General features: G+C 30.0%; 2 protein-coding genes across 3 annotated transcripts; one reads left to right on the top strand and one right to left on the bottom strand.

The window, feature by feature from the left end:
- Positions 1-42005: 42005 nt before the first annotated feature.
- Positions 42006-45623, bottom strand: LOC129959195 (uncharacterized). Its single transcript, XM_056072017.1, has 3 exons — positions 45600-45623; positions 43840-44037; positions 42006-43728 (listed from the first exon to the last, which is right to left on the bottom strand). The coding sequence occupies exons 1-3, from the start codon at positions 45621-45623 to the stop codon at positions 43174-43176; spliced, it is 777 nt and encodes a 258-aa protein (XP_055927992.1). The 3' UTR covers positions 42006-43173.
- On the top strand, positions 45580-59907 carry LOC129959442 (uncharacterized). 2 transcript variants are annotated; one of them, XM_056072273.1, is made up of 5 exons: positions 45580-45723; positions 48862-52175; positions 55267-55337; positions 57753-57875; positions 59605-59907. In XM_056072273.1, exons 2-5 carry the CDS (start codon positions 48994-48996, stop codon positions 59670-59672), a joined length of 3444 nt encoding a protein of 1147 aa, XP_055928248.1. In that variant the 5' UTR covers positions 45580-45723; positions 48862-48993; the 3' UTR covers positions 59673-59907. The 2 variants fall into 2 exon arrangements, 1 of the variants encoding a protein (XP_055928248.1); XR_008783430.1 differs by lacking the exon at positions 55267-55337 and having other exon boundaries at positions 59605-59629.
- The last annotated feature ends 12182 nt before the right edge of the window (positions 59908-72089 follow it).

Genomic DNA, 72089 nt, shown 5'->3' with positions numbered 1-72089 from the left:
ACATCGTGTTGATGTTGTGCTAATATGGTTGCATATTAAACGGCTTGTATTCATAAATTTTGTTGCAGACCTTTGATTTCCATTTATTGCAAATTCACTTCTGTGCCTAATTGGTTCAAATTGTAATTAACGAAAACTTGGTAAAAATTAAAACGCGATGGATCTTGAAATTTTAATTTAAAAAAAATCTGATTCTGGGTTTATTAGTTTCAAATTTTAATTTTAAATTAAAATGAAGAAAATTTAGAATAGCTACAGATCTCTCGGATTTTTGAATGCGAGTTTTCATATTGTTTTTCAATATATTATCTTTTCTGGAACACTACCAATAGATTTTTTTTTTTTTTTTTTTGAAAATCGTCTTGTGTAAAATTTTATTTTTTTAAAGCGATGAATTTTGTTGAAAATGCTTTAAATTGAGCCGAAATAATTATACTTTTTATGGGCACTCACCGAAAAGTGAGAAGAATGCATTAATTATAATTAAGCAGTTCGATTAAATATGTATTCGTATTTGTTAGAGCTAATTAGTGTTCTATTTTAATTGATTAAATGAGCTGTTGAGAATCTGTTTTGTAAGTTGGTCTCTGATTCGACATTTAGATTTCAATCTACAGCATCTCTGTCTTTTCTATCTACAGCATTTCAATATTTTTACATTAATAAGAAACGCGAAAGGACGTGTTCTGTTATAGTTTTATCCTCTTGTTATTTTGCAGTCAATTCTTGGTCATGAATTATTCAATAATATAATTGGTAATTATGCTATTTAATAAATAATATAATTACCAATATAATTTATGTAATATTAAATATAATTATTAAATAAATATTAAATAAAATTATTAAATAAATATTAAATAAAATTATTAAATAAATATTAAATAAAATTATTAAATAAATATTAAATAAAATTATTAAATAATGGTTATTACATAAATATGTAGAAAGCTAAGATGAATAACAGGAAATGAGACTGCATTTTGAATATTATTCGCAGACAGTTACATCTTCGAGGACTCGCAGGAGGAATACTTAGGACTGAGCGAAGCGAGCAAAGATATTTATACCCACAAAAAAAAAAAAAAAAAAAAATAGTTCGCTCCACCATTTTCTGAATGATATGATGGTCTAATAATACAACACTAAATAAAACACTGTTTATTCGATGATTGAGCATGTTTCGTTTTTTATGCTGATACTTGGCTATAAAATTTTACCATATTCTGATATTTCTTTGGATTTCGATTCTTCGCCAGATGTCTACACTAAATCAATAATGCCTGATTTATTATTTCCAGTACAAAATTTTTTCGTCGCTTCAATATAAATCTAGTTTAGATCAGTTGCAATCGGTAAACAGTTTTTTGAGAATGACTTTAATTTATGCTTTAAAGTATCAATTTCATTAAAAATATTATTACAGTAACTAGTTAAAAATATGCTGAATGCTGCTCATTCATTGACAGAAGATTTTTAATTAGACCACATTGCGTTAAGTGGATGAAAATTTTATTTGATCTTATACAAATTTTCAGTTTATTTATGAAGTTGAATAATTTATTTCTACTATTTATTACCTTCGATGAATAAAATCTCATGTTGCAAGATTTCTGGAACTAAGTATTTCAGTATTGGGCAATATAAACTTAAAATTTGAAAAGTATGTATTAGTTCCCTCGTATATTAAATACATTTTTAAGATAGTTTTGGTTAAATGAGAGTTTTTAAAATGACAAAATTAAGATCAGCGGTAAACAACTTTACCGTCGGTATTCTGTTTTAAAAAAATAACGTGGCTTCTTATTATATGTTTTAAAGATATTTGAAGCTGTTGCAAAGGAATTAGAAACATCTGAGTCTCTTCTCGTCTGGAGGAGGGGGATTTCTATCACGCCTTCTATAAAGCTCATTTTGGGAAAATAAATTTAAATCTAATATAAAATATTTCAGCAACTTTTTCTGTGATTTTTTAAATGAGACTTATTTAATTTCTCTAGAACAAATATGAATGAATTTCATTTTTTCACACATACGACTACAATTAAAGGTATAATGCATTAAATAAATGATTTTTTTACTATTAAATGTAGATTATGCTTTTTTTTATATGTTCAAAATATAAAAACTTACTCGTACTTTTTTTTCTGTTTAAAATTAATTTTTTTTCTGTACTCAATTAATACAAAAACAATGAAGAATAATGAAAACTAAAAAGGAAGAGATATATATTAGGCACAATTATATAGGATTATCGTCCCACAATTCACTTCAGATAGTCTGATTTGGGATTGTGGTCGAAACGCATGGATTTAAACATGGCTGTTTCTGTTATAGAAAAGAAAAACAATTAAGGAAAAGAAGTCATGTCACTATATAGGTTTATTCGCTTTGGCACTGCTGAGCAAATTTCAAGCTTTCCTAAAGAAGCGGTCATCTTAAGTAAAAACGTTTCTAAATTGAACGAAAAAATATAAAATTACGCACTATTCCTTTAATCCTTTCGCCGTCCACCCCTGTCCACGAAAATTTCTCCCCAGCGGTCCTGTTTTTCGCCGCATGTAGTGTTTTCTCTGTACAGATTAGTATTATATTAGTATATATACTCTATATGCCAATACCAATGATATGGGGGTTGTTGGGAAGCGCCTAGGTTCCGAGGCCTTTCATCTTCCGCTCGACTGACATGATGAATGAGTAACAAACAACTTATGTTGAACATAATTTGGAAACTGTATTATTTAATTTTATTATTAATTATGCGGAATATATTGATTAAGGAAAAAAATAAAATAAGAATTTAAATTTAATAAAAAAGAAAATAAAAAGTAATTTATTAGTTATTAATTAATATCATTTTACTTAACGTTATTAATATCTATGTACTAGAATAGATGCATTGAACAATGGCAGGGAACTTTCATGCTGGCGAGGTGCGGGGGTGGGTCTCGTAATGGGGTAGTGTCAGAGGTCTTCTATTTCTTTCCTTTTTTCTTTTTTTTAAGGCTCTTCAATTGTTGTATTTTTAAATGTTTTTATTTCTAGGTAGGGAAACCCATTAATCAGTAATGTTAGGAGACCTAAGCGCCTCCGCTAAGATCATTAATTTTTCCCATACATTTTCCTTACTTTTCATGGCTTTCAGTGTCCCAGAAACATCGTTGATAACGCTAAATATTTTCCTAATATCTGTCGCGAGTCTCAGCACATCTTCTAATTCCCCTCTTTGCCGGGTTCGCATTCCTCGCGGCGGTGCTTGTTTGTCGTTTCTCCCCTCTCTCTGCTCGGGGGGGTGAGGGGGGATTTCTTTTTTGTTCGTTTCTCCCGTCGTAGTTGCATTACCTCTACTGTTAGGGGGGTTGTTGTTGTTGCGTACAGCCGACCACCCCGCCACCACTGAACATAGCAGTATCGACAGGATTCGTTGTGGCCGACTACTGTTAGGGGGGTTGTTTTTATTTTTTACTGCTTCCGCGAAGCTTTTTCCAATTTGGGTTGTTCTGAATTGTTGATTTTTGTGCAGCCTCTATAGTTTGCGGTATGCGGCCCTCCACAGTTAGCACATTTTATAACCGCGTTTTCTTTCCCTTTATTTGGACATTCTTTTGTGGGGTGCGTACCTGCACAGATTACGCATTTTGGGTTTAATTTACAACCTTTATGCTATATATGCTATAATATATTAGTACAGATATCTGTAAAGATTAGAACAAACTAAAATAAAAACTCAAGCAATTAAACATTTACAAAGCGTTATAAACGTTTAAAAGTTTCAAAATGTAGAAGAACGCTTGAAGCGCGTTACGACCGCCCTGCAGAAGTTTCACTTAGGCGCGTTACGGACGACGAAGGGGATAATTGCCGTATAAAGATGGAAACATTTCAAAGAAAATTGCGAATTAGGTTAATTAAAGAATAATTCATCGTCAATGGGTGTGAGAAAATATTTTAAAAAAATTACCAATATTCAAAAAGACTCCCTCTGTTGACTGCATTCTAAGACCAGGAAAGCAGGTTTCACTGAAACATCATATTATAACTTAGATTCTTTATTTTGTCCTTCCGTCACACATGCAACCTGAATATTTTTAAAGCCAATGCATTTTTAACTGCCAGCTTCGAAATAAAATGCTATTTTCGAAACCTTAGTCGAAACAGAATTCTGAAGGCATAATTGAACTGTTTCTATTCCATGAAAATGAACAGATCTCATTCGATTTCAGTTTTGTAAATGTTCCATTAGCATTTTTTAAAAGTTTCTTCTGTAGTATTTTTTTAATTTGAGTTTTATAAATTTTGTATAAAATGTGGCTAAAAATATATTTTATTTACCTAAGGCCATAAATCAAAGATCTGTGATTTTTTTTCCAAGTATTAAAATTTCCGTTTGGAAAAATGCATTTATTAACTCGAATAGTTTCTGATTTTTTTTGAGTTTCTTACAATTAAAAATGTCATTTGTAGAAATGTTTATTGTAACATTTTTATAATATATTATAATTTTTCTGTTGAAAACGAACCTAAGACTTGCAATCTCGTTGGCATGCCCTTGTTATTTAATAAGCAGAGTAATAATAAATTTCTTGTATATGACATAAATTATACTTCGGTTATCATAATATATTCAAACAAAAATGCAGCATGTTTTTGTTTGTATTTGCATTTAAGGAAATCAACGCTACAGAAACTCCAGCTACAGTATTTTATTGTTTTGAAAAAAATCGAAACATTTAAATATTGGGAGACATTTAAGGGCATATTAATTTCAAGAAAGTATTAAATTATACGGGTTTTAAATCCATTAATTTTATAAAATTCATCTAAAGAAATACTATCAATATAATTGATTTTAATAAATACATTTACAGATAATCTGCTATCTTTGAAATTCAATTCTTCATAAATATGGAAAACACTTTGTCGATTATAAGTAACCAATTGCATTCTTACGAGTTCCTAACTGAACGGTGATGCAAAGTACTGGATTTTCGGCGTAGTTCTTAGTTCCATTTTTTGTGGTTAATTACTATAAAGACTATTGTCATTGGTGAAAGATAACATCCGAGTAGATCTTTTACAGAAAAAAAAAATCTGAGTGTTAGACTGAGGTTGGAAATTGCCTTAATTGGAATGATTTTTATGAAGGTTCAACATATAAAGTCAAGTCTATTGAACAAAATTATAAAAATAAGAAAAACAAACTAAAACGTACCTGTCTTTTTATTGTCTCTAACACTTATACTAAACTGTAAAAAAAATTACTCAAATCCTATTTTATTTATTAAAAAGGAAACTTTTCATAAAATTTTTCAAAATTTTGTACATATTAACATATCTAACATTTTCTTGAAACTACCCCCCTTCTAGTATTGTATACAATGCTTTTAGCATTTTTCCTTAAGACAGTACGAAATGAAGCTCCTTGGAAATGTCTTCCTTTTCCCCTTCACTCACTCAATGTCTCTATTACATTTGATGGATGTCCTACAGAGTATGGCATATTTTATTCATGGTGTCTTCATCAAATTCGAAAAAATTAGATAGCTTTTACAATTAACAGATCGCGGGATTTTTAAAGATGCTGTCGTTTTTTCAATAGCCGATTTGATTGATTCTGTTGTAACTTCGTAAAATGAGAAGTTTTGAAAACTTAAAAAAAATTTGCAGCTTTAGAAAACTTAATTGAAATTTCTTTGAATTGAGAATTAACTGAATCAACTTTTTTTGAGCTCAAGATTCACAATTCTTCCTTTTTTCAGTCGTGTTTTCTCGTGATATCTAAATCATCAGTTTATATAAAGACATATGAAAAACCCTCAAGCTTTCTTTTCTGAAAACTTGTCGACTATTTCTGAGAAAACAATTGACGCCGTCTTAGTTTGAAATCCAAATATTTTCTTTCTTTTTTATGTATCTCCATGGTGCAGCAGGCTAAAGTAAAAAGCATTTGGAACAAGTATTTCCTGCTACAAGACATAAAGATATTAACGTGAAGCTCTCTAGAGGAGAGAATTCTTTCTAGTGATTAATATGATATGAAGGAAATGTCATTTAATTTTCTTTCCATATGGAAAAGATTTAACTGTCTTGCTATATGCTTAAATTATGTCTATCATTCCCATTTTTTTTGCAAAGATGCTAATGATTCCTAGGACAAGATAAATATTTAAATAATTTAATATATTAATTAAATTCGCGTTGAAAATCAGTGCATATTCATTGTTTTTCAAGCGGTGCGATGGCCTAATGATAAGGTCTCGGCTTCGGAACCGGAGGGTTTCATGTTCGAGATTCAATTCCACTGAAGAACTGTCGTGTAAGCGGGCCTGGTGCACGTTAAATCGGTCGGCGCCAAACATCCTCACCCTGGTGTGGCATGGAAGTTTGGAGAGAGGGGTGCCAGTTGAGGTGTTGTAATCGTCATCTGACCGAGGTTCAAAATTACGAGGTCCGTCCCAAAAATAGCCCCAGTGTTGCTTTAAAATGAGATGTTAACATAACTAAACTCATTGTTTTTCAAATAAAATGAGTTTCTCTGATGACGGAAGAAAGACAAAATATTAGTTACTTTTGCTGTGGCATTTTTGAAATTTGTTTTGCATTAATCATTTGACATGGTTCCGATAAAAATTAAAGCTAAGAAAATATAAATACGAATAGAGCCGTGTGGTCTTTAGATACTGCTTTTAGTTCAATGACATAAAGAAGGATGATCGGTAGCAAATAATAAATTTGTTTTTGATACTTTTTTCTGGTCGACAAGCAATACGTTCCTTCTCTCAGCCTACAGTTTACTTTTCTTCATCTCCTAAAAAATGTCATTTTCGCAGTTGTAAATGAAATTAGGTTCTGATTTCATAGTTTCTGTGTTTCATGTCGACCCTCTGTTTTTGCTAACAAATAAAACAGTTCACATCTTAGTTTTACCAAATATAAAGTTAATCTGGTTTCTAACTCATTTTGGAAATTTTATAATTTAATTAGCATTGTTTAAGAATTTAATTTAATCTGTTACAAACATTGAGTATGCCTTCGTATACATGAGCTCTTCAGAACTTATTCTTTTTTCTGGTTATATTCTCAAAATTTAATTGAGTGTCGGAAAGATTAGGCATAGTTTTTTGAATTTCAACCTCAATATATCTGAATGATCTGGAAATTAAGATAAAAGCAGCATTTCACCTTTTTTTTTTTCTTTTCCCCTAGATGCTTCGGAAATTTTATTTAGATTGTTGAGCTTCTTCGTATCTGGCATTTCTACTAGTAGAAAAAATTACGTTCTGTTTAATTTCAAAAGTTAATTAAAATGCAGACATATATGCACTGCAAAAAGATTAATAATTGTAGTTAATTTTTGAAAAAAATTGTAGCTCATTTTTGAATTTATGGTGTGGGAATATAATTTTTTTTTTTTTTTTTTTTTTTTGCAGTGTTGAAGAACTCATTTCAAAATAAAGTGAAAATTCTGCTTCAGAAAACATGTTTTGTATTTTCTAGTGTTATGTAGGTAATTAGTTTTTCCTTTTTTGTAAAATTGTAAAAGGCATGATCAACGTTTGAAATGTGGAAAAAAAAAAAAAAACCCTTCCAAAATTGAGATAATAAGAAATTTTCGATAGAATTTTATATAATTTTTTTGCCAAAATCAGTCACTTTCCACGCTTATTTGCGGAGTTACTTTTTCAAAAAACGCCCACCAAATTTCAAACTAAAATTATTGCTATATGAAAAGAGAGTAGATTACCCTCGATTTTTTTATTGCTATTATTGATTTGTAATTTGTATTTATACCCATAATAATGAAATTCGAGTATTATTATCAAACATTAACAAAGTATACGAGTGCAATAAATACAATACAGTGGAATAAATGCTTTCATTTTATTATGTACAGAATCTGCATACAAATTCTTTTTGTCACCTGGACTTCTGACAACAACGATATGGTAACCATTTTATTAATATCATATTGAGAACAATGAAATAAATGAATTCTGGATATATTGTTTCATGTATCATTTGTTCAAAATTTCCTTCTGCTTCTCAAAACTCTTGGTATATAGAAGCGTTGTTACTCTAAAAAAGGAGAGAGAAAAAAATTCCAATTTTCAGGAAGCTGATTGATGTCGCCAAATTTGTCAATTTCCAATCACCGTTGGTTTCGATTATTTATGATCGAACCACTTTCAAACAGTTAATAATATAGAGAAGCGAATGCTGAAAATTATATTTTTTAATTTAATAATTTAATACTTTAATTGGAAACATTTTAAAAGAAAAGAAAAATTACGGGAGGGTGCTGTTTAAATTTCAAACCCATATTAATATAGCTTTACGTAAAACGGATAAGTTCGTCCGTTTGTCTCTCGATAATTATGATCTCAAACATTGGACTCATTATCGGCGTAGTTGAGCTTTCATGGGATCTTTTACTACAAAATTGAAAGAATTCTAAAATGTTGAAAATATATGAAGCCAACTGCTCCTCCCCCCCCCCCTCTCGATCTCCAATTCTGATATACAGCGGGGAAGGAGTCTCATATCGAAATTCATCGTCATGTCAAAATAACAACAACAATAATAATAATTTATCTTTTCGTCTTTTTTGGACCTGCGCCTGATCTTTGATTGAATGTTTGATGCGTCTCGCATTGAACCTGCTCTTGTCCTTTCCACTACGTTGGCTGTGCCGCTGATGGGTATTCATTATTTTTTATATTAGGGCGTCCCATAAGTTTCTTTCCTTTTTCTAATATGAAATGAATGCACAATATTTGCTGTTAAAGATATTATTTATTTTGTTATATAAGAACCCTTTTGCTCTATTACCTTCTTCCATCACTCAGGAAGCCTCATTATGTCTTCCCAAAATTGTTGTGTTTTGGACTAGAAATAATCCTCGAGGTGCACTTTTATTTCGCTGATGGATTAAAAGCTATCATCGCTAAGAGAATTTTTTAAGGACATAAAGAAGTAATAATCAGATGGAGCGAGATCTGGAGAGTATGCAGATGCTGTAAAACATCCCAATCAAACTGTAAGAACTTCTCTCTAACGACTAATGCAATATGTGGCCTTGCGTTGTCATGTTGAAACGCAACGCCTCGTCGGTTCATTAATTCTGGTCGTTTTTTTGCTATGACAGCTTTTAGTTGATCCAGTTGTTGACAGTATTTCTAAGAATTTATTGTTTCACCTTGAGGAAGGAGCTCGTAGAAAATTACGCCTTTCCAGTCCCACCAAACGGACAAAAGAACTTTTTTGGAGTGTAGACTGTGGCACAAACGAAACGTACTGTGAAAGAGCTCTGGTACGATTGAAACAGATGACATAAACGGCTAATAGATAAACTTGTATGTTTGCTCAAGCAAAACCAAATAAGGCCATTTATAGCGCGATGAGAAAGAAACTTTTGGGACACCCTAATAAATACTAATCACTAAAGCTAGCTGCTATCGAACGAATCATTAAAAATATTGCTCAAATTCATTCTACATTTTTACAATACCGAATTTTCATCCCTTCCCATCCGATAAACCCTGTTTCAGGAACAGAAGTCATTGCGTGACCAATGTTTCACAACCTGTGCATTCCCATCCGATCGATGTCGGGTCGATTGATTCCTTCCAATGAAACGAGAAGATCGATGGAACGACACACGCAAGGTCGTGATATTGATTAGAGGCAGAATTTCTTATGCTTACGCATGTGCAGTACGGTAACTGTGTTAAAAATTCATGTTTGCATGTGCAATTGTAGAATGCGATTTCTTTATAAATTTTTTTATGTTATAATTGTGAAATTTAGTTAATGGTCTGAAATGCTTTTTGTTTTAAAGGTAAGTCATGTTTATATAAGTGTTTATGTATTTAAAATGCTCAAATCTTCTGGTGAGTATTTAAATCTCTATAGATTTTTGAAAGTAACCATGAATTTTTTTATAAAAAAAATCTTAATTAAAGCATTTATTTAAATTTTTTGTAAATATTGTGTAGTTTATTTCAAAAACAGAAGATCTCCCCCCCTCCCAACAAAAACTGAGATTTTCTCCAAAAGAGATCAGATATGTTTCATTTCAATATATAAAACTTTTAATTCAATATAAGAGGATTCAATTTTGTTTTTATCTTGGAATTTATTTTTTAATATTATTTATTTTCAAATGTCGACTTTTAGAAGGTGATATTTTTCAGTGACTCCCATGCTTCCACTTCCGGAAAGTTTCTGCATATCTTCTGTAATTATGATCCATAGAATCATAAAACAGACCTAGTTTAAATACAATATAATTGGAGAGGTTCAACAATGATGACGGACCTTTTTTAGTTTTTTAAAGAATTTATTGTTTCTCCGCTTTCGGGAGTTCCTTTGAGCTTTTCCTTTCGGCGTGCTGCTACATCAATGAATATTTTAAAGTCATTTGCGAACTCCGCCGGACTAGAAATCATCGCCCCACCCACCCCCACTCGCTACGGAAACTACACTGCATCTTTCATAGATCTAGCAATAACAAAAAATTTTCTACACCCATACGACATATCCTCGGTCCCAGAACTAAGCTCAGACCACAACCCAGTTCTATTAAATTTTTACTTTAGCTTTAAAACCCCCAAACCCAACAATAAATTAAAAACAAACTGGACTAAATTTAAAACAAACATGCTGTACAACACCGACCTAAATATTAATGTTAATTCACCAGATGACCTAGACACTCTAATCACAAATTTTACAAACACAATCACAACAACTTTTCGCGCAAACTCCAGAGAAATTGATCCCAACTCCCAATATGTAAACAACGAACTAAAAATATTGTGAAATAGAAGAAATAGCGCGCGTCATAAATGGCAAAGAACTAGAGACCCATCTGATAAAAAAGACATAAACAGATTAAATAGAGCAATAGAAAAAACCAGAAAACGAGTTTCGCAAGAGGACTGGAAAAAACAAGCTTTTAGCACTTCAGCCCAACGATAATTCACTTTGGAACACAGCAAAACACATGAGGAAAACACGTACAAAAAATCTCCGCCCTTAAAGGTCAGGCCAGCACTGTCATTTCAAACACTGATAAAGCCGAAACTTTAGCTGATAGCTTGGAGCAACAATTCACCTTGAATAACATGCACTACACTGACACAGAAAACAAAGTAAACAATACCCTAGAAAACTTTTTAAAAACTTCGATCAACTCCGAAATAGAACCTCCAACACCTATGGAATTTTTCCAGTACATAAATAAATTAAATGTAAAAAAGGCTCCAGGGATAGACGGTGTTTCAAATAAAATTATCAAAAACCTTCCACTCACCACCAAATTCAAACTGTACTTAATAATCACCCTCGTTTTCAAATATAAATACTTCCCCTCTCCTTGGAAAACTGCTGTCGCGATTCCTATTTTAAAGCCTGGAAAGATCCTACTGATCCCACCAGCTACAGACCAATATCACTCCTTCCTAATTTCAGCAAAATAACAGAACACTTTATCCTACAAAAACTTAATAAGCACCTGATCAACAATAACATTCTAATCCCCATGCAATTCTGCTTTAAACCCAAATTGTCTACCACCCACCAACTCCTTAGTCGTTGAGTATGTCACCGCAGGCTTCGAAAATAGAGAAAACACGGGAGCAGTTTTCCTCGATGTTAAAAAGCATTCGATAGAGTGTGGCTGGAAGGACTCATTTATAAATTAATCTCTTACAACACTCCTCCTCCTCTCGTAAAATTAATTTCCTCCTTCCTCTTTAACAGATACTTCACAGTACGCGTTAACGCCACACTCTCCAAACTTCGCTCCATAAAAGCAGGTGTTCCGCAAGGAGCTAAATTATCCCCCACCTTATACTCAATATTTATTAACGATATACCTCAGAAACACAATACCAAACTATGCATTTTCGCAGATGACACAGCTATACTGGCCAAAAACAGAAACATAAAATTCATTACTCACGCATTAAACAAACACATCCAAGAACTAGAAAGCTGGTTCTCAAAGTGGAAAATCGCAATAAATGCCTCAAAAACAATAACAGTGCTTTTCACAAAGAAAAGGAAGACTACACAAAACCTAATTAAAATTAATGAAGTTGAAATCCCATGGTCTCGGGAAGCTAAATACCTCGGTGTAATATTAGATAAAACCTTAACTTGGAATCCCCATCTTAACTATGTCAAACAAAAATTCCGAGATAACGCCCGCAAATTATATCCCCTTATTGCTCGGAATTCAGAAATGACTAGGAAAATAAGTTGCTTGTTTATACAGCCATGCTAAGACCTGTCCTAACGTATGCTTGTCCAGTTTGGGCATACGCAGCAAAATCCAACATAAACATCATAGACAGGTGCCAAAATATAATCCTTAGGCAAATAACAAAAGCGAGGTGGTTCATGAGAAACGACGATATAAGACGAGCCCTCAACATCCCTTCAATAAAAGAATTCATCAAAAGCATTGCAGAAAAATTCTTTCTCGACATAATCCACATTGATAACGAAGCAATAAAAGAGATAGAAATTTATCAACCAAACAAAAATAGCAAAAGACCCAGACTAATTCTCCTATAACGTAACCAATTTTAAACTAATGATAAAACTCACAAATCAACCTTCACATCTCGACCACACTAACTTTAAATAAATATTAAATTAAATTAAAAGTAAATCATAAAATTCCCCCTATCTATCCCCTTAGCTTATCGCAATAGCGCAATCAAAGTTCTCATGAGCCATACCGTAATTTCTTCATTGGACTAAAACATGCTCCAACCCCTGCACACCTCCCATACCAAGGCAAGATGCATCTCGGCTCCCCCTCTGGAACTGGACCCGCCTCCTACCAACGAATTTCGACTCAAGCCCCAGACCTCATCCACTCCCGCAAATTTACCAATCAAGAACTCACCATCACTGATTGTGGGTAACAGCGCTTCGCGCTGTGGACACCACAGCGTATTTTGTCTACGTCTATTCAGACACTATATGAATTTCACACATCACAATAAATTCGACAGAATTATTACAAAAAATGAATAAATATAAAAACAAATAAAAAAAATACTGAAATAATTCTTATATACAAATGAGTTAAAGTCTCTATATATTATTTACAATCATATACACATGTAAATCCAATTAATTTTTTGGGAGTAAACATATTTGACTAATATCTTTTTTAATAACTCCATTCAAAACTCTTATTTCAACAACTCTGACCAAGCCATCTGAACCTTTTATTAATTCTTGAATTCTACCCAGTCTCCATTTATATGGAGGCAAATCTGGATCTTTGATTACAACCATATCATTGATTTACATTATTCTTAGCAAACTGCCATTTGTTTCTAAGATGGAAATTATTCAAATAATCACGTTTCCAATTTTTCCAAACTTGTTGTACTAATTTAGTTAATTTTTGCCATTTTGACAAATAATTATCTGATTTTTCAATTAATTGTGGTTCGCTCCAGACGAGGTGTTGTTGATTCCTTGATTGGACACACTCGCGATTTGCTGCACAAAAGACTTGTTTTCACTTCACCAGATTTATTCTTTGAACACACATAGATGACTGCACCGTAGGCCTTATTTGAGGCATCACAGAAGCAATGTAGGTCTATGGTGGTGGGATTCTTGATGATAACACATCTTTGAATTTTTAACTGGTTCACTGCCGGTAAGTCTTTTAAGAATTTTAACCAGTCATTCAAATCCTTTTGTGGAATTGTGACATTCCAATTTAGCCTTTGTTAACCAACGTCTCTGAAGAAACATCTTAGCGCTAGTTATAATTGGGCTGATAAGACCCAAAGGATCAAATAGTCTTGCTATGACTGAAAGGACTTCCCGCTTTGAGTGAATGTTATTCAAACTGACAGTCGCTTTTAACGTGAAAATGTCTGATGTGGGACGCCACTGCATTCCGAGCGTTTTAACTGTTGTTAAGTCTGGAAATTCAAAATTTAAGTTTTGATTATTTCCTAATAATCCAGGATAGTTTGTAATCCATTTGTGGAGTTGCATGCCTCCTTTATTTAAAAGTTATATTAACTGCTGTTGTAAAGCCTTGGTTTCTGGTAAGTTATTTGAACCAGTTAAAATGTCATCAACATAAACATCAGTAAGAAGTGTTGCAGATGCTTGGGGAAATTCACTTTTTTCTTTCTCAGCTAATGCCTTGAGTGTTCTGGTGGCTAAAAATGGAGCACATTTTGTTCCATATGTCACAATCCGTAGTCTGTATGTTTCCTCAGGAGCAAATCCACAGGAATTAGGTTTCCACATAATTTTTTGCAGGTCTTCTTTTGCGACCAAAATTTGGCGATACATTTTCTTTATATCTGCACGAAATGCGTACTGATATGTTCGGAATCTCAAGATGATGCAAAATAGTTCCTGTTGAACTGTTCCGCCGTTCAATAAAATGGAATTAAGTGAAACTCCACTGCTAGAATTTGCAGATGCATCAAAAACGCCATGCAAGGGTGTTGATGTACTTTTTGGGCGAAATACGGCATGATGAGGAATATAATATTCACTATTGGCAATTTTAGGAGAATCTAAAATTCTATCCATATGATTTAACTGGAAATATTTATCCATAAAAGCCTTGTATTGTATTGCCATTGTTTTATTTTTATATAATCTTTTCCAAAGTAAATTTAAACGCCTTTCCGCCATTTCTTTTGAATCGCCTAGTGTAGAACGTTTTTCTTCAATTATTGGTAATTTAACAATATACCTTCCGGTACTATCCCTCTTATGAGTGGAAAGAAAATGTTCCTCACAGTAAGTTTGTTCATATGTTTTTGATTCAACTGAATCATCCGTATTATCACCTGGAAAAGATTCTAAGTTAAAGAAATTTTTAACAGAATTTTCCAGATTATCATTTTCAAAAATTAATCCAGAAAAGAAATGAGAATTTCTGTCGTTGATTGTTCCCGTTACTAAATATCCGAACACACTATTTTGTAACAAGAGTGAATTATTATATGATCTAAATTTTTCTGCCTTCAATAAATCAAAGAACAACTCACATCTGAGTAATGCATTAATTTTACTAGGAATATGAAAAGTCTCATCCGCAAGTTTTATCTCACTTGGGAAGTTAATTTTCGAGATCAATTTCTTTAGAAGAAGTTAAATGCGTTATTTTAGGCATAATTAAAAATGATACAGTTCTGGAAAAATCCTTGTCTTCATTAAAAATGCCTGTGGTTATTTTATTTTTAACGAAGAATTCTCCTCCGTTAATACCAGAGATGGATGCATTAACTTTTTCCTGCTTCAAATCTAAAGAATTGGCCAAATCTGTAGTTATTATGTTTACCGAACTCCCAAAATTCGACAGGGCTTTTATTTTTATTTTTTGACCAAATGCATCTTTAATAAATAACCGTGCGGTGCATAGAATGTTTGAAGATAGTTTCGAGTTACTTGTAAGCGTTGACTCAGCATCAGTGGTTACTTTTTGTGGCAACCTTGACGAGCCAGATGTTTCATTGTTTACATTACGTTGCTCCTCCGCGCCGAAAAGCGTGACGTCTGCAAGGCGCGTACTTAAGAGTTTAGGATCCAGATGTATGAAAGAATTATGACCTGATTTTTGACACCTTCGGCAGAGGAATGTGGATTAGCAGGGTGGCTTATGCAATTTCAAACAGTTCTCACAAATGTTATATTTTTCTAAAAGCTCGATTCTTTTAGAAACACTCAATTTTAAAAATTCAGAGCGTCTTTGTAAAGGATGTTCAAATTTACATAAAATACGTGGCTTTACATTACTTAGTTTATTCGCATTAAGAAGAAAGTTTTTTGGCTTATTTATTGCGCCTTGAAATTCCTTGTGGAATTTGTTACTTGTAGGGTATCGCCCTAATTGATCGAGTACCATCGCTCTTGATTCTAAAAATTGCAAGAGCTCCTTCAATGAAGGTATTTGTTTTGATTATATGGACATTTCATATGCCTTTCTACTCTCTTTGTCAAGTCTTTCTAATATTATATTTACTAATATAGCATTTGTTAAGTCATTAATTCTAAATTCAAACTTTTTAAACCTCTCAGACTTTTATTTATTGTGTCTGTGATATTTCGTAAACCTTTTGCAGACTCAACATTTAATTTTTCTAGTTTTAGCATATTTCGAATGTGAATATCAACAACTGCTCGCTTATTTTCAAAGCGTTCTTCGAGAGCAGCAAACAGTAACTCAAATGTATCGTCACTTGTTTCTATAAATTTAGCTTCACCACGGAGGACAGCTTTTAAATAAAATAACGTTTGATCATTCGTTAATTCGGTATTATCGTTTATTAGACACATAAATTGGTTTTTGAAATAACTGAATTCTTCCATTTTTCCGTAAAATAGCGGTAAGGGAATTTCCGGAAGTTTCGTTTTTAATTCAATATGATTGATATAAGCTTTCAAATTTGAATTTTGATCATTTATATTATGAATTACATTTTCCTTAACATTATAATTAGAGAGTAAGCATTTCAAACTTACCTCTATTTCGTTTCTTTCTTCTTCGATATCCAACATTTCTTGATCGCACTTCTGGCTAAGTGTTTCATCTTCGTCGATTTCTAAATAATCCTTGAATAAAATTTCTAATTAATTTTTTATTTCTTCCACAATTGCCAGCTTTTGTTGACAGCTGAATATAAATTTATTCAACCGTTGAACTACTTTCAACAAACTTTTTAATACTTGTTAGTTTCGCCTTTATCCTTCCACGGATTCTATTTAACTCTTTGGCTTTTTGAGTTTTATTTTTTTCCATATTTTCGCTAATCCGTCTCCGGGTCGCTAAGACCAGAATGGAGAGGTTCAACAATGATTACGGACCTTTTCTAGTTTTTTTAAAGAATTTATTGTTTCTCTGCTTTCGGGAGTTCCTTTGAGCTTTGCCTTTCGGCGTGCTGCTACATCAATGATGTTACAAAGACTCATGGTTTTTTTACATGTACCGCTAGAGGGCGTTACAAGGGAGAGGCGGCAACATGCTTACTTAACAATAATAGGTGTGAAAATCACGGACGAATTCGTAAATGAATCATCCAGATCAAAGAAAAATGAAATATTCACTTATTTATAATCTCTTAACGATGAAAAGCAGAAAGATCATTCAAATAAAAGGCGAATATTGTCTCATTATACTGAAAAACATGGATTCTAAAAATATTTTACTTTCTAGTATAAGAAGGATAAGAAAAAAGAATTGTGGTCATCAAATAATTTTTCTTCCAGATTTGACGGACGTAATTCTGAATCCAACAATTCTAAAACTTTGAGAATTAATTAGGGTTTAATTTACATTTTTAAAATTGTTTGTCTGTGATTACAATAACTCAAACATTTTAAGTTAGTTGAATGAAATTTTCTAGTTTTCTCAAATTTGTGGGTTTTTCTCAAATTTCGAACACCTATATTAAGGAGTACGTGAGAAAGTCTTGGGAAGATAACTCCCGATACTTTGATATTTGCCACATCTTCAAAGTTATGGAGCGATAACCTTTCTCTTAGATAAAAACGTCGTAATACAAGTTTTGTTTTTATACCTCGAGACTCGTCTCTAATGAACTCTATTTTGACTTCAGGACCAGGAATTAGCAAGTCCAGGACTCTTTTCGGAAGATCCATCGTGCTTAAGAGTTATATCTTGCAAACAAAATTAATGCGAAAAAAAAAATGCTTTCGTAATTCCAGCTTTTCTCCTTCTGGAATTCTTTCTTCTTTGAGAGATTAACTAAAGTTCTTTATTGTTGAAGGAACTTGATATATCTACTTTTAAAATACAACTTTGTTACCCATTTGTTTTCCCCAAACTCAGCAGTGCAGTTGATGGTAGGGAGGTTTGAGGTTCAAACATGAAGCATTTAGGCCCATTATTTATAGAGCCATTTTTTATATTGTGAGGAGAAATTTATATCAAAATAGATAAATATTTTTACAGGGAAGAAAATTGTTTACGAAATGACTTTTTGTGTAATCTGTTCTGGAAGTACTTTTGAAGTACCCTGGGCTTCGTATTTTTCAGTATACCGTGCCTAATATATAATGTAAAACGCATATTTTTGAGCAGTTTCGCGGTCGAAGAGAGAAGACATTTTAGTAATCTTCACTTTTATTCCATTACGGGAGGCATATTTTATGTACGAGACGTGAGGGCGAACTGACTTCCATTCACCAGCGATACAACAGCAGAAGAGAGTAAAAGAGAAAAGAGCGAACGAAATATTTATCCCCATGATTACATACTGTGAGATTCTGATTGGGATTTCTGTTGTCGACTTAGGGTAGGAAAATCTAGGTATCTTTTAATAAGAATTCGCTTAGCTTGACAATTTTTTATCCCTTCACTGGGAGCGAGGGTAGAATTTTTACAGAACTTCTGTAGCATTAATTAAATAAGAAAGATGGAATCGGATCAGGAAATAAGAGGAAATTTTATTGTCAAGTTAATATGGGCTAAATTAAAATAAAACTTTGGGAATTAATGAGTTTTTAATTTAGATTTAAAAATATCATATATAATATAATTGTGTGTGTGTGTGTGTGTGTGTGTGTGTGTGTGTGTGTGTGTGTGTGTGTTCAATGCGCGACGTTAGGTTAGACTAAACTACCAGGATTGATCTCTCCGACTCTTTCTCGAATATTTTTAACAAAGGTGTTATCTCATCTCGCTATTAAAATTGTGATCTTGGGCAAAGCCGTAAACTCCAAGAAGACTTAAATTTTGATTTTCAATTACATATGAGAAGTTACATATGAGAATTGCATATGAACAGCCACATATGAGAGTTGTGTACTTCTTAATAAGTAAAGAAACCGGTATTTATGTATTAACTGCTTGCCATTGGCGAATAATAGTTACGAACGATCGATCTGGGGTGATTAATTACTGAAAATCGAATTTGCATTTTGGAGGCCTTTCTTCTGATCGACTGAAATCAATATTTGAGATAGAACTACAATTATATTTACATAGATACAACTACAAATCCAGAACCTTGATATTTCCGGTTTCTTATTTATCTGTTTTGTTATGTGGGAAAGAAATAAACTATCCTCCTAGGGGATACTTGCATATGCCAAGTGTTAAAGTCCCGAATAGTTGCCTTCCTTTAACAACCCGGCCGTTGATTGGAAGTCGCTGAAGTTGTTGGGCACACAGTGGGGCATTGAACAGTTTTTTACCGAACATAAGTTTGTATTAATCATAAGAGTTTTAGTACGAGTGATAGAAATTAATTTTGTTTACAGGGGCCTAAGAGCAGGAGCATACGGATCGAGTTGTATTGCAATTTAATGCAAAATATTTCAAATATGGAAAGTACGACTAATAAAGTACAAAATTTTCAAAATGAGAAATATATTAGATTAAATAAAAAATTGCAAAAAGAAAGAACTAAATTTTCATAATGTAAAGTTATAAATTCAGAATGTATTATTCAAAATTTTCATAACGAAAATATTAATTTACATTAGTAAGCATAAAGAAAGGCTTGGGGCTTATAAAAAGGACAGAGCTGCATGGAAAAGAGCATACATAGCATTTAAAAAGATGCATACTAATTGCTAAGTAATTGAGTGGTGGTTATTAAATCAATAAGTTAGGGTATAAAATCTTATAAAGACGATGTATGAAAAATGGATAATTAGGTGAAGTTTATGTTTAGAGCGCGGGATTATCTACAACATTTAAAGGATATTTGAAGGGAGCCTATTATATTTTTAAATAATCTGATCGTTTGTAAGTTACTTTCGTCAATAGGATTACACCAATGAATGCACAGGAATTTGGGCGAATCAGATGGCGAAAAAATAAATAAAGCATAATAATACACTTCGTATGAAATAGAGATGATTAAGTTCTAAAAATGAAGTATATGTAAGAAAGGGACATTAAATGCTGGCTCTGGACTTGAGAAACCCAGATATGTACAGTTATAATCTTAATGATTTTCTTAAGATGAGAGTTATAGGATGAGTCTTACTCGCCGTTGAAACTCGATTCGGAATCGGTTCCTGAAGACTCGACTTTGTCCTTTGTTGACTTTCAGAAATGAGCCGTGTTGCATTATTTTATTCCTTGTTAGCTTAAGACAAAATTCGTTTCCACTAGAAAGGTCATTTGAATACTAATTTTTAGTTTGGTAGGAGGCAGTTGGTCGCATAATTCCTGCGTTTGAAGGCATTAAGGATAATTTTGTAGACTAATCTTAGCTTATTTCCTTTGTCCCATTCCGATTTCCATCTGTCATAATAAAATCTACTTGAATAGGTTTTTACCTTTTATAGCTGGCGGTTGAACTTTACATACTTCTTTTGTCGATGTTTCGGCAAGATTGCCTGACATTTCATATACTATTTTCTCTACATGCTCTTTTGCCTAATCCAATTGGATTGAGGGATTTCAATAAGAGCCTTATTAGAATAATAACAGAATTTGATCTCGAGAACAAACTCGTTGTTGTCCAAATAGCTGTCTCTTTTTTTTTTTTTCATTGTAGTGGTCCATCGTAAAACTCTGCCTAAAAATCTATAGAATGAGTTTAATTTTGCTGTCCACTTTACAATGAAAATGCTTTTTTCAAATGCACAATAAGTTTTATTATCAAATTTTGAGCCATCTGTAGGCACTTCTAGGTTTATAGTTGGAATATAACCCTTTAAGAAGATTCTATCCTCCAAGTTAAAGTATGCTGGATAAATGGTGAGAGATATTTGGATTGTTCGTAATCTAGATAGCTAAAATTTATACCTTCTAGAGTACAACTTTTTTTAAAGTTGACTCCCCTTTTTCCTGTTTTACTCTAACATGAAGCTGAAGTATTCCTGTCATTATTCTGGGGGCAACAGTTGGAGTAGTGCTGTAGGTCGTCATAATGTTGAGTCAAAACTGTGTCCTAATAACCTTCTCGTGATATTAGATTTTGAGCCCATGTCGCAACTACGTGAAGGGCAACATTTCTACCATGAAACGTAGATTCTTTTTATTTCTGTGCTAAGGTGTACGATTAGATCCTGTGATCTATTTTATTGCAGATTCAGAAGGATTTCTTTTGGTTTTAGTTAAGCGTGCCGCAAATTCAATGAAATATTTGCTGCTTCTATGGACATGCCTGCTCTGAATACATATCGGTGTAGGTACTGAAGATTATTATTCATTTCGTGGTAGTTGAGTCTATGCGTTGACTCCTGTGGGTAGAGATTGTCGTTATAGTATAAACATATTAAAAAAATGAAGTAATTTGCGTTTATTCCAATTAATAATTGTAACTGATGTATTCAAAAGAGTAACAGATAATATAGAAATCCAATATTAACAAAACAGACTGTTATAGAAAGAAAAAATATAAATTTTTTAGTTCTTCTCGATTAAAAAAATCTTAGTACTTCTTTAAACACTTCAAAGCTTTATAATAATAGTTAGGACATAGAAATTACACTTATTACTTACTAACCGCCTTTGGAGACCACCTAGTTCGCTGGAATTAATGATTGCTAAAAGTTTCCATTATATATTTCATGTAATTTAATCTTAATGGCTTACTCAGCAAAATATTTTTAAGCTTCAAATTTTGATAGTAACTCGTACTATTTTAGAGGCTTACATCATTCTATTCATTATACTGTGCCTAATTTTCTGTCGTTTCCCCTAAAATTTAAACTTTAATTTGAATTTGAATGGATTAAGCTTCAGAAAATTCAAGAGAGTTTTAGTGAAGCCAATTATATTATTTTATAAATATGAGTACAGAAAATAGAATCGTTCAACATTGTAATTTTATGTATACCTGTCTCGGAAAATTATTCAATAAATATATTTCTGCTTCAATAAGAAATTCAATTTCCTTAATTTAGTTTATTAAGGAAGTAATTTTAAAGTGATAAAAACGGTAATATATTTTTGGTCATCTAATTATGTATATTGCAAGAAAGATGAGCTGTCTTCTAAAAATGAACATTCTCTAAAAACAGTTTTTTATTGTTTACTTGCAAAATTAAACCTACAACTAAAATTGAACAAACTTTCAAAGCGTATATTAACAATACACGCTGAACAGAAATCTATTCAATATTATTCACCTTTGGGGACTAGACCAGTTAGAAAAGCCGGTTATCGTTAATTTCAGTCAAGTCGTTTAGAGATAACTTCATATCCATGACGCAGTAGAATTGTCTCACATTAAAGATATAATACTTTAATTTTCTGACATATTTTCCTTTCATTGTCAGTTATTCCGATTGTAATTCCTTCTGAATTTAAATATGAAATCAGCCTGTAAACGTATGCATTTTGCTTCAAAAGTAGCTCATCCCGATGGAAGAGGACTGTTTCTAATTCTAGATATATTTGACTCCAAAAAAAGTTACGTTTAAATAGAACCTGTTATTAAAATACCGCTCATAGAAATATTTCCAAGAATTACAGCGATTGCATCTGTCTTATTAAACAAATATCTTTCTCAAAAGTGTTTAACGAAACAAAATCGGAGCCGTATTTGTCATGTAGTTCGTTTAATTAATGCTGTTCATTAGAAGGAACTGGTACTTAGTGAAAAAAATATTAAAAACGTTACTTTTCTCTACTTTCATTATAACAAGTGCAAACAACAGAAACTTGCGTCAACAACAGTTCAGAAGTTTCTTCTGTCAGAAGCAATTTCTTTTTTCCCCTTCTATTACATGCATTTTTATTAAATTGTTTTGACTTATTTTATGCACATTGTTATTAATAGCATCTTTTCTTTTTCATGTACCGCGATGAGCGTCTGATTACTTGGAGACTGGGTTGGAGCAACTACGATGACCATGATAAGAAGTCACTGTTCAGTATGGGTGGAAAAAATGAAATATCTGTCGAAAAATTACATAATGCAAGGAAATGAATTCATTTGTGCAATAATCAGGGACTCTTATTAAATTTTTGCAAGGACTTTTATTAATACTTCATAAACATTGGCAAGCTCTTGAGACTATGGATTCTTTGAACATTACTTTTGTACGCCTATTCTCTTTGATGTGTGATTTACGTTAAAAGAACTTTGGTACATACAGTTTATTATGAACAAAATAATATGGACTCGTAGCTGACAAAGGCATTGGATATACCAGATTTTCTACAAAGTTTTTAAAAGGCTTGCATATTTTGTAAATCTTCTGTTATCTAAAATTATGTTGCTTAATAACTTACGTTTATAACTTACGAAAGAAAAAAAAAATATATCATTTTCCTCCTACAAAAGAAAAAGGAGGTATTTAGCCAACTCAAGGCTATCATGAACCCACATCTCTCGCATCCAGACGCCATTTTATGAGCTGGCATGCGACTGCTGTGTGGTCGCTAGGTGCATGTTGTTGTTTGTATTCATTTATTTCCAAACACCGAAGGCGAATTTTAATTATGGTCATCCGATACTATGCTGAATTTCCACATAAATAATTTGACTTGTCTTACCAAGTATAGTAATAATAGTTTTTCTTTTCAAAAGATTAATTCTCTGTTTATAAATTTGCTTTCGTTAGTTTTTTTACCTGTATTATAAATGCTAAAATAATTTTTCTTAAATTATTTGTATTAATGTTTTTAAATTAACAATTTAACTACAATCATGCCTTTTACTCTTAGTATAAATACCCATTTAAGGGGCACTCGGTACTCTTTACAATTTCTTTCAAATTTTGTGACAAATAAAACTGTGCAAAAACGTAAATTTCTAAAATATTTTTCAGTTTCAAAAGTGACAATTTTAAATTTTTTTAAAAAAATATTAAACCTTTTTTAAAAAGCTGCTATTTCTAGTAAAACTTTCTGTACTTCCCCCCCCCCCCAAAAAAAATGTTTTAAAGGGATCTCGCAGTATATTTAACAAAATTACGAATCCGATTTTTGATATTTGTATTCGTGTGCGAAAAAAAAATAATTCTTAATATTTTGGAAAAGGAGATTTTTTTCAGGTTGAACATTTTTAGAAAAAATCCTAATCAAAATTTGTACAAATCCACCCTAATTGTATTAAGCAAGTAATTACGAGTGAACAGAAAAAAAAAATTTATGCCATTACAATAAAATGTGATTGATTTTTAACATTTTGTAGCAAACAGACTTTTGAAAAAAAAAAAAAAAACCTAGATAAACAGTTTTAAAATTTTCAACACAAAGTAATTGTGATAAAAAAACAAACAAAAAAAAACAACAAAAAACCTCGTATCAAATGAGTTTTTTCTCAAAGCAATAACGTGGCCGTTGTAAGTTCTAAAATATCAATTTTATTAACCTATTTTATCATATTTATTAATGACCATTATCATAGATAGGGATTATTCGAAGAAATTTACTTTGTCTGATAATTTTTTTCCGTCAAAATATCTACTAAATGTTCTGGAATTCTGTTTATCATATTTATATTAATACACAGCAAAAATTCTAGATCATTTCGAGATATATTTGAGATATCGCGAGATATATTGATGCAAACACTGGAAATGGGCGTGGCACCCGTTATGGAGTTAGACAAAACAATTCCATATCTCACTAAATACTTGTCCAATTGTTTTGAGATTTTTAGATTAATATGACAAAGATTCAAGGATCATTTTCCACTCAAAATTAGAAAATGATTATTCGTCTATTTTCCGCAATTCCCAGGGTACCGAGTCGCCTTAACTACAAAACCACAGTTACAATGTTAAGTAAAATTTGAAAGCTTCGTTATAGTTTAAATTAATATTTACACATTTTTAAACATGCTCCCTGTTTTAAAAAAAAACTTGATCTTTCAAAATAAGCCCTTTTTTTGCACCTCTGTCTTTTTCTCTTGATATGATGGCATCTGAAAATATCAAAATTTAGATTCCTCCCAAATTTAGCAGTATAATCAGTGACATTAAAATAATTATTCTTGATCGCCTTTCTAGTCATATAACTTATTTTAAATTTAATTTTTTTTAAAAATCATTTCTAGAATTTAGACAGATAATTATTATTATGGATTACAACTAGCAGTAAAAATACAATTAAAACAATTTCTAGAGTGAGTAAGGAAGTTTTATATATTATCTGCTTGTGAAAAGTAAGCTTTCTTTCCTTTTGCGACAAAAGAGACTTCAATAAAATTATGTATCGTAAAATACGATAAATTTGGAACAATGTTCATTCAAAGTTTTAATTATAAATTATAATTAATTGGCCTGAACCGCACAACATTATATATATACTTCCATTCTTAGCAGTCCACTAGTCGCGTTACCTAACCTATGTATGCAATCGCCATTATTTTTACCAACATTGCTATTTGCATTTCTCTTATGGTATGAACATTTGAAATGTTAGAAGGAAAATTAGAAGTGTAAGAGTTGGGTCTAAATATTAATTTTAAAATGATCAGGATTCTTCCTTTGGATACAATTGATTTTAGGAATTCTGCTGTTATTTTATAATACCTTTCTATTTAAACGATCCAACGCTATTTAAATCGTTTATTATTTTAAAGCCTTTTAAGCTGCTCTTCAATAACAGTTTAATTATAAATTAGATTTAAGTACAATTAATTTTTCCTTGAATTGTTAGATGTTGGGAGTTGCATATTTAACTGCCTATTATTTGGATTGAATAGTGCGGCAAGATGTTCGATGCGTTAACAGTAATGTTAGTTAATCTTTTTTTTTTCTTTGTTGTTGTTGTTTATTGAATTTCAAGTACTCTTAAAGCTATCAATTCAACTACAAAAATCATTCCCAATCTTCTAGTCGAAAGTAAATCCAGTAGTATAGTCGAAACAGTACGAATTAAAGGAAGTTGTGTGATGAGAAGGGTGATTAATTTCGACTTTTTTTAACTATTAAAATTTTAATTCGGAAGTTCATTGAATGTAAGTAATCTAAAATGATTTTAACGATACAAATTAATGCGTATTTCCGATTACAAAATATGTGCGCTATGTCGGTAAATCGTACATTGTGAATTCAATGGTGCGCAGTTTATGGAACTGAATATTTTATCCCGAGTTTATTTTTTACATTTAATTCTTTTGATAACTAATAATGAAATAAATGCCTTATCAAACGATTTAACAAACCATTCGATTTGGAGGAGAGATATTCAACTGATTATTATTCTATAGAAGTTAGTTAAATGTGTAGCAATTTCTTTCCCCTTTTTAAAAATTTTGAATCTTAAAAAAATTTTTCCGGATAAAAAAAAATGCGTGACGGGCATTATATATATATATATATTTTATAATAGCCATCTTTACGTTGTAAAGTGAATCAACGTTGTTCATACGCATTTATGTTTAAAGTTTGTTCTCTTAGCTATTTATTCAAATCTCAAATTATAGTTTAGGACACGAAATTGTCAGCTAATCCTACTTCTCAACTTACAGAATGTGACCAAAGTCATCCCAAACGACTAATACTTAGTTGATTGTGGTGTCTTAATCCCGACGAAGCATTTTATTTAATTTTGCTGTTTGTATGTAGTGTCCAAATAGAGCATAGCTTTAAGAATATACGTTGATAAGTAGTTAAATTATTTTATCTAAAGTGCAAATATAAAGAAATCGAAACTAATTTGCATTTCGCCGACTCAATCGTTTCATAAATTTGTAAAATAAATTTCGAGTGTGTATTATTTAAATTAGAATACAATAAGAGGTTTTTAATTTGTTTTGCAAGTTCTGTAGCAAATTCATTAGCGTAAGATTCAACCTTTTGTGGCGGGGGAGGGGCAATTGGTATTAATATAAAATGACTGTTTGAGATCAAAGTTGAGTTAAAAATTATATATCTTTTTTTTTTCTTTTCTTGTTTTTAATGTTCAGAAACATCTGAAGATGTGACGGTCATTGCTAAACCCGATATTTTTAGAATAGAATCAAAATTTGAATGTCATTTGTATAAATAAAGTAAAATGTGACACCAAATAATTCTATACCTATCTTAACTGGTTTATGAAGTCATGTTTAAGTAAATGAATTAATTTGATTATAATCATTTTATGAATGACATCAGATTCAAATATAAAATATAGGATTACTCTAGTTGCGATAAATTTCGATTTCTTCGGAGAACTAATGACTATAATGAATAAAAAACGAGAAATATACTTGACCAGATGAAAACGGATCCTCCACAAAATCTTAATGTTTTTGTCCCTTTCTTTCATTTTTAAGATCGGTTAAGAAAAAAAAAAAAAATATTTCGAATGTATAGTACCGCTATCTATGTTGGATTTGAATATCTCTCTCGCCTTATTGATAAGGAGATCTAATTAAATTGAATAAGAAATAATTTAAATGACTGAAATTAATAAAAATTAAGTATCTTTATTTTTAATCGATTAGATTTCGGTTCCAAGTATTTTAAAGTTAAAGAAAAATTAATTTTGATATCTTGTGGTTTAGCATATTTGAGATAAGATACCTGCCTTATTTTTTTTTTTTTTTTTTTTGTGTGTGTGTGTGTGTTTGAAAGAAAATATTCGACAGACCCTTTTAATGTGTTCCAGCCAATAGGAGAAATTGCAGAAATATAAATGATTTAAAATCACTCCAATGAATTTGAAAGAGAAGGTGATGTTGCAATATCTAGGAAAATTAAAAATCAATTCACAGTTTCTCATGCATATACTGTGCTTTAGAATTCTGTTAGTTGAATGTCTGCGCGTTTCTATATATTTGATAATAATTCTATTGTAGAATTCTTACCCTCCACAGTGACCCGATTTCTTTCTCTTCTAAAGCGGCGGTCCAACGACCTGCCACCTCACGGATTTGGTCCTAAATCTGACATCCGACCCACTGGGGGACCACACTCGCCCGTGGTACGCCTGTAGCTTCCCGCAAAATGTCGGTAGATGGATAAACATCAAAGAGCCGGAAAATTTGTTTGGGCTATGGGGGGGGGAGGGGGTCAAAGAAACTGAGGGATTTGAGCGCTCGAAAGGGGAACGCGTGCCGTCTGAAGATTTCTCTGGTCGTGGGTTCGCTGCCACAGGCGGGGGTGGCACCACGAAGGAAGGGTGACAGTTTTATGACCACATCTGTGAAGATCATCCGGTCGTTGGACCACGGCTTAGTACGCTCTCGATTCTGGTTTTGAAATCTTTTAATAATTTTGAAATATTTTCTCAAAAGAAATATCTCATTCTTGTACACGGCATTTATCTTCAAGGAATTAATGATTGTTCGCGATGGTTTTCATCGAAAGAAATTAGGAAATACCTGAAGAGGAAACAATAAATTTAATTAAAGTTAATTTAGTCATAGCAGAAATCAATTGATCCATGAGATAAATGAAAACCACTATTCTAATTCTACAGTATGGACCAACTGTTGTTTCGTGAATGGGTTAAATCTTGCAAGTAATTCTATAAAATCTAAGAAATTGCAATTAATATTAAGCATTGTTAATTTTCTTACATGCCAAATATAGAATTATTTTCTAGAATTGCTCTCACAACTCGCTCGTAAACATGCTACAGGCTTTGTTAAGTTTTTAGCTACTTTTATGTGTTTTTTCTTGCAACAGTTCAAGGTTTTTTTTTTTAATTGTAGTAATTTATTTGTAGCTTCTGAGTGACGGATTTAGGTATTTTGTGACTTTAGTCCGATACATTCCTTTTACGACATCTCTTTTTTTAAAGCGCTGATTATTTTAGTTTCACTCTATAAATTTATTTAGTATGTTAATGATTTATTTTAGGTTGTTTTTTTACAGTAATTTCATGAAAATGTATGCGTTTTTATTTATTACTTGTTTTCTCAGACGACCCAATGGTTCGCCAAGAATATTGGTTATATTTGATTTTGAACAAATCGTTTAGATCATATTCATGATTCTGAAATCAAAGGCTTGTTATTTTATTTCTAGTATTTAAGTTCTACTTATATTGTGCATGAATCTTTCTAATGGAGACAGTTCCATAACGTCATAGCACTACTAAAAACGTAAATATCCAGTTCGTCTCTCTTCTAAAATGTGCAATATGGAAGAAATTCACGCGCATGAATATTTAACCTTTCGCACTCGGAAAAGTAATTCGATGCATAATACATGGACTTGTTTATTACACTAAAAGATAAGTACATACAATAGTTTTAAGTTGAATTTCCCTGAAAAAAAAATGAATCTACATCTTTTTACCATTCCGAGGTATTTTTAACAATTAAAATTAAATTAATAAAATGTCAAAATCATGCACCATCTTGAATGGCAAGAGACACCATCCGAATGCAAAAGGTTACTGAAATAATGAAAACGGTTTAAATTTCAAGGCTATGATGTTATTTATTGTTGGAAATTAGGCAATTATATGTTAAAATTTGGGTTGCATCCAAAAAAATTCAAGAATAATTTGTATGACTATCAAATTAGCACCAGTAAAATATTTTCAGAATTTATTGCGAAATAACTCCAAAATCCAGTTTAATTTTTAATTAAAATTCTAACTAAAATTTTAAATAAATTACTAGAACTGCACATTCCCAACTTAGAAGATATAGGTGCTAAATTTAATAATTATCAGTCAACCGGTACTGTCTGAATAGCAACAACGCACAAATCTTCATCTTTATTCCAGACTGTCGGAATCCAGGTTTGTACGTAATATTATTGAATCAGGGGTGCAATGTTTATAAATTTCTGATAACTAAATAAACGTAATGAAATATATAAGAACTTCTCCTTTATAATCGATTAAGTGTTGATATTTGCCTAATATTTTATAACTCACAGAATTTGTATTTTTTATATATTTAATTACTAATTTTTTTTTTTTTTTTTTTTTATAATCGACTTACTTGCGATTCCCTCTCAGCTTAGCGGTCCTAGACAGCTACCTAATTGGAAATCCATCACAGCTGCATATAAATGATATTCTGATCTTTCAAAACGTTGCAATAGCGAGCTTAGAGTACATCCATTCGTTAAGCTCAGATCAAAACCAAGAAATGGTATTTGAAAATAGTAGCTCGTATGTATAGGATATCTTTGTATCTTGAGAAATGTAACATCCTCGTTCTTGCTGTTCGCCATTCGTTAATTTTTTTGGATAATAATTTTAGAGAAAACTTATTTTCTTTTTGAAAACTCGCAAGTTTTTTTATTTGTGTCATTTTGTATCATGGGTATTCTAAAAATTATCAGTTATGATTTCAAGCGAAGTAATAGGACCCTCTATATCGACTTTCTTTCAGATTTCTTGATTCTATTGAGGATAGATATTGAAATGATTCACAGTTTTTTTTTTTTATTCGATCCTGTCAGAAAGACTACTGTCAGTAGTTTTCTCTCGTCATCCTGCTAGCCTCCATTTCTTATTATTTTTTGTCTTTTATTCGCTTTCATCTGCAATAAGACGAGAACTAGTTTATTGATGATGAAGAGAATTGTTTCCATGGTTGCCGTAAGGTGCACTTTCATTTCCTCAATTTTAATTTTTTCGATAAGTGTAAATTGCGTGCTTCAGTTTTGTCTCTTTATTTATTTATTTTTTTATATATATTGAGCATGAAGTGGATTTTTTTTTTTTTTTTGTTTCGTCTCCTCTCCCCTTCCATTTATCTGAATCAAGTATATACTTTCTTCCTGCAACTCTGTCTTTACTCGTCATGTCTAGAGACTGTCCGAATATACTATAAAAACACTAAATTATTTTAGAAATTTGATTAAAACAATGAAAGCAAAGTTTAATTATATAGGACATTAGTTTACATTTAGCTATTAGCTACTTCGTTCTGAATACTGGCTGTTAAATTATTGATGTAAAATGCGTTTATTAAAAAGGTTTCTTTATTATTTAATGAAACTATGAAATTAATAAAATCAATATATTGTGAATTGCAGAGCGCTTAACTTAAAAAGTGCATTTATACACCAAAATATAAGCGAATCCTTCTTTAGGTATAGGAAGTATTTTATTTTATCATAACATAGTAAAAATATGCGATTGTTTGATTTGATGGAAATTAATTTATATGAAAGAAGTATAAATTTCATCATAATTAAAAGAATTACCCCAAATTTTAATATTAAAAATTAATTTAAATTTAATTTTTTAAAATTAAATTTATTATTAAAAATTTTATAACGTCTGAGGAAAAAATTGTACAGATATGAAATTAGAGTCGCAAAAATATCATGTTTCGAGTTTTAAGAACATGTAAAAGCTATTTTTAAGAAAGAGCATTTAAAGGACAACTGAAACATATCAAACGCTCAATTTTTAATTAACCTTTCAGATTTTTCTAATATTGATAGTAATTTTTCCATTTCTAATAGAAAGTGTGTTAAATTTCATCAGGATCGGCTAAAAACTATAGATTTGTTTAAAATAATATAGAAACAAACATTTATTTTTATATATACATAGATTAAACACCCGTCTTTCATTTAAATGCGAATATTGTCATTATTTTTACACTTCACAATAAAAATGAAATGTAAAAATAACGTACAATCAGTGTACCTGATCTGTTCAGTCAGCTGTTACACTTTAAACACTAAGAAGCATTTTTAATTTTTTCACTGTGCAGTGACTGCAATTAGTACCGGAAAGTGTGGCGAGGTTCAGTCCCCCGACTTTCCCTTGGCTTTCCGATATTCGCATTACACTTCCCCATACAATACACAATACACTATCCCATATAGATCATTTTTAACTGCTTGTGACATGGCTTCTGACTGCATATATTCTGTTCACTCCTTGTGCATCTATTGGTAGAATATAGAACTAAAGTAAACATTTTAAAAAATGAGATATATTTTTAATTCAACTTTTTCAGAAAATGGTATATTTAAATAAATAAATTAAATAAATAGTTTTGAAAAAATTAAATTTAAAAAGTAAGCTAAAATTGATAAATTAATTCAACCACGTTTCTTAAATTAGTAAATTAAATATTAATTACAATTAAAAAATATATTTAATACTAATTAATAATTTTAATTAATACTATGATTGAAATAACAGATATTTGGAAAAAATATTAAAAAATAACAATAGCAAAATTATTTATTGTCAAAAATTGTGGACTATGCATCTCTATCATTGATTGACGAACGAGCCTCCCGGTAGGAAAAGTATCCAGACCGGTCACGAAGTTGTCCGTGTCAATAATCCTGGAGGAGGCGTGGCTATGCTTGAGGGTACATATAATAAGTAAAAGTGTCGAAGTTGTCCTCTTTTCAGCGCATGCGTAAGGATTGAGGGTTCGTATATATCTTTATAAAAAGTAAAAAAAGGTAACTTCTTAAGTAGACAATACTTATTTTAACAAAAAAAATCCCGAAGAGCGAGATGAAGTTAACAGTAGCTAAGCCAAATGGATGAGTGATATTATTGTGAATTTAATGAGGACTTTTTTTTCTTTTAAAAAAGAATAATTGGAAAGTCAGAATAAATTGAAATTTTACACGCCGGGTAGAAGATTTCGATGATTTAATTCGAGATAGAAATTTTGATACTCAGTTTTTTCCAATTTAATTTATAATCATGTGATTAATTCAAACAATAAAATAACTCATAGTCAATTAATTTTAACTATTTAATGAAACTAAAAATAAATTCCTTAAATGTGTAGTTTCTTTAAAAAAATTAATAACACATGCAAAAAAAAAAAAAAAAAGGCATAGGTCGTTAAAGAAACAATTGAATGTCGACTTTTAATCAAAAATACCTAATATTTTTAACATCTACTTTGATAGAGCTTTATCTATTAAATTATTTATAGACAAGAAACAAAGTTTTTAAAACTAAAAATTTCACCAAACTCCATTAGTTTAGAACAATATCTTTCGATCGCAATAAATTAATATTCTTGATTATACTAATAATTATATGTATTATTTCAATACTTGTTTTGTAACTGACTCTTTAAAAAGAAACATCAAACATTTTCATTTATTAATTACTGATTGTTACAATATTTGTTTAAAATAACGCTGAAAATGAAGGTAATGAAGGTAAACATATGAAAGTGTAACCTGCAACATATTTTAAAACTCTCCAAATAAATAAATACTTCAAGATATTCTATTTTTCCAATAATTTTTAAAAACCAAGTTTTTACTTCCGAAATATAAAAAATGTATTTCGGAATTACCCCAAAATTAGGACATTTACATTTGTGACTTTTTTGAGGACGGGGGGGGGGTATTTACTAAGGAAACATTACAATGTCTTTCAGATAATCGGGTAAAAAGTAATTTTAAAGTAAAGGTAAAAATATGGAAAGTTTGCAATACAATCTGAGTATTGGACTTAAGAATACTAGTAAACTATATAGACAGGGCCCTGACTAATAAAAAACATTCTTTTAAATTAAATCTTATTTTGAAATTAAATAAGCCAGCTGGAGTGATCTTCCCAAAACTTCATCGTTATGCTTTAATAAGGGCGTTATCTCTTCCCCTATTCCCACATTCCTTGGATAAAGGCTTGTATCTTTATTATAACATTCGCAAATAACGGTTATGAAATATAAATCTTTGGCGTAAATTTAGTGTTTTTACTGAATCTATCGAGTGATTTTCGATGGGTTTTTCAGAAGGATTACTCCATAACATGCTGTTAATAGAAACCGAAAACTAAAATTGTGTTTTAGACGAATTTTTTCTCCAATCCATTGAAAACAAAATTTTATACAAAACAATAAAATAACTCATAGTCAATTAATTTTAACTATTTAATTGACGTTGTCGCAAATTCATAGAGTGCTTGTGAAAATTCTATTTTTAATATATGGAACAACAGACGGTCAACCCCTTGACTGATTTGGTTTTGAATGAGTTAAATATCTAAATATAAAATGTTAAATCTATGTGCCAAATTTTATCCATCTAGCTCTATTCCTTTTATCATGTTAATTTATATTAGCGCAGCTGGACAGATAGACTATATCTGAATGGATTTCGAGCAAAATTTGGTAGAAAACAAATTTGGTGTAAATATCATGAACCAAATTTCATTTGTCGAGCTCAAAGCGCTATTGAGTTATCGAGTTCCAGGACAAACAAACAAACAATGAAACTTTATATCAATTTTTTTTTTCTTTTGTACTCATTGAGGTTTAAAACGAAGACATTCGTCAAAATCTCAAGTCAAATTTTTTAAAGATTATAATACTTACTCTTTATTTCGTTAATGAAAAAAAAAAAAAATAATTAAAAAATAAATAAAAATTTTATTGTTGTTGTTTTAATGTTGGCTATTTGTTTATTGCTAGTGTTTAAAACCTGATTTCGTAGGATTTTGTTTATGTTTGTGATGTACAAAGAATTATATTTTAGGTACTTTATATAAAACCTTATTATCTAACTCTTTACGCTTTTTTACTTATTGTGTTCGCCTGTACTCAAGTAGACCTACAGACTTCCTAAGAATGGATTTCGCTCAAAATTTTAATGAAATCTTCAAATTTAGCATAAAATCCATGCACCAAATTTCGTACATGTAGCTCAAATCGTTTTTCAGTTATCATGTTCTAAAAACATGTTTTCAAACTCCGGAAGATCTGAAACATACACAGTAATCAAAATCATGACTTTCAATTTACTTAAATTTTATTTTATTTATTTATGTATTCTTTCGAGAATTATAATTGTATGTACTATCTACATGTATAAAATTTGGTGCATGGTTTTTATACTAAATTTGTAGATTTCTATCAAATTTTGAACGAAATCCATGCTCAGGAAGTCTGTACGGCTATTTGAGTACAGATGAACACGATAAGTACAAAACGTAGAGAGATAGATTATAAGATTTTATAGAAAGCACATAAAATATAGTTCCATATCATATTTTAAATAATATCTAAATGCGATAACTTAAATCAAAATAAATGAAATTTGGTACGTAATTTTGTTACTAAAATTGCAATCCTGTTTTTCTGTTATATTTGGGATTCAGGGTACAATCGGTAGAAGAAACGTTCCTAAAATACATACGCAGTTTGCATAGCTATATTAAGAAGCACAATGCTCTCATTTACGGGGCTCTGAAAATAAAAATTTGAATACTCGTGATGTATACGACCTTTATTAAGGTCCATTTTTGTGGTAGGAGGAGGGATGATAGCATCATTATTAGAGAGTATACGAAATAGTTTCAGGGAGACTATTTCTGTTAACATTAAGTTTAGCTGCGATTTTTTTTTTAAATTTTATTTTGAAGTTAAGATTGCGACTTTAAAAAATATTTTGATTAGTATGAATATTACAGTGAAAATCGACAAAATTCCTCGAATTACAATAAAATATCTCCATTGATATGATGTGGAAGTTTGAAGAAATCGTAATACTTGAAAACTACTGATAAGACTTTAAATTAATACTTTAAATTGACTTTAATGGAAATATTTTTCTCTGCAGAAAAAAATTTCACTTTCCATTTGGCAGGTTATAAAAATAAAATTTGCAAAGATGCGAATTTTAATTTTCTCATCTTTGGGTTTTAAAAATTTCAGTCGGTAAACTGGAAGACGTTGAAAAATTTTGTTTATTAAGCAATAAAAAATACAGCTCTTCCGTCATTTTCCCACCAACTTTCTAAAAATATAGCTACGAAAATGAAAGAAGATGAGAGAGAATGTAAACAGCATGAGTATTCTAAAGAATTGTCACAAGCAATGCTTAGAAAAGTTAAAGAATTTCATACTTCTAATTCAAAAACTCAGTGCATGACAATTTATTAAACTTGATTAGTTATTATTTTGAAAATTTTCTCCTAATTAAAATAAATAGCAATGAATATGTACGAAAATAAATGTATTCAGTATAGTCACTAAGTGCCTGAAAATAAATAAAATGACTGAAGTAATAAAAAGTATTACTATAACATTAAAATCTTGAAAAATTAAAGAACTGACTGGAAATAAAATTGATTTTACTGAAAGGTACAGGTGAACACGATAATTTCAAAACATAAAAAGCTAGATAGATATATTGTGATAGAAAGATTCAGCGCATAAATTATAGATACGTATCATATTTAGAACTGAGTCTATCAGGAAGTTAACTATCTGTCTTAAAGTAAACATACATAGAAATGCAATAAGTTAAGTCGCAACAATTTAAATAAATTAAATTTGATAGATTATTTTATTACTAAAATTGTAATCCTTTCTTTTTTATGTTATAATTCGAATTCTGGTCTCAATCGTTAGAAGAAATTATCTCCAAAAATGCATATTGATTTATTCTCATTGCTTTCATATACGGGCCTCTGAAAATAAAAATCTGAATTTTCGTGAAGTTTATGACTTTTCATGTTATGTTTGGTGTCGATGAAAATTATTCAAGAAAACAGGTTTATATAGGTCGAAAAAGTAATTAATAAAGTTGATTAACATAGTGTTAATATCACGGAATTTTTCCATTACGGAAACAGATTTTTCAAAATTTTGGGCCCAATATGCCTTTATATATAAGTGAGTGTCAAATTCGATTCCGAAATTTTCAGTAGTTCTTGCGTTATAAATTAATTTTGTTTGCTTAAATTATGTAATAATTAAGTAATAGTTATTCAGTAATAGTTAATATTGCTATGTGTTCCCTGCTTTAAAATCTTATATAAAGATAATTTTTAAATTAAAGTTTTTTTTCTGAAATTCTTATTCTATTGTAGACTTCATAAATAGGAAATTTTATTTTGCATAAAAAAAGCATTTTTACACAACCCTGTTGTTTTATCCTTTCACAACTATCTTAGTCATAACTTCAGGGTTAAATTTATTAAAATATTTGACGCGTTTAAATTATATGCTTAATACATACATATTATATATATATATATATATATATATATATATATATATATATATATATATATATTAAGCATGTAATTACAATACATATATGCACATATGATATTTTGCATTACCTACCTTGTTTTACCTACAATCTGCTTTAATCCTATGAGTCCTGACCGCCTTATTCGATAGGCACCTGATTCAGGCGCTTTGGGGTGGTTAAATAAGTTTAAGGGGCGAAAGGTATTTCTCGACGAGTGCTCCTTTAAACTCATTTAACCACTCCAAAGCGCCTGAAGCAGGCGCCTATCGAATGGGGCGATATCGGGCGGTCAGGGCTCATATGGTGAAATATTTCTTTGGAATCAACATCCAAAAATTTTAACTTGTACATAATAAAAAACAATGAAATATGTAATTAGCTGACATCAAATTATCAGTATCAGTTAGGTGACATCAAATTATAGGTATCATCAAACCAACATTTATTTAAGTAAAAGGATTCTTGATTCATGGATTCAATAATTTATTTGAAATATTTATAGAAAATCTTGTTGCAATTGCATTTTAAAGTGATTAATTCTATCATAAATTTCACTCATTCTTTATAGCAAATATATCAAACAAGGTTTATATAGAAGACAAAAAAAAAAAAAAAAATTCTTTCTGGAAATGTTGGCTTATTTTAAAAATGTCATATAAAAGAAGAAAGACAAACTGATATCAATGCTTCCTTCTTTGCACGAGGCATCTTCAACTACCCTCATTCCTATTTCAGGAAATAAGTTGTGAATAGTATTAATTTCAAAATGATACAAGATGAATATCAGTAATTCTCTATCTGACAGTGAACTTATTTCATGTCAAGTGAAAATAATTGCTCATATCTATAATTACTTCAGAAGAGGGAAATAATTTTATATTTCAAGTTTCAAATCTGTCTGCGAAATATACATTCTATGTCTATGGAAAAAATTTCAAGAAATGAATAAAACTATGATTCCAAGGATTTTAAATCCTGAAACTTGTTCCATATACAACTCTCAGCCTTAAAATGTTTTTTCCCCCTGTATATTTTTGATACCATTCAGTTTCTACTGAACTTGATCTATTAAAAGAGTTTAATTATGAATTTTAAAAATTACAGCAAAAATGTATTATTTACAATTTTATTATATAGTGTTATGGCTACTGGACCATTAACATATTTAATGTGGCTCAGACTGTTGTTTTGAGGAATAAGATATGTGATAACTTAAAAATGAATAATTTTTTTTCACATTTTCTTCCCTCAAATTTCTAAAAGCATTCAATAATAGAATTACAAACTTGTATGATAAATGTATACTTGCATACTTCTAAAAATTCTTATCAAAAATAGTATTCAAAGCAAATAAGATTATTCTAATGATTATCACTACCACTGCTTTTGCCATACACAAAAATTTTTATTAATAATAATGTTCTATATTATTTAACGGGGTTTCTCATCCTGAGTGTTGAAAGAAATTATAAAGTAATGAACATATATATAGATAGTCTCTTTCTTAGTGATTTTATTTAAATTTTATGTTATTAATATAAACATTTTTACAAGGCAATTATTGATAGATGTGTTTATGAGAATATATTTTCTAAAATTAAGTCCCATTTCTGTTATTTGTTAGCATGCATGCAGAAGTTTTCTCTTAATATTTCACCTTTCTTATTTCATGCCATACCATTTAGAATAGTACAGCACATATAAACTTAATTGCATTATACAGAAATTAAAGAGGAGTAATGATTTTTTGCCAATCTTCCTTGTATACTTCAGGTAGCAAAACATATACTGATATAAATCTTTAAATAAAGTATTTTTTTAGATTTTAAATTTAAAAAAAGACACCTCAAATAATCATAAAAATACATTTTTTTTTATTGGTTCTTTTATAATATATAACTAAGTATCGTTTGATGTAAAGTAAACATTTTTTTTTTCATTTAATATATTATATATTTACATACTAACAAAATTATTTTACTGTCAAATAAGGAGGAAGCACAAGATTTACCACTTTTGATCCATTTTTAAAAAAAATAATATCTATTAAAATAATAATAAAGATGAATGAATGTGTATTAACACTCTACAGCCCACATCATTTGACCTACAGTGTCAAATATGGGATATAATTGAAATTAAGTACAACCAATATCCTGACAAATCAGCCATGTTGGCAAAGACATCTAAAAAATAATAAAGTTGATAATTTTAAATTCCAACATGAATTTTTTATTGGCTACATTTCTATACTAAATTTAGATGAATAAAATCACAGCTTTTGGCATTTATACTTTATTTACATGTAATTGATTTTACAATGATCAAATTCTGATTATACATTAATATTTATAGAGTTCTAAAACATTATCATAAAATCCTATGATTTATAAATTTTTCAGCAAATAAAAATATTAAGAAGTATTTTTATTAATAAAAACTAACATTTTCATTTCGAATCATAAAATCACAGTTTATAAATAAATCAGTAAATATTTATATTGCAATCATAGACATTAATAGGTCAAAGAAAACTCTAAAGGCATTGAGCTGACTATAACTATCAAATTAATAAAAGGTATTTTAAGTTACAGAAATCCTTTTCTTGTATTTGTTCTTCTAAAAAATATATTTCATAGATACATGTTAAGAATTACATTTTCCTAGATTTAGTTTTTTTGTGAGTTAACCTATTAATTTCAGCTTTTGTTAACATGATAGCAAAACATTGAACGATCATTTCCCCCCCCCTTACAAGCATAATGCATTTTTGCACGTTATATGGCTTGTATGTATGTACACAAACATATTATTGAAATGCATGTTTTAATTATTTAAAAACTGACTGAAGATTGAAAACAATTATTTTATGTTGTAGTAATATTCAAAGGTTATTGCCAAAAACAAAGACAATAACAACAACAAAAAATATCTAGAAATAAGATTAAGAAAGTGAATAAGGCTTTGTTGTTGGCAAGTTGGCTGTTAATTAATAAGTTTATAAATAACAAAGAAAAATGTGACAATTTTAATAAAAAATGATTATATTTTCAATTCCTATAAGAGGATTATTTCAGATACAAATGAAAAACTTTAATTGAATTTTCATTTCCTATTACTCAAAAAAATTTACAGTACATTTCAGCTTACATTAAATAAAGCTTCCCATATTTAAAAAAGTTTTTGAACATCCATGAAAATTAGTTCTCCATTCCAATTTCAATGCAGAATTGATTACTTCAGCTGAATCTAAAATACTTAAAAGGAACTTTCCTAAACGTCAAAAGCTTAAGAGAAAACCAGAAAATATCTCGACAATCACTTAAACCCAACCATTGGGAATGTAATTCCTGAATTGGAAGACAAAATAAATAAAATGGTGTTTTTAATAATACAAGCAGCAACATGAATACTTAACAATTTTTTCAACCCTTCAAAGCACATAAAAAAGCACACACTTCAATATCTAGAATTCACATCATAATCTTTTAATTTATATTATAGATTTAAATTCCATATACTTACTAGGAAGTCAGGTTCTCCATTCTTGCATCAATTCAATATTGATAATTCACATTTGATTGTTACTGAAACTGAAATAAACAAGGAAATTTCCTAAAAGTTAAGAGCTTAAGTGAAAGTCAGAAAATGTCTAGACAATCACCTAAACCCAACCATTGGGAATTTTATTAATTTAAAGTTTAAAATATTACTGCCAATTCCTATATTACAGCCCAATTCCCATTTTTTAAAAATTACTTAAAGAAATGTAGTGAGCATACAATGCTGAAAATGTGTATTCAAAATAAAACTAGTATTTTAAATATTTAAGCCCGCAGTGATCTGTACAAACATTAATGCTCTAAAAGCAACTATATCGAAATTTTCAGTCAATGATAAATTGTTTAATTTTTGATACACATAGTAACTAATATAGACACCACAATCATCTATTTGTTTTACATGAGGTGGAAAAACAATCTGCCAGTGGCTATTTGAATTGAGCAAATTATTTAATACAATACACCAATGGTTTATTAATGTTGAGGTATCCTTATCTGGCTTATAACAAAGTGGGTCAAAATATTCAAATATTTTATTTTTCAAATCAGCTATAATTAAAGTCCAATGGGAATTTAAATTTACAGGAATTATAAGAAAATCAAAATTTGCTATTTCTTGAATCCAAGGAAATTGAAGAATGTTTTTTTATTATTAAAAATCAAAAGAGTGTGTAAAGATTCTACAGCTTTGAAATTTGTGAATCTTCTAGTTAATACAAAATTAAATGCATCAATGACTGAATCGTATAGCCAACCTTTTTTGAAATTGGATGATATTGATTTAAGATATTTTTCTTCTTTGACAGTAACAAATGGATCTAAAGATTTTAAAACATATAAAATGAAAGATCAATATTATTAATAGTTAATATTGTAGCAGTAGGATTTGTGACATTAAACTTATAAAATCTATGAAACATCAATATTAACACATTCAGAATTTTTAACATGAAAGGTTTTTAAATCTGCCTCTTGCTCAGAAAGATTATTAGGTTCATCAAGAAGTTCATTTAATTTTTGCTTCTTATTGTAATTTTCATGGGCCACACAATTCCTCTTTTTTCTACAAGAAGTTTAAAAAAACTTAATCCGTGGATTAATTTTTTTACTAGGTGCAACGTATAATTTAGGTGTAACAGAAGCCAGATTATTTTTAAGATTCAAAACCCCATGCATACCAGCTACTAAATTATTCAAACAACTAACTACATTATTTAACATGATTTCTTTACTCTGTGGAATTTCTATTAATTCTAATATTTCTGAACATAACTTTTTGCACTCTGCCTCCTTCAATCTGCACTTCTCATTAGTAGATAACATGTTGGGATTTAATTTTTCATTCAAAATATCAGAATTAATTGTAATACTATTTTCTTCATCAAATTTATGAAAATCATCAGTTGTGTACATATTAGGTTAGGAAGACATTAAATGAATTTTATGTATGTGCTTACACAAATTGCTGCAGTCTTCACAAGAGCAATGATACAAATAACTGCACAATTAATATTTGTACATTTAAAGCTGCAATGATCCAATAAAACACAAGCATTTGCAATTTTTCTTACTACATATATTTTTTCTTTTACAGATTGAGATCTAACCTCCCAATGATTGTCATATTCAATGACATCTGTATTCTGAATCTTTACAGCCCTGTCATGTTTGTCTTTAACAGTTTTAATGAACTTGGAATGACTAGGAATATTATTAATAGCATTATAAGAATATTTTAAAAATCAATCCTTTTCCATTTTCAAAAGAGTTGAAACAAGATCATCTATTCACCTATTATACTTACGCTCAAGATATATTGATTTTAACCGATTGCGAAAAGATTCGCAATAATTGTTAGTATTGGTATTACTATGTGGAAATCGTCTAAAACAGGTTGCCCATAATTCTTTTCTCCCAGAATAATTTCTAAAAAAATTATCAATAAAATTTTGGCATTAATTTGAATTGCAGTCAATAAACATTAAAAGTTTATTTTCAAAATTTATTTCAGACACTTCCTTTATTATTTTTAATAACCCGTGTAACATTTTTTGATGGCAAAACTTATCACATTCTTTTGAAGATAACTGCCCTTTCCCAAGCACAAAAATGTGCCATTGGCATAGTAGATGCTTTATATTTGGACCAAATACAGAATTAAATGCTTTAAAGAAATAACCATCATCATCAGTCATTACAATATTTACATTCAGGTCAGGAATCTGACAATGTAAACTTGAAAATAAATCAATTAAGGTATGATAATCTAAATCATTAGTTACACAATGTGCAACTGGATTAACCTTGACCATACTCATCCTGAACATGCAGAGAAAGAAGATAAAAGTCATAAAAGTTTGTGCCATGAGTTGCATCAATACAAAGAATTTTATCTGGATGCTTAACTAACATATCCTTTTGTACTTAAATCTGTAAATCTAATGCAAAATAACTTTCATAGTTTGGCAGATTATCTAAATGTGCAGGGCCTAAAATTCTTTTCGATTTAAAAATTAAAATATTGTATGGCTCTTTCCTTAATTCCTCTACCATACAAGAAACAGATATGAATTGGATGAATTGAATTGCGTAAGCAAATAATAATAAATAAGTTTTCCCACAATAATCACAAGTCTTTGAATATGAGAAATTCTGGGCACCTCCTCCAGTGATATTTAGAGCCATAACTATATATGTCCTATTTTCTTCTTTACGATCATCTAGTAACACTACAAATTTATTTGTTGTAGGAATACTGCAAATAACATTTTCATAGATATTTTTGTCACATTTTGAAAAAAATATTTTTACTCATCTTAGTAATTCTTGCTTTTCCAAGTTTGTTAGAAGCACATGCTGGCCGACACCGGGCTGGGGAGATGCAAGGAGCTTCTGGTTCAGAATGGACTGGGGATGTGCGAACAAGTTCTGGTTCACAGTGGGTCGCCAGAGTGCATGCAACAACTGACTGAGTGCAAGTTGGAAGAGAGGAAACGGCAGCAGGTACAATAGCTGGTAGAAATGGTTGAACAACAGGTACATAAAATGGAGGATGTGACACAGTAATAGAATGGGATGGCAAGAACTGAACCATAGGCATATAGGAAACGATAGGTACAAGAAATTGAGCATGACCAGTAGGAGGCACAGGTGGAGAGGGTGGAAGAGAGCGAGAAGCGGTTGAGACTGCACAAGCTGAAACAGATGGCTGCGCTAAAGGCCAAGGAGCAGGATGTTTAGACCAAGATGATAAAAATGAAGATTGTCTAGAGGAAGACAATGCAGGAAACTCAATAGAATCCAAAATGAATTTAGGAGCAATTGATTGACATTTTTGATCCTGTAAAAATATATAAGAAAAATGAATAACAGATGTTTCAAAACACTCTGGACATTAAAAATATCAATATAAATTATATACGAGATAATAGATGCATTTATATATATATACTTTTTGAGAAGCTGATGGAAAAGAAGAAACATATGAAGGAACTGGGTCAACAGAAGTTGGTACCTTGCTACAAGGCAAAGCAGAACCAGAATGCTGTAGCCATGATGACAAAAATGAAAGCTGATCACAGGAAGGCAATGGAGGAAATGCCAAAGAATCCAAAATATATCCTGGGGTGATTGACTGGCAATTTTTCCTCTATAAAAGTTAAAACCAAAATCAAAATAAATACAAATATTTTTCCCAACTTTCATCACTACTTAAAAAATATATATTATAAATTGCATATAAACAATAATATTCATATACTTTTCAACATGCATTATCTGAAGAAATGCATTTCTTTAAAAACCTACAGAAATAATTGGTCAAGTGAAGATCACCACTTTTAATAGGATGTAAACCATCCTTTCCAAGGAAACCAGACCAGGATGGCTTGTTAGAACTGCAAAAGATAAAAGCATCTTCATTATGGCACAACTTTTCTAATGCTTTATTTACAGCTTCAATCTTATGGTTTAAGATTTTTATATGTTGAACAATTTTCCAGTAATTGTTTTCAGAGTAATTAAAATCTCTAGGAATGATACTGGAGAAAATAATTCTTGCCTTTGAACTGATTCGTAAAATCTCATTAGCCAGTGACCTATACTTTTGAAGTATTGTTTTTACACTATCAACTGATATGTTATTGGTGCCAACATGCACTAAAATCCAATCATAGTTTTTCTTTATTTTAGAAATTCTACTGGTTAACCTCTCAATGGTTGTTCCTCAGTAAATAATAACATCCAAACCCTCAGATAAATGCACTTTCAAGTGTTTAATCATCGAATCTCCAATCAAAAGAATATTAATTGAGACACAGTTAAATATTCTAAACTGATTTCCTTATAACAAACGATTAATAGCAATAAATATCTGAATAATATGCACACAGATAAGCTAATCCAAGATCAAATAGAGCAAAGTCAATACAATACTGAGATATTTCCAAATTCTACTAGCTACTACATGAATGATATACTTTCTACTGTAAGAGAATAAATAACTAGTCACTAAAAAACATTTCTATACAATGTAATAAAGAAATTTATTTCTTAATTATTTTTTATACAGTTGAAAGTAAAATTTACTGCAAATAAATAAAATGACAAAAGCACTAGAAAAATTTCTCTTACTATTTAACCCTAATTAACACTATAATTAAACAGAAAAATATGGCAAACAATCAATGAGAAATATTTAAGACTATGCAATTAAATTTAGATACACTTATTACATGAAAAAACAAAATAACAAATAACACTAATCAAACTCCTCGTTTACTCTTAACCGTAATTAGTACTATCTTAAAAACAATAATCCTAAGTAAACGAAAAAAATTATAACAAATTTTCTTAAAGAGATTAAATAAGAATAAGGCCTGTAAGAGTTTTCTTCAAAGTGAATCACTCGCTGACAATAGTTAATCCTTCCTTCCTCTTGAAACAAAGAATGAATACTAATGAAATAGCTCGCTCAGTTTTGAAGCTCAAGTGCGACAGTTCTCAACTAAAAGAATATAGGATACTGATATAATGATTAATTTTATTTGCAAAATATGATTTTGAATTACTTAGGGTTTTTCAGCAATAGTTTTTTTTCTTATTTTATAAAATTATCTAAGTAATGTTGATAAACAGATTAAGAGAAGTGAAGAGATTTTTGAAATATACCCGCTCGCTTTTAAATTAATTAATGGCAGAATATTCTTCTACTTTGCTACGCATATTAGCCAACATTGCTTACGTTCTATTTAATTCATATATTTAAAATTGTTGGAATTTGTTTTATAACAATGATTTTGTTGAAACATATACCGCGTGATGTTTTTGACATTTTGTAAGTATTTCTCAAGCAGTTTCTTGATATACTTTCTATATTTTTATTCCGTTACGCAGAAACAACTAATTATTAATTAATTGTCATGTCAACTAATAATTTTAATATCAATGAAGCTTTTATGTTAGGAAACCTGCTGTATCATGATTATTTTTGTAAAGTAATATTGTCTGACTAGTTGTATAAGATTCTGTTTGTAGCTAGTGGTGCTAAATACTGAAATAAAAATGTACACTTTCTACAAAAATGGATTGAAAAAAAATAACCATAAGATTGAGGGGAAAATATTGATGCAAACAATTAGTTTATATCATTATACCCAATTTATCAGCTATAAGTATTGATACTATTTTAAAACAAGAATATATTAACATTTTTTTAACTTGGCATTCCAAAATTAGAGTTCTATTGTAAATATAAATATTCATTTATTAGATTAAAAGTAACAGCATTAGATTTTTTTTTCTGTATTGGATTACAGAGAAACGAAAATAGAATGAATAATAAAAATTAAAAGAATATATATAAATTAGAGTACTAGGATTAGATTGGGGAGGAGAGACTATTAATAGTTTTGTTATTAGCAAAATGCTGATATCTAAGACCTCTAAATTGTTCTTTGAAAAAGAAGGTATTTATATGTAAAATAGCTTGATATTATTCAAAATTGATGCATTGTAGCTTTATCAGGTTACAATCAGCCACAGACTTCCTTTGTAAAATCTTCAGATTCACATCAAATTACAGTTATTAGATTATCCTGTAAAATCAAGTTAAAATGAAGGACATAGAATTATTTTAGTAATAATTTCTTTTATATTCTCAAATATCAAAAGGTGTGATGTGAAAAAAGATTTGAATTGATTATTTTAAAAGTCGATGAAAACTTTCCATGTTTATTATAGCATAGTAACAATAAATAAGGCCTGGGACTTTTTTTTTTTTTTAATCTTTGAAATATTGTCTCATTTTTTCACTTCTAGCTTTGAAAACTTGAAATAATGAAAAAAAAAAAAAATATTGTTTTTCAAATAAGATGAATGTGCCTGGATATATATTACTTCCTCTTGCTTATCTTTCATTACATGTTGAAAGTTATCATTTACAAAAATCCTCTTTAAAATAAAATATTCTTGGTCTAAATTTTTATTTCTGGTGTTCCTATATTGTTTTTTTTTTCTGAACTTAAATTTTATACCAAATTTATGAGTATTTTTTAAACTAGTTCATATAAATTAATAATATATGTATGAGAATGGTATTATTAAAGGAAAAAATTCTTTTCAACTTTTCTTCCATTCAGTTTATTCCCATTGGAAATGATTATTTGATTGTTCACTATTCTATGCATCAAATGGAATTTTTTAATTGGACTAAAATAGGAACATTTTCTTTGGCAACTTTGTATAATAAAATCTGTTTAAATAGCTAAAGAGTATAATTACCGAGAAATTTGTTCCTTGATTTTTTTTTTTGAGGCAATCATTTAATGTTTTTTTTTTTTTTAATCCTGTTCTGTTTGCCATTCACAAATGTAACATTTGGTCCAATATTATTTAAAACATTGAATATTAACTTCAGAAACTTATAGCCAGCCTATTTTAAGAAAAATATATTTTCTAACAAGTAGGAATTGTTTTACTTGAATAAACATGATGTAATTGAAAAACGCAGCAAATATAAAGCCCATTTATTTAAAAAGACATGTATTGGAGCATTTTTTAAAATCTTTGTTATTTGGACAAAGATATGCTACATGGAACTTGCAAATTTGTTTTATATAATTCTTGCACAATTTATTTCATTTATCATTATTTGAGAGATACAAACTGCAGCACTCGTACTTATTACTCAATTATGAATTAATAGATGATAAATCATTGTCTTTTACCCTGTACCTTCTTTCAACAATTTTTATTGCTCTTCATTTCTTGAGAAGTATGATCTTTCCTGAATTTTAATTTGTCTGATTCTTCTAAAGATAGTCTTCTTTTGATTAATTTGTTTTCTATCCATTTATTATTTACCAGTGTCCTGAGAATAAATGTGTTGCAAGCAAAATTACTAGAACTGCTATAAAATATATTTGACCAGCATTTTTTTTCTTTCCTTACTATATGTATTAAAAAGTTGATCAAGAATATCAACACTTTTACCAGTATTACAATTCAGTATCATATCCAGCTGATTTATCTAGATACATTTTTATTAGAGTTACATTGTTTTATGAAATGCAATACAAAGCAATTGTATTATTTGCAAAGTATAAGCTTCAGCTTTATATCTTAGTCATTTGATCAGGAAGTTTTGCTTTATTTTTCTGATAGTACCAAGCATAGTAGTATTTTGTTTTAGAAGGAATTAATTATCTTTGCAAGAAATGATGTTATTGCAAGATGTTTCATTGCACCTTCCAAGTTTGTTAGATTGCTTACAGCTTATGTACCTTGATTTCTTTTCTAGGTTTGGCTGTCTATTTTTTTTTTTTTCAGTTTAATGATTTGCTTTTAGAATTATTGCATAAATACAATATTTTAAGGCCATATTTAGATGTTTATTTTACATATGCTGTTTGATGGCCATGAAAAGAATTGTAACATTTTCATATTGATTTTGGCTGAATTTCTTGCTACTTTTCCTAAATCTCTGGAACAGAAGAAAGTTTTATCTGTGCAGCTTTTATGGTGAATTGCTTTATTATTAAAGTGACTATTTTATGAGAATTTATCTTTTCTAGTGGAATTAGTTATATATGTGGGAAAAATTTTATGTACAGTTGGAAGGAAACTAAGAGTTCATTTGGGTTAACATAAACCAATATTTTGTTACAATTAGAAAAAAATATATATATATAAAAGGAAAATCCTTTTCTGAGATATAACATACTGTCCTTGCTAACAAAATCGCAAAACATCTACAAAATGGCTTTATACCATCATTTTTCATAAATATTTAAAAAATATTTGGGGTCATATAGACTTTGACAGAAGAGAAGTGAATATTGAACTAGAATTTATTGCCTTTGAATGTTAAAATTTTATCATAGTATATTATCATAGTTAATGTATTAGAACAAAACTATCCTTTCAAATATCAGACTAGATTGAACTAATTTATATTATGCATTTCTCTTTATAGGCAAAATTGTTCATGACACATGTATTTGGATTTGACTGTATCACCTTGTGTAAATCCTGAATAATGATAATATATTGCTGCAGAATTTTCTAAAACTTAATAACATTCTTCTTTTGAAAAATAAGATCCAGAATGTCTAAACCTGCTGTAGAAAATACAATGGCATCTAACTTTAATCAAATGGATGATTCAATCATAAGTCTTCAAGAAAATTCTCACCAGCTCTTTAGAACTTCTAATCTTAAACACGATTTTAATATTGAATTAAACAAAGCATACAATTTAAATGAACATAATGAGCTTACTGGTACATCTGATGGAATTAAAACACCATTCAATAAATTTATGTTTGATTATGAAAATCCAGAAAAAAATACTACTAGAAAGTTATCTGAGATAGAAAACTTAGACCACTTGGAATCAGACGAAAGCTTGGGCATTCTTCCAGATTTGTTAAATGATGAGGCGACTTTTGATGTATTTAGAACAGATTTGGATTTTTCTGAGGGTGATATTAATGATGGGATTAGTCTTGAAACAAACAAGAGTCCAGCACCATTGGTATTTTCTCCACCAGTTGATAACCAGTTTAATAGAATAAGTTTATATTTGAAAAATATTAGCACGCCTTTGCCAAATTTTGGTAATGAACGTAGATGTAGCAGTACCCCTAAAATTTCAGTTACAAGTCAATTTGTTGCAAATACAACTGATAGTATTGAAGATAATTCATCGTTGCATCTTTCTGATGAGAAAGACGAAGCGATTATAGCTGGATCGTGCCGCATTAAATTTGAAACTGATTTCAATTTGGATGATCTTAAAAATGTGAAGCCTTTGACTTCAACTAATAAAGCATTCTCTCCTCCTCGGCTATCATTGATTTTAAATGAACTGAATGAAGAAACTGGTTTGAAATCTGAAGTAAGCTTTCAGAAACAATCGGAAACAATTGAAAATAATTTAAATGTTGTGCAAACTCTTTCGGATAATGTTGTTGAAGAGTTACTTCCTTGTGAATATGAAAAAAATATCCAAAATTTAAAAGTTTTAAATGACACATTTCAAGTCAAGCAATCTGTTTTAATAGATTCTGTTGATGCGTTTTTATCGCCCAAAGATTGCACTCGTAACACCTTGGAGGTCGGCCTAGCAAAATCTAACAATTATGAAGCAAAAGGAAATGTTAAGACACTTGATTCTACATTTGCAATACCTGCAGATAAATTTAATTGCAAAGTGGATTGTGAAAAGACATTTGTTATTGATTTTAATTCAACCATAGGAACAGAGGTATCTCCCAAGTCCATTTATACAGATAGGATACTTAATGAAACTCATGTGCTTGGAATGGATTATATGGAGTTTTCTTCAAAGAAACAGGATCAGATTGCTAATGTAACTTTTACTAAAGATTTAGATGATACCAAAAGCAATATTGAAAATCATTGTTATAGCTTTCATGGTGCAACATTCAAACCACTTAACCCAATTTTGGAAGAAACTTTTTCTAAAAGTGATTTAAGTGAAATGAAAGATCTTAGCAAAAATGTTTCTCAGTGTATTAATAGAAATCAATTAACTTCTCCTGACACATTCAATATGAAGGGAGATGCAACTTATTCTGAAAATGTTGATAAATTTCTTCTTGAGATGAATGGAACTCGAAATATCAGTTCAAATAGAAGTTATCAAATAGAAATTGCATCACCAAATTCTCCAAAATCACCTAGAAGTAATATTTATGAACAGGAAGGAGAAAATATTTCCCACGAGCAAATTAATCTTACTGAAAATGAAAACAATCCTTCTAATAAAATTTTACTTTCTGCTGCATTGGAATCAATAATTCCAAAAGAGGATTGTTCTTTTGAAATATTGACGAAGTCATCTAACCCATGTATAAATACTACATTTACAGAAAAAGCTGATGGAGCTCAGAATGATATAAATTTGATTTCAATTGAAAGTAATAGAGTTCAAGCATCTCAAAATTCATTGAAAGAAATTTCAAATGCTACTTTTTCTGAAGAAATTTGTGAAGCTCAAATTAAACTGAATTCCATTCCAACTGAAAAGGATAATTATCAAGCATCTCCAAAAGAAAAAACATATGACATTTTTTCCGAATTGGCTGATAAAAATGCAAATGTTCAGCATGAGAAACAGTTAAGTCAGTGTGATAGAGATTCTTTTGGGGGAATAACATCTTCAAATCTAAAAAAAATTGATTCAAATAACACTGTTTCTAAAAAGGATACTGATAAATCCAATTCTCTAAAAAATTGCTCCGTGGAGTCTAAAACTATTCGGAAAAGTAGATTGATAAAGCCTACCAAAACTACTTTTTCGAGTAAGGTTCCTGAGCAATTGAATAACCATTTATCTGTTCCTAAATCCCTTAATGAATCTCTTAATGATAAAAGGTCCATTACTTTTGACTTTAACAAAAGATTAAGCTTATTTTGCTCATCTGCAAATGATAATAAATCTAAATATAAGACTGATTTTAAAAAACCTTTTGAAGTCCCTTCAAAGGTAAGCATTAAAAGGCCAGAGTCAAATTTAAAAAATTCCAGGTTGAACTTAAAATGTTCAAATGGACATTTAAAAAATGTTAGCACAGTAAATGAAAAGCAAAATTTGATTACTCAGCCCAATTTAAATTCTGATAACAATTCCAGGATTAAATCTGCTACAGTTGCCTCTGGTAGTCGACCAGTTTCTTCAAGGTTAAGTCTTCCTGAAAAATTACCAATGAAGTCTGTTAAAACAAAGGGATGTGAATTAAATACAACAGTTACCTTTACTACTGAAAATAATTCTAATAAAGTTATTTCTTGCCCAAAGATCTTGGATTTTCCAAAAAAAGAAAAATTATCTGAAATTGGAAGGAATAATGCTAATACTGGAAAAAAAATTTCAAGGCACTCAATTGCTACAAATTTACCTAGAAAATTCCCACCATTTAATAATCACAATAATATTTTAAATTCAAAGGCTGCAGTAATTAAACAAAAGAGTGCACCAGAATCTAATTCCTGTAAGCCTGATTCAAAGAAAGTTCCAACCAATTCGAAACTTGTTAGTTCTATTACAAAACTTAAATTTTCTTCCTTACCTAAGGTGCAAACATGTACAAAAACATCATCTGTTGAAAATGAGAGCAAAAATGCAATTAACAAAAGTGTAACATCTAATAGTCAAAAAAGCAATGGTCATCTGAAAAAACCTTGTGTACTTGAACACAAAGCAGTACAGTTTGTGAAAAGCCAAATAAGTACAGATTATGTGAAGCAGAAAGATAATACAAGGTATGTTTTCTTTTTCCCTTTCAAATGAAAGTGTTTAAACTTTTTCATTGATGTTCTCTTATAATACTTTTGTCTGGATATTCACATATTTTAAAATTTGTTGATATCTGATAGGATAAAATGTTTCTTATAAAAAGGGCTATTGTGAACCCACAGTGATTTGATAATCAGCAAGAGACCTGAAGCTCTGCAAAGCTTTATTTGAATAAGATAACTTTGTGGTAGACTTGGCTTCAGGACTGGAGGATCGCAAATTCGAAATCCAATTTTACTGTAAAGATTGCCTTATAAAATTTATAAAAAAAAAGTATCCAAATGCTGCTTATTGCTCTAGCTAATTATTATTAATACATAGGACTTGGGATCCTATTTTTAATTGAAATTTGGATCTTCTAAATAACGCTTACAATTTTTTAAATGTATCTCAAGATATAATTGATCAATTAATATAAGTCTTTCTTTCCATTAATACAAATAAAAATTTATGCATTTTTTCAAAGTTTTAAGTAATATTTTTAAAATTTAATTATTAAGCTTGTACATTAAAAATTGATTAGAAATTCATTAAAAATTGATACCATTTTAAAAAGCAGCAGCTAAAGTACTACTTGTAAAATAATGACAATTTCTTTTCTATAGTTCCAAAGATATACAGCTAGATTCTAAAGCATATTAAATACCTATGTCAGGGTTCCTATAGCATTGGGAAAACTCGGAGTTTTGAAAACCATATATTAAATAGGGAAAATACGAGTAATTCTGAAATTTTCCTTGAAAACAAGAAAAGAATTTTAGATTTTGTAGTTTTTTAATCTAACAAATTCCGGTTTCTTTAAACATTGCATTTATAAAAGGTTTTCACCATAGCTTTTAAAAACTAAGCACCATTTGCGACTGTTAAACCTGGGAGCTTATCTTTTTTTCTTCTGCATTGAGCAACCAATTTTTAAAACTTGGGGGAGGGGTATCAATATTAGAAAGACTATAGCCGACTTGAATATTAGTGCAGCAGAGTGTTTTATAATTGTGAAGAATACTACAAAAAGAAAGACTTGAATGCATGTCCAAAAACTTTGTTTTTAAAGGTTTTCATCTTGTTTTAATCCATATTCAGTGAAAAATTAAACTTATCCAACAAACACAAAACAGCATTTGAAATTAATTTGTTGCAAAGGGGGGTGGGATAGAACCAATGAGTAAAAAATTTGCAGAAATTTGATGCTTAAATGTATGAATTTTCAAAAAACAAACTTCGTAATGTTGAGTAATTTTTAAATAGTTTGTATCTTGGTAAGAAAGATTATTGCATTTTATTTCACTTAAGTCCTTAATATTGAATGACTTTAAATTTGAAAGCATGAGCAGTATTTTTTTTTTTTTTTTTTTTTCCCTATAACATGTGAATTTGTCTTGCAATATTTTACTCAATAATAAAGAAAAATTGTTTTTTCCTGTTTGTAAACATTCATTTAATATAATATGGCTACAAGTAATAATGAATTGTTGCTTGTTTCCCTTTGCTTTTTCTTGTTGATAAAAACTTGGAGGGTATTTATTTTTATGGGTCGGTCCTGATCAAATATCCTACCATTGCTAAGTAGATATTTCAAGAGAAAGTGTTGGCACAGTATCATCACTATCTAACCATGATTAGAAATTGTGAGGTCTGCTTCAAAACAGCCTCAAAATGGAACATTAATCTGATTAATGCATTTTGTACCTGTCATATAAATGTATATTTTGTTCATAATATCTGGAGGCAGAGTAATATAGAAGATTATGCTCCATTAAACTACCTTGCTGAACTTATACATGACACTAATATATTTTTATTAATTCATTTTAGATGTTTATTATTCTATTGCAATTAAAAGTTTGTTATTTAAAATGGTACAGCTACGATTGTGTTATTTGTATTAGTTTGCTGTTATTTTAAAATTTTCACTTCATATTTTATTACAAATATTAAAATAAGCTTTTTCTTATCTAAATATGTCAAATTTCTCACTATAATGAAGCACCTTAAAGTTATTTTCAAAATATTTTGGATAAAACTGGGATTTAAAAAAAAAATGAAACTGATATATCTGTAAGAAATTCAGTTTATAAAATGAATTGCTTAATTCATTTCGATTAATATAATTAAATTTGTATTAGTAACACATTAATGTTTGCTGTCATTCAAGTTTTTCTACACAAATTTAAATTTCTATAAACAGTTTTAATGATCATTTCATTTTCGATCAATGTTTTTGGTGTATATACATATGCCACTTTCAATACATATTCACTTTGGATCCAAACCAAAAATGATCACTACATCCATATAATTAGTTACATCCACAATGCTTTAAAAATAATACAATTCTATAAGTATATAAGTTTAACAGAAAAAAGAGTGACCACACATCATTTGTGTTCATTGGTTTTAATTAGTAGCAGAAAAATTGATATATTGTATAGGATTGAAAATTATTCATATAAATTTAATTTTTTATACTTTTTGAAAAGTTTTTGAGCTTATTGAGTTATCAAGCATTCATTGGATAAAGCTTTCATACGAATAATATTCATTAAAATTTCAGTGTGTTTTAGACTGATCTTAAGGGTTGAAGAGCTTATAAAGTTTAGTGGGCCGATGCTCCAAGATGATGAAAAGGAGCCATGCTCTTTTGGCTCCTTTCAATCATCATTGCCCTTGTGCTGCATGCTGTCACCTCTTTGCTTCATCTGTGCATGACAAATTGTTCTTTTTGTAGTTTTTTTAGTTATCTTCCAGTTTGTGTAAGCATTGATACAGGCCTCATGCTCTTCTTTGGAAAGGTCGGTAGCTTTTCTATGAACCAGGGTCATTCTTTTGATTGGTTGTAATACAGCTTCCATGCCAAATTGTCTGAACATCAAAAGTGATCACTATAAGTGAATTGTTCATTTCTAGAACTGGCAGATTTTCTCTATATTTAGATTTGGGAGATCCATTCTGTGCTATTTTATCAGTACAAATTATAGATCATTGTATCTATGATCACTTCAAACAAGAATACTGTGCCACAAATTTACTGTGATCTTAAATGAATTTTCTTGTTTTCAGGGAAATTGCTGCTCCAAATTTTTCTATGTTCCCTCCAAGTGAGCAGGCCGCACAGTTATTAAATCCTTTAAGTAAATAAAAAATTTGTTTATTAATTAAATTTTTAAGTTTCTCCATAAATTGCATTAAAATTAAGTTACTTTGACTTCTTTAATTTTATAATGTCAGAGATATTAAAATGGTATCTTAATATTTTATATTATTCATTTCATTATTTTACAGCTCTGTTGCCTTTTATATAGAATTTTTGATATTAAAAATTTATATGGCTGTGTTCTGATAAAAAAGATCTTTATTTTTTAATTGTTTTATTTTTTGTAAACTGTTTTTGATTATGGTTCTTATATTTCATATATATACATTATTAATTCATAATTTCTTTGATTCATTAATAATTTAAATATTATATCTACTTGGAGAATGAAACTAATAAATTTTGTTTTAACATTTCTATCCCTTGAAACTAGATTTGCTTACTATTCTGCATATCCAAATAATAACTGTCCTTTCCTATCATAATACTGTTGTCATTTCATTAAAACACCTGTACTTAGATTGATTTTTTAAAATTGAATATTTATCAATATGTTAAATGTTCAAATGCTGTTGCAACACATTTATTAGTAGCATACACATTTCTAAGCATTATCTGACCATCTGATATATATGTCAGGGTGCATAGTGTCATTAAAAGTCCTTAGAAACTGATTATTAGTTCTGATCCTTTATATGAAAGCTTTTGAAGTACTTATTTTTTACTCGGATTCTTCCTTTTCTTTCTAAAAATGTTTTTAAAAAATTCTTTCATTGGCAAAATGCCAATGAGTTTGAAGGGAAATGTAAAAGCTTTTCTTTCAGTTTAGTAGGGAAGATTGATGTCAGGGGGAAAATATACCCCTTTCATTGTCTTGACTCAGCTTTCATCTTCTTTTGCTTATCTAGGTAGGAGGGGGGAATTGCTTGATAAGAGACTATCCATTCATTTGATAAGAGCATCTTAAATTCAAACAGATTTTTTAAAGAAAGATTACTTTGTAACCCTGACAGCAACACAATCTTTATAAATTTTTATCTGAGTATATTAGCAAAGCCCATCTAGGTGCAACTTAAATATGCGATGAGAAACTTCCTTTATGATGGTTGGCTCTTACTTTTTTAGTGGATTAATTTTATTGAACTGAGTTGTAATATTTGTTCTTCCTGATTTTAAAGATTTGTGAAGTTGTAGTTGAAAACTGATGTTGAGATCTGGGTTGAATTTTCTTTCTTCTTTAAAGGTATGCCAAAAGAAAAATTTAGGAAGACCACGATTTCCATGCCTGCCTACCCAAAATGCAGGCTGGTGCTTTGATAAGTAGCATCAATATAATACTTAAATCAATAACCAATTTTTGTTATCCTCTTACTCTTAAAATGAATTTGTTGTGTTAAAGTAATGCATTTTTTTCCCGATTCCCTTTATTATTTAAATTGCCTTGTAGCCTATTCTGTACTTAGCTAATGAGTTGATGTATACAACTATGTTATTAGGTTGTTACATGCATTCTTTGAAAACCTAAATGCCACTGACAGTTTAGGGGCAGCTGTATTACTTTTTATTGCAAATTTTCTAGCTAAAATTTAATATATTATGATCATACATTTTTTTTTTTGTCATATATAGTAGTACTATTTCTAAATAAAATTGCTTTTACTTTCCCGATTCCAAATCAGATTATAGTGTATTTTTTAAAACTTTCTTTTATGTTCACTCTAATAACTGTTTTCTTTTAACAGAGTGATTATTTTTAATAAATATTTAACTTTATAATTCCTTTTAAAAGATTACCATTAACGCCTTACTCTTTATAGTTACAGATTTTTGATGTTCAAATTTTTAAAATACTTGGGCAATTTGATAGGGACAAAGCTCATATTGCATTGCAATAAATTTAAATAAATTCTTGATTTGTTTCAAACAGTGCATATTTTCTAATCTTTACTGTATATCATTTTCAACAAAAATATGAAGTAAAAATTCGTTTTCAAATTATGATACTTACTCCCTTTCATGCTTTTAATTAAGATTTGCTTTTCCATAAAAAATGTTGAAAAAGAAATTGATGCAGGATGTATGATTTCGATAGATGAGCTAGATTGCAAATGATAACTTACATTCTACAATTACATAGAAAAGAAATTGATAATTCAAGTGTATTTTAATACTATATATAATGAGTAACGGTTTCATGTACTAAACTTCAAAGCATTTTTGACTTATTTTTGGAGGATGTTTTGCCTGGTGTTAATAGTAAATTTCACTTTGTATAATGGTCAGTTCATTTTGTATTCAGATAAGTTGCCAATTAAATTTAAAATTTTTAGATTGTTTTAAATTGAATAGGATTTAGTAGCTAATATTGTGTAAATTTCATTCATAATTCAAATCAGTCTGAAACTATATTTTTTATTTGGATTTTTTTAAATTTATAAATTTTTTTTTTTAGATGGTAATAAATCTAATGGCCAATGCAATTTTCGACCTATGCCTAAAATTACAAAAGGCAGCATTAGAAGTATGAACTCTAAAGATGTCCATATTGTTCAGCAATCTGACCTTCAAAATCAAGGTACATAATTTTTAAACAGTGTGAATCTGATGTCAGAATTTTAGAAATAACAAATTAAATTCATTTTGTCATGAATTCCACCCTTTCCTGCTGCACAAAAGTAACGTTGCAAATGTTACTGGTATATGAAATTAAGATTTTTTTAGACTTTGAAAACAATATTTTGCATTTTTTTGGTAGTTTTTATTGTTTACAATTAATGCAAATCAATAAATGTAAATTCAGATGAAAAAAATTCTTAAATGAAGTCCTTTTCCCCCTCCATTTTAAGTGTTTGGCATGAAATTATATAGTCGTCATTGTTCCACATTATAACACATATATCCAATACTCATCCCTATCTTTAAGTCATTCATGCAAATGGGAAAACATTATGCCTTGAAAATTTAGGTTGTTTTTTAGGATGTTGTGTGTTCAAATTGTAGCTGCTTTAAACTGTTTTAACACATTTTTCTGAAGCCAATTAAATGTTAACAATTTTGTAAGGCTAAGGCAGTTCAACATTTGTTACTTTTCTTCAATATAACAATTTGATAAACCATTCAATTTTATATTTCATGTCATTAAATTGACATTACAGGGAAAGTTATAAAATGTATCATTCCACCTGGTCAAATAATTCTAAAATAATTTAATTTTATTTCACAAGTATCTGATTTATTTGAACAGAAAGTTATTTTAAATACCAAAATGTTACGTTTTTTTTTTTGTAATAAAAATTTATTTTCAAATTGAAAATGGCCCGCCCCCTTCCCTTTGGTCTAATGTTAAATAAATTAAGATTTGTCCTTGGTACATTCCAGGAAAGAGCATTTGGTTTATCATTTTGGAAGGTAAGGTTGCCAACATATCTTTTTCTCTGTGCTAACCATTAAAAAATGAATGCATAAAAAAAGAGTAATCTTATTTTGTAATGTTTTTAATTAATCATTAAATGATTTGTATCACGATAACAAAAAGGTTTTCTTTTATTTCGTCCAAGTCCATAATTTTATGCGACTTAAGTTAAAGAACATGATCAGTAATATATTCCCCCTTAATAAATAAAATTTGCCTTGCTAAATTCTAGATAACAAAGATAATTTTTTTCTATATGCACATATAAACCTTCTTATAAATGCTATTTCGAATAATGTTAAGTTGTTGCTTCATATCCTTGCTTTTTCCACTCCTTAGAACCATATTCCGTTATAACTAGAACATAGTGCTATTTGCATAGTTTCTTATCTTGAATATATGTAAAGGGATTTTAGATGAGTGGTAATGCTGTTAAGTACAATATGGAGGGGAAAAAATAATCAATCAACCCATCAGCTTTTGTTATCAAAGTGAAAAGTCACATAATTCAATTAGCATAATCTGCAATTTAATAAATTGCGCCATATTTTGTTGGTAAAATCTAAATGTAGAAATACCTCTTCAGTGAGTTGATCTGTTAGTCTTTTCCGTAATTAAGTTAACCTTTTCTTTACTTTAACATCTTAGACAGTAATAAGCAATTTCTTTACATAAAGGGTTAGAATGAGTCATTTATTGTTTGGTTTCTTTAATGCTTCTTTATTATCAACCAATCTCCCCCTCTTTATTTTAAAATTACGAGCATTTTTAAAGAATTTTCAATTCTGTATACATCTAAAACAAAGATTTTCTTTCAAATGATTATATATTTGTTATTTGTATGAAATTCTCTAAGGTAATTATTTTTATAAAGTTTATTTCTGTCTTATAGTTTCCCAGCACACTGCAGGAAAAATACCACAAATGCGAAGGATTCCAGCTCCACGTTATAATAATTGATATTGCCTTTCATTTATGCACATGTAAATATTTAGTGCCATAAATAATATATATTTATAAATGTAATTTATATATTTTAATATTTTCTAAATTAATCATTTTCAATGAATTACTATTTTATTTGTAGAATGAAGAGCTTTTATTTGTATTATATTTTATTTTAAGCTGTATCCTAGTATTGCAAATGAATTGTCACAAAGTTTATAGAATATATATTTATACTAACAAAGTTGTAGTATTTATTAGTATTAAAGGTAATTTCTTTAAAAGTTGGAAGTTTCTTTATTGTTTGTAGAATTTATCATTGGTGTTGATTGTTGATATGACTTATGTATCAGTATGTAGAGGGCTATCCAGCCAATCTACTATCTAAATGAAGACCTATAATCTATGATGTTTTGCATGCCTACTAAACCGAAAACCTATATGCATAAAATGAAATTTATGAAAAAACATGAATTCTCATGTTAAAAATCTGAACTATTTTTTTAATGTCATTTACTTGTATAAGAAGCCAAAATTAATTGCATCGTATATATTTTTTCGTTAATTTGTTGCCATTTTTTAAAGCATCAAAATTTTTGAATTACAGAAGGGCCTGTTTTTATCAGTGAAATCCAACTGTAGATGGTAATCTTAATTGGAAGAGTCCATGTAAAAGAACATTACATAAATATGAAGCAAAAACAATTATGTTAATTGCAATGAAAACATCAGATCTTACATCTAAGGAAGAATATATCAATTGCTGGAAAGAAAAGTGGTAAAATGTGATGTGTGCTTGACAACACTTCACTTAAAGATAAGTCCCGTCCCATTTTAATGGGCAGCAGCAACTCATTCCAGAAAGGAGTAGTGCAGTATTGTAAATTTTTGCATTTTTAATAGTTTTATTGTACTTCTGCAGTTAATAATGGAGTACTGGTTAAAAAATTTACTACAATATGTACAATTAAAATAATCTGCATTCTTTAAATTATTATTTTTTGTCATTTAAATTCAAATTTAAAAAAGCACTTTAGCCTCTGATATATAGTAGCAACTGACTTCCCCATGCTTCTTGGAATGTAGTTTTAACTTTTCATAGTAAAGCTGCAGTATCGTATGAAAATTTTATGCCTTAAGGAAAATATCTGCTCAGCTATATTTCAATAAAATCTCCACGAAGAAAGTTTATAAATTCCAAGTGCACTTATAGATTTCTATTTTTGTTTTGAGCTTAAAAAATGCAACTTTTTTTTCTGATAATGAAGAATAAAGTTATGATGTAAAGCCAATCATCTTCCACTTATTTTCCAAAAGAATAATACACACACATTTATATTCAATGAAGTGCCAGAAAAACTGGTACACCAATCTAATATCGTGTAAAACCCCCACGAGCACGCAGAAGTATCGCTATACGTCGTGGCATGGGTGCAACTAATTTGTGAAGATATTCTAGAAACAGTTCACGCCATGATTCCTGCGGGGCAGTCCACAAAGTCATGGTAGTGCGAGGTGGTGGAGATCTAAGTCTACACGCTGCAAAACTTCCCAGATAGGCTCGATAATGTTCATGTCAGGGGAATTAGGTGGTCAAGAGAGGAAACAATATTCCGGAGAGTGCTCCTCTAGCCACTCGGCAGCCACTGTAGACCTGTGAGATAGCGCATTATAATGTTAGAATTGTCGACGTCCGTCGCACACAGGAAATGAATGGATGCAGGTGGTCAGAAAGGATGTTAACGTACCGCTGACCTGCCATGCCCCATACCATCACAGAGCCTCCACCAGGTTGAACAATTCCTTGTAAACGTGAAGGATTCATGGGTTTTTCTCTATACCCATACACGGCTATCCGTCCGAAATAGTTGGAAACGTGACTCGTCAGACCAGGCAACATTTTTTCAATCATTAAGGATTCAACGACTGTTGGAGAGCACAGGCAAGGCGCAGAGCTTTTTGCCGCTGCGTCAACAATGGTACACGAGATGATCCTCGACTGAGAAAGCCAAAGCCCATATCAATTAGGATACGTTGCACAGTGAGTATGCTATTACTTGTTGATGGACTGCATTCAGATCCGCAGCAATTTGAGGAAATGTTTGTCTCGTGTAACGATCCTTTTCAGCCGTCAAAGACCCCTTTCTGTCAAGGTCTTTTTCTGGCCTCGCCGCTGTCGAAGATTTGAAGTTTTAACGGAAACCTGAAATTCACGGTGCACCCTTGTAATTGTCGTTAGGGATTGCAATACCGGACCAAAATTTCAATACCGGTATTCGGTATTTTTTAAATCTTAATACCGGGATACCGGTTTTAATACCGGCATTAGAAATTTTAGAAAAAGAAAGAAAACACAGGTGTTTCTTTGTTTTATTTGCCAGTTTTATTAGAGAGTGTAAATATCACAAAAAATAATTTGTAACTTAGAAATTATAACAGTATATAATCACAAAAAAAGTAAAGGAACATCTTATTTATTTAAATCACAAAAAAAGTGTAAATATCACTATTCAGTCTGTGGTACTATTACAAATTTTTGAAATGTGATCTTAAAAAACATAATGCATCCATTGTATTGTCATTAAGTCTGAAAAGTAATTTTGTGTAAAAATTACCAGCTGTCGAAAACATTCTTTCGGCATCTACGCTAGCTGGTAGTACTGTTAGCAATGCGCGATATATTTTTTCAAGTATTTACCTCTAAATCCCTCATCTTCAAATAAATCGATTTCTCGTCGGATGGTTTTGGATATAGCTGATTTCTGTATTGTATTTTGGTTCGTTGGAATTTTTTTTATTTATCGCTAATTCTAATTTTTGTTCAAGGGACAATTCCTTTTCACAATCGACAGTAGTGACATCATAATCTTCGATAATTGAACCGAATTCTGAATGTGGATAGGTTTGTGGGTAAAAAGTTTGAAGAAAATTTACTCTAAACTTAATCAGATTTGAATTGGTTATTTTCTTTTCTTTTTCATTTTCATTTTTAAAATCATTATAATTATTTAAATACCAAAAGACATTTTCTATTTCGGTATGCCTTTCTTCTATGCGATTTTTCAATGTAATATATAATTCTTTAGATAGTGATGTGTGCTGTTTTTTCAGTGACTGCAACATGAAATTTATTGTTTCATTAGTTGTTAATAAATTAGAATCTCTCCGACATAATGCCTCAATAGTCAGTTTTATTGGAAGTAGAGCTGATATAGTTCTAAATGTTAAGTCGAATTCACTATCTGAAAAATTCATTTACAGGTTTAAGTCGATTATTGCTTTTTGGATTGGATTTCTCAGTTTCAAAAATCGTTCCATCATTAGGAGTAAACTGTTCCAACGTGTTTTAGAATCTAATATTAACATATATTCTGTTTTATTTTCAGTTAGTATATATTTTAGTGATATATCCTTTTTTATAGGGGAACGTTTAAATATCTTAACAATTTTTCAAACTTTATAAATTATAGGAAGCAATTTTCGATAGGTTAATATTTCAACCTCATTAACAATATCTTCTTCAACAATTACATTGTCATTATCTTCATTGTCAATATCACTAGCACTCTCTTCAAAGTCTGAATCCGAAGTTTCTATATCCACAGTATTTGAATTCTTCTGTTCTTTATTTTTATGGTATAATACACCTATTACTCCTAATTGAATTCCATGTGCATAGCACAACTGCTGATTTGCACCAATCAACTTTCCAACTTTTTTCATAATTGTTGCTCCATCAGTCGTTATGGATACAATATTTTCTTTCAGGGATAATCCATGTTTCGCTAATTTAGATTTAAGCAATTAATTAGCTAATTAATTTCGCCCGTTAGGGAGACATAAAAACAAAAACGTATACTATATTGCTATGTTCGCGATACCTGAACCTATAGTGAAGACAATTTAAAAATTTTCTAGGAAATACCGAAAAACCGGTATTTAAACTTGTGAATACCGGTATTACAAAATTGTACAAATGGCTCAAAATACCGGTATTCAGTATCCCTGTATTGCAATCCCTACAACTGATGTATCTAAATCAGACCTTTTTACTCTGAATTCTTTTTACTTCTGGGCTATTTATAATCTTAATATGCAAAAATTGAATTGAATTACTCCAAATGTAAATGAACGTATTCACTATTTTTAAATTACATGTTAAAATCAATAATCGGTATATCATTCTTAATCATAACCTTAATCTCTTAGAAACTTTAAAATCAGCAATCCGTCATCCTTGAACTACATAATTTTTCATTTAACTTTTAATCATTCGCTGTCTATCTGGGTCCCTGGCTAAGAGGAAGGTTAATATTTCATCCTCATTAGCAATACCTTCTTCAACAATTACACTGTCATTATCTTCATTGTCAATATCACTCTCACTCTTACTCATTTCAAAGTTGGAATCCGAAGTTTCTATATCCACAGTATTTGGATTCTTCTATTCTTTATTTTTTTGATATAATACATCTATTACTCCTAATTGAATTCCATGTGCATAGCACAACTGCTAATTTGCACCAATCAACTTTCCAACTTTTTTCATAATTGTTGCTCCATACAATATTTTCTTTCAGGGATAATCCATGTTTCGCGAATTTAGATTTAAGCAATTAATTAAGCCATTAATGAGCTAATTCATTTCGCCCGTTAGGGAGACATAAAAACAAAAACATATGCTATTTTGTCATGTTGGCGATCCCTGAACATATAGCGGAGACAATTTTAAAAAATTCTAGTAAATACCGAAAAACCGGTATTTAAACTTGTGAATACCGGTATTACAAAATTGTACAAATGGCTCAAAATACCGGTATTCGGTATACCGGTATTGCAATCCCTAATTGTCGTGTGCGAAAATCCAAATTTCATCACTACTTCGAAAATTCTGTGTCTCATCTCTCGCGCAATTAGTTCCCGTTGAAAATCACTTAAATCTTTATAACCTGCCATTGTAACAGCAAGAATCGATGCAATGGCCTCCCCAGGCAACTGTTGTTTTATATAAACACTGTCGACCGCATCACATTAGACTGATTGGTTAAACAGCGCCATTATTTGTATACGACCTGCTATACCAGTTTTTGTGGCTTTTCAATGCATATATATGATTACATAAACATATTTTAGCAGATACGTGTCCGAAGAGAAGAAACTTTTGAAAATTTTAACTTCGATTTCTTTCTTTCCGGGAGGCATAATTTGTACAGATAAAAGGCGGCAAGTGATACGCCAGTCTACATCGCGACACAAAAGTAAGAGACCGAAATTTTTCCCTGTAGTGATTTCACTGAGATTTTGATAGGGATATCTTTTACACATGTTGACTTAGGAAAGGGAATCTTGGGTATCTTTAAAAATCTTGTAAGCATTAAGGATTTTTATCCCTTCACTTGGAGTATGAGAAAATGCCGAAGTCAGCAGTTGTATAGAGTGCGTGTAGAATCAAATAAAAAAAAAGTGAAATTTGATCAGGAAATAAGAGAACCTTTTAGAATGAAATTAATATGAGCTGAAGTAAGATAAATTTGGAAATTAATATAGATTTAAATTAGATTACAAGATATCAATACATATATATAATTTTTCTGGTGAAAGATTATCTATTGAAAGATAATCGATTCGTAACAAGAGAAATAAAGCATACATTTTAAATAATGAGTACAACAGGAAATCGCACCAATATTAAAATGAAATGATTTAAGAAAAAGCAAAAGAAATCGACAAATAGAAGAGATAAGAAGATATGGAAACATTGCCAATTTCAATGTTTTGTTATAAGAGATTATATGCTAAACCTTGCAATGTCAGTAAGAGTATTTTCCCCTGGTTTGTGCATCATTTTTACAAGTGCAGTAGACGATTTTTCTTGGTCTTGGTTAAAAACAATAGAAAACATTCAGTTTGTCCATAGAAATTAAATGCAGCCATTATATAAATGGAGCACTGGGTGTTAACATACTAAGATTACCGAAAATTCAGAAAAGAAAAGATCGCCAAAATAAAATTTTGAGATGATTACAAGGGTTTTTGCAACCCCAATTGGTCATAATAGTTCACAACTGATGGGCTATTATGACCAGTTGCCAATTGAAAAAAAAGGGCAACAGTTCTTTACGACCTCTAAAGATTGACGAATTTACTTCTAAATTGTTTGTCCTTTATTTGCTTATTTACAGTCTAAAGATTTTGTCTTTTGATAACAAGGAAGATATAATACTTAGCTGATTTTAGAGCATTTTCTTAGACCTGAACATTCTAACCATTGCTTCCCTCTTCAAGTGTATGTTTAGCCTCCTTTTTTTGTGGGTTGTGCGTTGGACAGAAATATGCGATAAAATGTACTCACAGAATCATTAAAAATAATTTAGACCTGCACACCTATTTCTTGTATGAAATAGATTTATTGCGATCGGCATCCATGAAGTTTGAAATCAATACTACATGAGAATTCGATGAGTCATTATTTTAACGATATTGGAGAACTTTGTCAGATGGGAGAACACCAAACGAATAATGGGTATAAAAAATACAACTTCTGGGTATAAAAATATAAATATTTGCCTCCATTCAAAATTTCAGCCTCTTGCAGCTAAGAATCGAATGGGTTAAACTAATATATTATTCTCTTCAGACGGTGAGTTTTTGAACACCACCTATATGTCCAAATGAATGAGGATTTAGCTAACGAATCACGATATGTAAATTTTGGCCTTATTGATCATGGAAAAATAAATGCAGTATATATTTCTAATTTGTACATTATTTGCATTTATAGTTAGTTTCATCATAGTTCCAATTCATTCGTTCTATTATAATGATAAAGTAATAAAGTACTTTGTATGATGCAAGGCTTTGGTTATACTACTGAGATCTGACGTTCTTTTGTATTTCTCCTTCTCTCTATTCAGTGCTTTTGAACAAATATGTTTTTACATCTATATACTGATTATAATGCTTTTTTTTAAAAAGTCTGTTTCTTGCTAGAATCAGCATCAACAGTCATTCTGGGTAGCATGCAATAATAATCACCAACAACTGTTCCCATTTTATTGCCATTCTATAGAATCTCTTGATTTATCAATAGAATCCGTTAGTTATATTGTTGCTATAGTTTCGTTATATTTAGCTTTAAAAAAAAGTGGTGGATGAAAGTAGAAACTACTCTTGTAAGTTTTAACTTCTGAGCTGAAATTCCGCAATTTTTTAAAAGGAATTGCAATCGTTATCCATTATTTACTTTTAATAGCATTCGTATTTCTCTTTAAACCAATTGATTCAGTAATACTGAAAAGACAGAATTCTATCTGGTCAAATCAAAATGGGGGGAAAAAAGCCTTCCTGATCCGTTTAGTTTTATTCGTATCGTTCATAAATAATAAATGATATGAAACTACATTTTGTTCCTTTCATAAAGAAGAAAATCATTTCGAACATGATGAAATTTTTGATTTGTAGATTAAATTGATTGAATGGGCAGATCAAAAATCATCTTTGGAGCTATGTGAGTGATATATTGTGACGGGCTCCGTTATACTGAACCATAGTTAGATGATGACTGTTGAAATAGAACTCCATGATCTAAGTCAAAATGATTGTTAGAACATTTGATTCGCGGCATATTTAACATGAACGAAGCCCAGACAGACTGAGGATTTTCGGAAGACTTGTGCTTCGAATTGATAATCCTTCCATTCTAACTCCGAGACTCATCATGTCGCCTTGATTTGAATGGAAAGAAAGAATGCGAGTACATAATCTACCCCCCCCCCCTCCGGACTAGCTTGTTCCAAGGCGTCGATAAAGGCTTTGTTAGTTTTGTACAAAATCTCACATAAACTCCATTCTCTCTCTCTCTCTCTTTTCTAAATGTAAATAATTTCCAAAAAATCAAAATAATATTTTGCTGTACTACTCTTTAAGTCCAATATGGGTAGCATTCCCAAAACAGTGCGGAGAGAAATTTCAAGGTTAATGCTACACAACAGAGTTGGAGGATAACGCCTTGAACCTCAATCCGAAAAGTTCGGATCCTTTTCGAGTACACATTGTATTATCCTTATGCAAGGAAATGCCAAGATGACCATCAAATACAAAGTTTGCTACTTCGAACCTGGAAGCCTTTGTGAGTGGCATCACTATAAAAAAATAATTGGTTGAGAATCTAAATTGCAACATTTCACTTGCGGGTATGTATTTTCAGTTCGGTGGATAATTGTACCATTTAATCAAATTTGATTTTTACGCTGTGATATTTAACCAAGCTGATTTTAGGATGTGTATGTTTCCTTCTATTGTTTAATAGTTCATCGAGTCTCGGGAATTAGCTACTATCGATTTGGAAGTGTTGCTCAAGTAATGCTTATTCATGTGTGGTATGTATTCTTAGATGTTGAATGTTTAAATGTCATTTTTTAAAACAAAAATCATTCCATCAATAAATTTTTTGAGCAGTAATATTTGATTTGATATATGTGAAGTTTAAATGTTTTTTGTAGCTGAGAAATCATTCATCATTACTTGGTGTTTCATTGCTGTGCATTATTGATCAATCTCCGATTTAGATAACAATTGACAGAATTATATCCTATTCTTCATGTTCCTGTCCTGAAATTGTTAGCTGTTTATGGAATCAGTTTCTGTAATGTCATTCTCACAATACCATTGTAACTGCAAGGATAACGTAATTTTAAACTACTCTTTGTCTAACACTTCATTTTGACACTTCGCCCTTTATCTTCTTATTCTAAAAATTGAATTGGCATATTGCTTTATACATGCATCACAATGACATCATTATGTCAATGTGATGAAAATGATGTCACATCGACATAATTATTTTCCGACAATGTGGATATTAACTGCTTTTCTTGGTCATTAATATTAGTTCGCTCTCTGTGTGTGTTTTTCTGCATGTGATTATTCTACCTTGGTTTTTGAAATTAAAAAAAAAGAAAATGAATTCATGCTTCTGTGCAGGAGGTATAGTAGATAATTCTAGTGCAAGGTAGTCTGAAACATTTTTGGCAATTATTTACTCGATTATTTTCTCAATTTTAATGATTATATGATAAGCCAGGTGTCATTCGTAAAAAAAGCAAACTTCAAATATTATAAAAGTTTGAGAAGAAGTATAATCAAACCATTGAGTCTGAAAACACTAAGGGTCACATGCCCTTCTCCTCCCCCCACAAGCATTATTTAGATAAATCTAAAATGAGTGTGAAGCAAGAAAATTCCATGCTAATCTTGTATATGTCATTTGAAAGGACAAGAAATGTCATATTTTGTATAAATTATTTTTGTTGGTCGATTCTACTAAAAACCGCTAAATCGTAATATAGATTGAAAAGATTGCTATATAGACTAGATAAATAAAATAATAAATTTATAAATTCTCGCTTATTTCTTCAGAATCGGTCGAGTTCAGTTTAATATCTGCATTGATAATTTAAATATTTAGCTTCTACAGATTTTTTTGGTTGTGTTGAATTGTTGTAGTGTCGTATTAAACCCCATTACATGAAAGATGAATATGCTACTGATATTTCTAATCAGTAAGTATTGGGCAAAATGTATATTAAATAAATTTCATAACTTTTTGAAAATATCCTTTATTAGTGTACTTAAAAATTAATTTTTAATTTTGATTTTCTACTTTTGTCTTTAATTATTACAAATATTATGAAATCTTAAAATGGCTTTTCCCCTTCAAATTCACTACCAGGTGGCACCACTGTTGTGGAATCGAAATGAATTGAATAAATTAACTAATAATTCTGAAAATATTAAAATGTATCGTGATCGACAACGTACAAATGACATTTCCAGCACATCTGGAAGCGAGTGGAAATCGATTACGATATTCCTTTACAAAAATGGAACAGATGAGGATAAATAAAAATAAAAATAAAAAAATAAATAAAAATCTGTAAAAATAGCTTCGATACACTTTCTATTTATTCAGCCGCGTATTTCTCTACAGTAACAGCTGTAATTTTAAAAGTTCTTTTTTCTTCAGTCTTGTATCAGAAACAATGGAATCCTAATGATGCTGGTTAAGTTTGAATAAATTTCTCAAAAAAAAAAAAAAGTTTTTCGCTGTTTGAAAATTCCTTTATCTTAATTTGCCTCTATTTAGCACACATCTCAATAAGATTTCTTAAGTCATTAGAAACTCGGTTATGGTGAACCAAAAATTAAAAATAAAAGCTATAAGATTTGATATTACTCATTTTATTTTAGCTCTTCGCCTAGGCAAATATCTTTTCAGAACCCAAAAAGTTTGTAACACTCATGGTAATCAACATGCAACATGTTGCATAAAACTTTCTGTTTAATTAGGACTAATAGTATTGGAATGTGATTCTTGGAATATCCGTACCTCCTTGTCCTTTCATTACGTTTCCACTGATCCGTACATGAAATGAAAATCTGCCTACGAAATTTGAACGTAATACAAAATTAACAAGGGATAAAATAAACCATGCGATATTTAAAATTGGTTCTGAACTGATACAGAGATGGAGCCACGAAAAATAATAAAACGATTAAAAGATGGCGCTACTAGTCCTACAGAAATGAATAATATACAAAGCTAGTGACAGGAAACATTGTCACAGAGCTTATTTTGTACAGTCGTTCATGCAGAGCAATTTAACTTGAGTAAATTGGTATTTTACACAATTTATTTTATTTGTTAGAGAAAATGAATTATTAACACATAAGAAAAATATGACGAAATTAGCATATGTAATTTCGTGCGTCAGTTCTATATTAATTATGCGGGACAAGGGGAAATTTTTGAAGAATTTTGTTAGATATCACTGATTTTGTATATTCAAATTATGCGAATTATAGATGGTTCCTTTTATTTTATCACGTTGGTTTGTTTTAGAATTATAGTTTGCAACACAAATAAATTTAATAAGCAAAGTTCATAAGCAACATTTTTAGTTTTTTCCCTTTTTAGTATGTAAAAAAAAATTAATTAAAAATATAAAATTATTTTTATAAATGTGAGTTTTAATAAAGTTGCTTTATATTTTAATATTTTCTGAAAAAGCAAGTTGATAACTGCTTTAAACATCACAAGGTATTCAAAATAATCTGGCGCATGATCAAAAAGCTTATATATGAAGTTTTAATAAATGCGCTTTTTATCCTTGTTCATTATTTTTTTTATGAAACTAATTAACCCTTTTATTAATGTTTCTCATAGTGAAAATAAATTGGTATGTATAGGAATAAACTCATTCAATCGGTGGGGCCCTCTTTAGGCTGCCAGATGCGATGATGGTATGCGATTGGTTTTCAGTTACCTTCGAAGTTAGTTCTATTCCTATCAACTTCGCAAAAAATTGATTCGACCTCTCAAATATAAATATAAGTGCTACGATGCATAGTAAAACAGTTATTGTTGGTCGGCGGTCTAAAGGTCTGAAGTATCGATGTTCCATAGTAGTGTGCTGCACATTCTGAAGTAATGCCTGGTATATGAAATATGCGGCGCGATGAATTCCGCACCACTTTACCAAAAAGCTAAAATGATTAGTTTCCAAAGATGAAGGAACCATTTCTAGATATTCAATATAAAATTGTATCGCAGATTCTTTTTGAGAATCTGATACAATTCTATTTTTGAAATTCTCCAAACCATCAACGCAATTGACACTGCTTCAGGAATTTTACAGCTTGTTATTCCAAACTATCAGTAGAGCTGGTAATGTTTCAAGTCTTCAACAGTCTCCACATTATTGACAGTAGGTAGCTACTGATAACATTGAAGGACTATAAACGTGTCAAGCAAGTAATTGTTTGATTGCAATCTTGAATTTCCGGCCTTTTGTATAATTAAAAAATAAAAATTGTCAAAGATGACATGAACATCGGTTTATTTTGTCTTCATACAACAGGGGGAAAATTATACTGTTTACTTAAGACTTATTGTAATTTTAAACTTCAACGCATACATTCTAAAACCACCACGCATGTTATAATTAGTATTAAGTTAGTTTTGACATTTAATGAGGATCACAAAACTGCTTTGATACATTTTTATATTAAAGTGTGTTCCTTAGAACCTATTTTTTCCAATGTTCATCTGGTTCTTGAACCAATTGTTCTTATTGTGTCGTCTTGTTCCATTTACACATGAAATAAGGGTAAGTGATGTAACGAGCTTGTAGTTTTAAGAATGTGCATAAAACTTTCAGCTCAAATTATTTTAAGTAGTTTAATTTTCGGAATAAATATTCAATATTTTCCCTACCTTTTTAAGATAGGCAGGAGAAATTGATACTAATACTAAAGAGTGTCATTACGTCACATACCAACTTTGCATTTCTTCCATACAAAAGAAATTTAAGTCTAATCATGTATTTTAAACTTAGCCTTTAAATAAGCTAGATGCGATTACTGTTGTAATTC

Source organism: Argiope bruennichi, chromosome X1, assembly GCF_947563725.1.
Source record: "Argiope bruennichi chromosome X1, qqArgBrue1.1, whole genome shotgun sequence".
NCBI lineage: Eukaryota > Metazoa > Arthropoda > Arachnida > Araneae > Araneidae > Argiope > Argiope bruennichi.
The sequence above is the reverse complement of the archived record's forward strand: the minus strand, read 5'-3'. Positions and strand labels throughout refer to the sequence as shown.

Bases quoted from the DNA above. Each gene is read 5' to 3' on its own strand.
- LOC129959195 (XM_056072017.1), bottom strand. From the start codon at position 45,623: ATGTTGGCTAATATGCGTAGCAAA. The intron at 44,038-45,599 runs GTAGAAGAATAT...TAACTTTTATAG, and splicing joins TGGCTAATATGCGTAGCAAA to AGGAAAAATTGCCAGTCAAT. The intron at 43,729-43,839 runs GTATATATATAT...ATATTTTTACAG, and splicing joins TTCCATCAGCTTCTCAAAAA to GATCAAAAATGTCAATCAAT.
- LOC129959442 (XM_056072273.1), top strand. From the start codon at position 48,994: ATGTCTAAACCTGCTGTAGAAAATACAATGGCATCTAACTTTAATCAA. The intron at 52,176-55,266 runs GTATGTTTTCTT...TCTTGTTTTCAG, and splicing joins AAGCAGAAAGATAATACAAG to GGAAATTGCTGCTCCAAATT. The intron at 57,876-59,604 runs GTACATAATTTT...TCTGTCTTATAG, and splicing joins ATCTGACCTTCAAAATCAAG to TTTCCCAGCACACTGCAGGA.